The sequence below is a fragment of the Chiloscyllium punctatum genome, chromosome 48, assembly GCF_047496795.1.
Source record: "Chiloscyllium punctatum isolate Juve2018m chromosome 48, sChiPun1.3, whole genome shotgun sequence".
NCBI classification, from domain to species: Eukaryota; Metazoa; Chordata; class Chondrichthyes; order Orectolobiformes; family Hemiscylliidae; genus Chiloscyllium; species Chiloscyllium punctatum.
In genome coordinates, this window is record NC_092786.1 from 15,651,927 (window position 1) to 15,724,015 (window position 72,089).

At 40.8% G+C, this 72,089-nt stretch overlaps 1 pseudogene and 1 gene segment (V, D, J or C); both read left to right on the top strand.

Annotated features, from left to right (window-relative positions):
* The first annotated feature begins 14,072 nt into the window (after window positions 1-14,072).
* On the top strand, window positions 14,073-25,114 carry LOC140468797 (Ig heavy chain V region-like; annotated as a pseudogene).
* On the top strand, window positions 14,541-31,695 carry LOC140468752 (Ig heavy chain C region-like). The segment is given in 5 exon segments: window positions 14,541-14,657; window positions 24,876-25,175; window positions 28,271-28,576; window positions 30,516-30,824; window positions 31,270-31,695. Coding segments are annotated over 4 exon segments (1,020 nt in total).
* Window positions 31,696-72,089: the final 40,394 nt, after the last annotated feature.

Below are 72,089 nucleotides of genomic sequence, written 5' to 3' on the forward strand. Positions count from 1 at the left end.
CAACACTGATCCCTGAGACACATCACTAGCCACTGATTGTCAACCAGAAAAAACACCCATTTATCCCCAATTTTTACATTCTGTTAGTTAACCATTCTTCTGTCCATGCTAATGCATTGCCCGTAACACTGTGCATCTTTATCTTATGCAGCAGCCTTTTGTGCAGCACCTTGCTGAATGCCTTTTGGAAATCCAGATACACCACATTCACCAGTTCCCCATTGTCTACCATGCTCGTTATAACCTCAAAGAATTCCAATAAATCAGTTAAAGATGACTTGCCTTTCATGAACCCATGCTTCATTAAATAAATGTAGGTGTTGCATGTTTGTAAGGCAAACCAGGGCAGGACTTATACAATTAATGGCTGGGCCTTGGGGAGTTTCGCTGAGCAGAGAAACCAAAGGGTGCAGATGAATCATTCCTTGAAAGTGGAGTTGCAGGGAGACAGAGTGGGGAAGATGGTGTTTGGCATGCTTTCCTTCATTGGTCATAACATTAAGTGTAGGAGTCGAGATGTCATGTCTCAGCTCTACAGAACGTTTGTGAGGCCACATTTAGAAATATTACAGACAAATCTGGCTGACCATTTCTATGAAGGATCTTGTGAAACTTGAGAGGGTGTAGAAAAGATTTCTAAGAATGATGCTGGAACTGCAGTGTTTAAGGTATAAGGTGAGGCTGAATAGGCTGGGGTTTTTCTTTTCCCTGCAGTGAGAGGAAAGGAGGCTGAGGAGTGGCCTGAACAAGACCTATAAAATCATGTGGGGCATTGATATGGTGAATAGCCAAGGCCTTTTTCCTCGAGTGAGAGAGTCCAAAACTAGAGGACAGCGGATTAAGGTGAGCGGAGAAACTTTTGAAAAGAACATGAGGGGTAACCTTTTCAGGTGTATGTATGGTTAAAGCTGCCAGTGGTAGTGGTGGAGGAGGGTTCAATTACTGCATTTAAAAGGCAGCTGGATGGGTGTATGAACAGGTAACATTTAGAGGAAGATAGGCTAAATGTTTGGCAAATGGTACTCAGTCAGATTGGGATGTCTGGTCAGTGCAGTTGTACCGAAGGATCTGTTTCTTTGCTGGATGTCTGTATGACTATAATCTTTGTTAAAACTGAAAAAAACCTCTATTCTTACCACAGCTGGAATACTGTGAATTGTTCTTTGGACTCATATCACAAAGAAAAGGTACACTGGAATGTGAGACAATCCACACGAGGTTTAGTCGACTGATCAGAGTAGAGATTGAGTCGTTTGGGCCTATACTCAATGGAACATAGAAGATTCAGTACTGTCATTCTGAAACATCCATTATTTTCAGGAAACTTGATGGTGTAAATGCAGAAATGTTATTTCCCCTTGTGGGAGAGTTTCGGACCAGGGAGTAGAATCTCTGAATTAGAGGTCATAATTTTCAGGCAGAATAGAATTTTGTCTCCCAGAATGTTGTGAATCTGTGGAATTCATTTCCACAGAAGACTTTCGAGGTTGGGTCATTCAGTATTTCGAAGGCTGAAATGGACAGATTTTGATTTGGTAATTGAATCAATGCTTACAGTTAAAACGCTGGAAAGTGGAGGTGAGGATTATCAGTTCAGCCCTGATGTCATTGTTTGGAAGACCAAACTCCATTGGCTGAACAAGCTGCTTCTGGTTCCCTATCATTGACCTTTGCTCGAAGTTACTCTTTTCAGAATTATATAGGCCTCATTTAAATTTCATGTTTGAAGCTCAGCTGCTTCAATCTCTCCTCATCATGAAAAAAGACAGGGATCATCTTTCTCCCTGTTTGATGGCATTGCATTCTGCCTCGAATGCAGTGACTGCATTTATAGTCATAGAGTCCTCCAGTTCTGTTGAATATTTGTCAAACACAACCACGACTGTCACAGAAAAGGTTAAAGACAAATCAAAACTACATTTAAACTACCATATCAAGCACACTGTAGGCATGTGTTGCATGGAATAGACACGTATTGCATATTAAAGCTCTCTCAGCGCTCATCCATTAAACACTGCAAGGGTTGTTCAGAGATGATTTGCGTATGTGCCTGTAGATGATAATCTGCTTGTATAACAAAGTTTCGATGCATAGTGTTGTTCCCTTTTTATTCTGGTATCAAGCATTTCAAAATCAGAAAGACAGTGGGTAGGAGTCCAATCCCCTTTACACGGCGACATCAAATGTTTTCTGTGATTGAACAGCTCATGTAATGGGCTGGGTAAATCTCCCTCTATATTGTGCTGTCCAATGCAATCATGTCAAATATATTTTGGTTTAGACATAGAGTAGAGCTGCGTCCAGGGTTCCCTAAAAAAAACCCTCCCAGAGTAGGTACAACACAGAGTCGATACGGAATAAATCGACCTCTACAATATTAAACATTCCATGAGATGTGCAGTAAAGGTTAATTATAGTCTAAATAAGCATTGCCCTGAACCATTAAACATTCCTCAGCCAAGAATAATACTGCTGAGATACAATGAAAACGCTATCACAGTCTTGCAGCCTCATTCCTATCAAGCATTTCCAGATCACTCAATACTCAGACAGATTTTTGAGAAAATCTTGACTCAAATCTCTGTCATGAAATGGATGAATTTGGCTGAGAGGATATGTTGGTGAGGTGTTGGCTTCAGGTTATTAAGGAAAACATCGTCCGATTGTGGAGAGGCAAAACACGGCATCAGATATAAAGAAAAAAGGGGAGAAGGCAGGAGGGGAAGAGAGAAAAATAGAGTCAGAAATATTAGCTGTGCCAATGTATCTCTGAATTATAGATTTTTGACTAAACATGACAACTGATACCTCTGTCATTCAACAATCATACAACTTATGTATTAAAAAGTCCTAACATCAATTAGTATTGGAATCCATTGAGTTATTTGCATTTTTTCCACAATTCGTGTGCTGTGCTTGTGGGGAAATATAAATTAGGGTTTTGTGGTTCTGTAATCTATTCTGAGAATTCTATTTCTGTGTTTATTTACATAAATGCTTAATTGGCCTCAAGGAAGTGATGATGACAGCAAAGCCTGATGAAAGTGATGTGTTGGTAAGATTCAAATCGAAACAAGTATATTTTAAGAATATTGACCATTTGTAGAAGTGAATACAAATTTATGAAGACGAATTGCAACAGATTTTATTTATTGAAAACTTTTAGTTAGGTTAAAAATTCATAGCTGAATATTCTGCAATTAAACTTAAATGTTGAACTGGATCTACTCTGAATGACCAATGATTTATATTGTAGTCCGTTTAGACGGTGCAACATCACTCAAAGTGTGTGTTAGAACATTCACGTGAAATACTTGAAATGACATCAGGAACTGCCGCAACAATTACATTTAATTGATATAGTTGTTGTGAGGTTTTGTTACACGTATTACTTTCTGGTTAGGTTCAGCGATGAGTCCCTATCCCCAATTTCCCATTGAATACCTTGCTAAAGCCACTTCAGAACACAATCAATTACTTCCCAGTGGGTCTGGAATCTCATGTCGGCCAGACCAAGGAAAGGTGACAGATGCCTTGGCATTCGTGCAGCTGCTGGTTTTGTATTTTTCCATTGACTCGGGCTACATGGTCACCATTTGGCTTTCTTTCCGATTCCAGGATTTCTTTAAATTCAAATTTCACCCTGGGCAAACGATGGTTTTCCAAACCCTGGCCATTCAACATCAAACTGGAGTTCGAGAATCCTGGTCTCATGATATCACCACTGTGATCCTAATGTGGGAAATGCACAGAAAGCACAGAAATGCAATAAATCAGACACCTTACATCATGAACAAATATTGGAGTGCAATACTGGCAAGAACTCTCTTGCTGTTTACAGCAACACCACAGGAGACTTTGCATCCAATCATCAATCTTAAATGTGTACCGGACTCTGTCTGAACAGCCTGACTCACCATAATTTGCATTTTTGAATTCTGCACTGACTTATGAAAAAGTTAGTCACATATCCCAAGAAGGTGGTCATCAGCTACCTTTTTGAAGGTCTGCCATCTTGCTCGGCTAATTATGGTTGATCTTTCTTAAGCTTTATTACAACCAAATGGCTTCTCAGTCGAGACTGTAGTGCTGGAAAAGTACAGCAGGTCAGGCAGCATCCGGAACAGGAGAATCAGCGTTTCGGGCATGAGGCCTTCATTAAGATACCTGATGAAGTTGTTATGCCTGGAACGTTGATTCTCCTGCTCCTTGGATGCTGCCTGACCTGGCGTGCTTTTCCAGCACTACACTCTCAACTCTGATCTCCAGCACATGCAGTCCTCACTTTCTTAGTCAGGTTCGGCACAGGAAAGGAACCATCGCCTTTTTGTTGAACAGGTAGGCAGGCCAGGTAGGAAAGTCACACATCCTCCTCTGAAGGACAATACTGAACCATGTAACATGTTTCAAAACTTTGGTAGTTCTGTGATTATCATTCGTTACCCCAGCATTTTCATTTCATACTCTTTCATTAATTGAAGCTACCATGGTAGAGATTGATTCTGGAACTTTGCTCAAAACCTTTTGATTGCTTATTACATACCCATAGTGCCTCCTCAACCACTTTCTCAAACTGTCATGTTAGCTTCAATGATTTTTTTTTATTGACTCATGGAACACGGTGGTTGCTTTCAGTTGTCTGTAGGTGTCCTTCAGAAGATGGCAGAAAGCTGCCTTTCTGAAATAACATGTTCCAAAATTGCCTGAGGAAGGGAGTTCCAGATTTTGACCCAGTTACAGTCAAGGATCGATGATATATTTCCATGTCAGGAATGGTTTAGAGAGGAGCTTACAGTGGTGCTGTTCCCAAGTATCTGCTATTCTTGTCCATCGAGATGCAAGTGGTTGTGGAAAGGTACTGCCTAAGGAAGTGGCTAAGTTTCTGTAGTGCAGTATTTTAGGTAGTGCATATGGCAGGTATGCCTGAAGAAGGGCTTATGTCCGAAACGTTGATTCTCCTGCTCCTTGGATGCTGCCTAACCTGCTGTGCTTTTCCAGCAACTCATTTTTCAGCATACAGCTGGTACTAAGCATCAGATATGGAGGCAATGGACGCTTGTGGATGTGCTGCTGATCAAGTGGGATGCTTTGTCCTGGACAATGCCTAACTTCTTGAGTGCAGTTGAAGGTGCTCCTATCCAATCAAGGGGTGAGCTGTGCTATTACTCTCCTGACTTCTGTCTCTTAAATAGTCAATTGGCTTTGCAAGTCAGAAGGGTGAGTTACTCGCTGCAGTATTCCTCACCTCTGTCCTGTTGTTACAACCATTGTATTGAGATGGAGTGTCCAGCTCAATTTCTAATGAACAATAAAACCCAGGATGTCGATGGTGAGGGATTCAGTGATGGTAACACGATTGAATGTCAAGGGGTTTTGGTTAGATTCACTCCTATTGTCAATGGTCTTTGTCTCGCAGTTTTGTGATGTGAATGCTATTTGTCACTTGTCAGCTCAAGTCTGGATATTGTCCAGATTTTGTTGCGTGTGAATGTGGACTGAGGAGTCACAGAAAAAGTGCTGGATCAATGCAGATTTCACTTCTGACCTTCTGATGGAGGGAAGGTCATTGCTGAAGCAGCGGAACATGATTGGGCCAAGAACACTTTCTTTAGGAACTCCAACAGAGATTTGCTTTGGCTGAGACGATTGCCGTCTAACGAGCAGAGCCTTCTTCCAATGTGTGAGGTCTGACTGCAGGCAGCAGGGAGGTTGTCAACTGATACCCATTGAATCCAGTTTTGCTAGGACTCCATAATATCACACTCTGTCGAATGTGACTTTAATGTGAAGGGCTGTCACCCCCCCCCCCCTCATTTCTGGAATTCAGTTCTTTGTCCATGTTTAAATCAAGTCTGTAATTCAGTCATGAGCTGAGTAGGCCTTGCGTAACCCACATTTTATGTCACAAGCAGGTTATTGCTGAACTAGTGCTGCTTGATAGCACTGTGGAAAGCACTTTCCTATACCTAACTCATGATTGAGCATGGATTGATGGGGCAGTAATTCACCAAGGTGGTTTGACATGTTTTCTGTGCCCAGGACATACCTGGCCTATTTTCTACATTGTCCATGCCAGTGTTGTAGCTGTACCAGGAGTGCTTGGCTAGCACTAGTCATCAGTATTATTGACAGAATTTTGTCAGGCTCCATAGCATTTGCAGTAACCAGTGCCACTCGCCCAACAGTGTCCTGATTTCACGTGGAGCGAAGCGAATTCCCTGGACAGGTATCTGTAATATTGGTGATCTATGGAAGATGCTGAGATGGATCAGACAATTGGCACATCTAGCTGAAGATTGCTGTGAACGCTTCAGCCTTAACCTTTGAACTGATGTGTTGTTCTCTCCAAAGCAGAGCAAGGGAATATGTGTGGAGCTTATTCCTTCAATGAGTTGTTTAATTATCAACTTTAATTCACGACTTGATGTGGCAGCACTGTGGGCTCAGACCCCAGCTTCCTGAATTAATGGTCTAGCCACAATATCGAGGAGAAAGTGAGGACTGCAGATGCTGGAGATCAGAGCTGAAAATGTGTTGCTGGAAAAGCGCAGCAGGTCAGGCAGCATCCAAGGAGCAGGAGAATCGACGTTTCGGGCATGAGCCCTTCTTCAGGATTCCTGAAGATCACTTATCCTTTGTATTTTGTAGATTCCAACAATACATCATATTTTCGCTTAAATTGTTAGTCTCGAAAATGCTTTACTTCACAGACTTTAGGATATAATGTTCTGTTTTCAATTCTTCTCTCCGACAGGCAAGGTCATTGATGTCACACTGGCTTTCCTCCTCACTAATTGCAAAACCAAACTTTTTCACCTTATCTTTTAACTTACTGATCAAAATTGCTCCATTTTTGACTAGACCGTTCATATACGCTGCAAACAGCAAAGGATCCAGCACCAAGTCATATAGTAAGCCACTGGACACAAGATGTCTTCACAATGACTACCTTCGACCATTACCTTCTGCCAACAAATAAACCTTCGATGCATTTGCCAAACTGCATCAGATCCCATGAACCCTTACCTTATTGAAGGTGCAAGATCTGGTCAAAAACCTGATTGAAGTCAAGAAGCATTACATCCACTTTTTACACCCGATGTCATATCTCATTGCCTCTCCGGAAAACAGAATCAACCACTTCCGATATATCACTTTCACAGTGTCAAGAACAAACGGACAGATTGCTGTAGGTCTCAACATTGTATTTAATTCCATTCCCATTTTCCAGAATGAAACAGAAGAGACACAAGATTATTTCAACTAGAGTAAATTATCTGTCAGAGAGATAAGAAGAGTTACCATGCTGAATTTTATTGCTTAAACTTTACTTTTCCAACTTTAAATGAATGCTGTCTCTTAGATTTACTTATTAACTTCCCTCAAGCTTTCTACTTTTAAACACAGGTTTATGAGCGAAACTACATATTGTCATTTAGCTCCTTTCACCCAATGGTAACTCTTCTTATCTCTCTGACAGATAATTTACTCTAGCTGAAATAATCTTGTGTCTCTTCTGTTTCATTCTGGGAAATGGGAATGGAATTGAATACAATGTTGAGACCTACAGCAATCTGTCCGTTTGTTCTTGACCCTGTCAATGTGTGTTCACCCTCAGAGGTAGGAAGACTGTTTGTGCTGATAATATGGAAAGTAGCGCCTGATGGATCATTCTCAGCTGGCGCGCAACTTCCTGTTTCTATGTGCCAGCAGCAAGCCACACATCTCACTTCTGATCAGAAAATAAACCCAGGGGATGCAATCTGGCGGAAACATCTGCCAATGTGGCCTATATCAGGACACAGAGTGTGAAGCGATCACATTGAAGTGACATTTGCAAATCAACATTTCGACCTCTGTTTCATGGTCTGATTCCAGGACGTCATTGGACGAGTCTCTCGACCATCTAACAAGCTCATTCGATTCACTAACGTCTGGAACATATCGACATGCACCTTGTCATGTCTTTTATCTTGTACTCCTTGTTACTCTCTCTTCAGATTTAATGTTCCCAGTTTTTGATTCTGCCTTCTGTATCCATCACTTCCCCAGCCGAATACATTCTGTTTGATCTGCTTCCTAAATTTTGATCAACTAAACAAATAATACAGTTTTGTACAGACAGGTATATCGGTGTGTCAGATTAAAAGAATCAATATATGGAGAGATCACCTTGTCAGTATCTAACTCTGACCGACATTGAATTTAAATAAACCACAGCACTGTATGGTTTCAAACTTTGAAAATCCTCTCTCTTTGAAAGAACTTGTTCTAACGGTTAATCATTTTCTTGATTATTTCAGAAACTATGACTAAAAATCCCTATTTTTAACAAAGTTTCAAATATTATTAAAAGTTGCAGCACTGTCATTTCCTACAGCGAGCTTTGTGGTGTTTAAATGGATGGCACAGTGGTTAGCACTGCTGCCTCACAGCGCCAGAGACCTGGGTTCAATTCCCGCCTCAGGCGACTGACTGTGTGGAGTTTGCACGTTCTCCCCGTGTCTGCGTGGGTTTCCTCCGGGTGCTCCGGTTTCCTCCCACAGTACAAAGATGTGCAGGTCAGGTGAATTGGCCATGCTAAATTGCCCGTAGTGTTAGGTAAGGGGTAGATGTAGATGTAGATGTAGGGGTATGGGTGGGTTGCGCTTCGGCGGGTCGGTGTGGACTTGTTGGGCCGAAGGGCCTGTTTCCACACTGTAATGTAATCTAAATAACCTCCTTTTTCAAAAATTGCAATTTCCCCTCCCACGGGTCGACGATGCCCTTGAACCCCGTTCCTCCAATCTCAACAGGGAGCCCTCCTGGTCCTCAACTTCCAATGCACTGACCTTGCATGCATCATATCATCCTCCGCTGCTTGCACCGCCTGTAAACAGACCCCATCACTCGGGTAGATTTCGCTCCCTACCCCTATCTGCATTCCGATGGCAACATTCCCTCCGCAACTCCCTCGTCACCTCCATGCCCCTCCAACAGCCCACTCCCCACCCCTATCACCTTCTCTTGCCACCACAGGAAGTGCAAAATCTGCGCCCACACCTCCCCCTCACCTCCAACAAGGCCCCAAATGATCCAGAGAAATATATCTATACTTCCACAAATGTCATCCACTGTGTCTGTTCCACCTGACATGGTCTCCTCTACATCAGGGAGACAGGACACTAACTTGCAGATCATTTCAGAGAACATCTCTGGGACACCCATGCCAACCAACCCCATGGCCCCGTGGCTGAACACTTTAACTCCCTCTCCCACTCCACCAAGAACAGACCAGTCATATTCTGTTCATTTCCAATAAATAAATACAAAATAACCGAGCCTGAATTTGGGATGATATTAACAGGATTCGTTTCGAACTAAGCATGAACAGATTATTTTGACATAACAGGTGGAGAGATTCACTTCCTGAAAAAGCAGCTCAAGTGATATAAGCTGGCAGCAAACTGAGTTTGGTCAATACTGAGGCAAGAATACGGCATACAGTTTTGAATGAAGTAAATAAACTATCTTAACACCGGAACAAGATAGAGTTTATTAAATATAAACGAAGACGCAAGTATTTTAGGATATAATAGAAACGTGATTTATAGTATATTCAAATGCAAACAGAGATGTGAATTTGTGTCTCTACATTCTTTCTAGCTCTATTAATCATTTCAGAAATGCCTTTGTTAAATTTCATGAATCATTCGTTGGTCCATTCACGAACCTTGTTAGGTCCTTGTTAAATTCTGAACCATCACCTTCCAGGTTCACAGTGGTTGCGACTTTCATGTTACAGCAAATTGTGAAGTTGTGCACTGTATGCCAATGTCTTAGTTAAAAATATGAGCAATCACAGCTCCAAACATTTACAAAATATCACTATGGATCTTCCTTGAATCCAAATAAAAATGTCCCTTTGATCAATGATTTCTAAAATTTACTCACATATCTGTTACAAAGGACGTTTTCAAATAACTTGAAGAACAAATGGTTCACATCAGTCGGAATACAGTAACATTTCATGTGTTACCCCACGCAAAAAAAAAATCAAGCAATATTCACGAGTTGCTCTAAGCAAGTCTATGATGGACTGTTTTATCAAACAAAATCATTCCCAATGTTGTGAGGGCTCGTCTATCTACTGTGCAATGGTCTGAATTTTGTGTCTGACTGCAGATGACACTGGCTGATCTGGATATAGTACAGTTTGTGCCGTTCACATTGTTAATGTATATTGCTGACTTTAGTTGAATAAAGTGATGTTGTCCCAGGCATCGTCTGGCACCATTAATTAGACCATTAATTTCCACATCACGAGCCAGACTGTCAGGTGGAGTGTATTGATCTCATTGAAACGAGTGCTTGGAATATTTCTGGTATGAAGAGCCTCTGAACGAGACAAAGTAGGAAAGATAAATTTAGAGTAGTAGGAAGTTTTCATGACAGAGAGAGATCACTTCGCCCATCGCACCTGTATCACGTGAAGACAGAGCCTTCCAGCCAAAACCCACTTTATAGCATGTTGTCCATAACCCTGCAGGTGATAGCACTGTAAACATTCGGGAACATTGTGTAGGGTCTAATCCATTATCAACATAGATATGATCTCCAATGCTGTAAATCCTGGCTTATGGGGAAAAAGTAGGGGCAGATATTCAAACAGTTGGTACAGCCCTGAGGAGCTAATAGGCCCATTTCTAAACGTTGTTTCTCAGGACATTTTGACAATTCTTGACTTAATATCATTGTAAACTGACATGAAAAAAATGCAGACATGTTCCCCAGAAATGCTGACAGCAACATACCTTTACTCAGCCAAGATCAGCAACATGAATTAAGAAAGTTTTAAAAAAAACTTTCTTTTAACTGATTATTGACAACACGGATTTCACAAAGTGCAAAGTACAGAGGGGAATGGTGGAGGGTTGGGTGTGGGCGATGTTCATTGTTCCCTGATGTCTGGTTGCGTTTGTGAGCAACAGATGAACCTGCGAACCAGATTCAGGATGGTATGGCAGGTATTTCAGCAGATATTGTGTACATGGCATTCTCCCATAAATCAGCAATGACACAAACATTTATTTTTTATAGTGTTTGAAGCCAAAGAAAATTGAAAAATATGGTGGGACAAGTTCCTTTCATTTCTTTGAACTGGTATCAAGGGACACTGTCTGTGGACCTGGGGTGGCAGGAGGATCTTAAACAGCAGAATGTGAGGGAACAGAACCACCGTTGGAAATCCAGATAGACTGGAACCTTTATCACTGGAGGGTGAGAGTTCGAGGGGTCGACCACATATAAGTTTATCAAGCCATGAGTGAAAAGGTGAATGGCTCTAATTGACATGATTCGTACTGGAAATGTACGAAGCTTTCGTTTAAAAAATATCACATATCAATAAACTCCACCTGATAATCTGGCTATTGATGTGGAAATTAATCGTCTAAGTAATGGTGCCAGACGATGCCTGGGACAACACCTCTTTATTCAACTAAAGTCAGCAATATACATCAACAATGTGAAAGGCACAAACTGTACTTTTACCCAGATCAGCCAGTTTCATCTACAATCAGACACAACTTAAAATTCAGACCATTGCACAGAAGATAGACGAGCGCTCACAACAGTGGAAATGACTTTGTTTGATAAAAGAATCCATCGTAGAATTCCTCAGAGCACGAAATGTTACTTTAATCCGATTGATGTGAACCATTTGCATTTAAGAAGTTATTTGAAAACGTCTATCACAGTAGATACACGAGTAAATTTTACAAATCATTGATCAAAGGGGACAATCCATTTTTGGACTCGAGGAAGATCCATAGTGATATTTTGTAAATGTTTGGAGCTGGGATTGTTTTCAATTTTTGACTAAGACATTGGCGAATATTCCCTATGGTGGGGGATTTCAACAATAAGGAACATGTTTTTACAATGAGAGGAGAAAAATTTTAAAAATCATATCAGAGACAACCTTTTACACAGAGAATGGTTTTTGTGTGTGATGATCTTACAACCTTTAGAAGACATTTGGATAAGTGAATGAATATCAAATGTTTGGAAGGATATGGGCCAAGTACACAGAGGTGGGATTAGTTTAGTTTGGGATTATGACTGGCATGGACTGGTTGGACCGAAGAGTCTGTAACCATGCTGTATCACTACATGACTCTCTGACTATTTATCAATTTTTCTCAATATTATACAGTGCTGTAGTGATCCTCGAATGAACTGTTGATGTTAATTAAGGTTGTGTCTGAGACTCTGTGAATATTTCTTTCAATGAGAGGAGTGACTAGTTCTCCAAGTTACATAACTGAAAAATAAACTTTCCTCCAGCATTGTTGCTGAGTCGATTTGTTTCTGAGGAGGCGGTGGTTATGGTTTGCAGTTTGCTTTCCACCAACTGGTCAACAGTGAAACAAAATATCTTTGATTCACTGCAGAAACTCCACCTGTTTCCAGTAAATGAAACTGGGAACTCAAGGACCTTTTCTGCAGTCAGCTTAATTGCTGCCAACTATTGTATCTGGCCTGTTAAAGGGAAAATGAATAAACTAAATTAAAATCCTACCAAACAAACTATATTTTCCCATTTACTCACAATGGATACATTTCACTTGGCATGTCTTCTTTAAAAAGGAAAGTCACTAAATACAGCATTCACTATATGATTTCAGAAAACAGGACATTGAATGCAATGACGTTCTTTTTAGTTAAGCCTGTTTACTGAGTATCTTTAAAGCTCCTGAATATGAAGTTAATGGATCCAAAATCCCACATTGCAGTAACATTTGTTATCATCTCAAAGTAAATTAACAAAATTGAATTGGTTCAAACTCACATCACTTGTTACACCATTCTCTGATTCATGCATCTCATTAAAACTGAGTGGGCCCTTGATACATGGTTAACACTGGTGTCGTGTAACAGCGAATTTTTACTGATTTTTATGAGTTATCTGCCCCTGTCAGAGCTATCAGTGAGCAGAGACATGTACTGTTTATAACCTACATCCGTGGTAATGATTATTGTAATACTCTTTAATTTAACCAAACATTCCTGATGCACCCAGACTGTTAGATATGGACGTATGGACTGTCCTGTTCTAGTTCATTTGATGCTCTTTCAAAAGTTTACCTAGGTGTTATGTATCCCTGCCAACTCACGTTTTGTTTCTCAGGCACACAACTTTCCTTTAGTATGCATTTTAGGGTCGGAGCAATTTGAAAAAAAAGATGCAGGGAGAGACATTCTGCAATGTAAGGAGGAGCTTCTAATCTCCGAGTCCAAACTGTTTAGTGACACACACTCACATTCTGAACATAATCACTTTAGACATGCTCCATATTAGGTTGCCTAAACCGAATTTAGAAACGCAGATTAGAAATGGAATGTTATTTTGTAAAGTGAGAGAGACTTTAAGTGACAGCAAAAATAAAGTCACTAATTTTGTTGGTTAATAATATTATTGAAGTTCTTTTTAGCTTTATCTGCTTGTGGTGGAATGTAGAATTAAAGGGAGTTAACTTCTAATTGAATATTCTAAATATAATCACTTTGGACAAGCTCTGTGTTCAGTTGTCTAAATTGAATTTTGAAATGTTTAGTATGAATTACATGTTATTTTGTAGTGGGACAGAGACTGGCAGTGTCCTCGGAAGACAAGCTCAATTGTTTTACTAGCGGGTAATATGTTTGAACTTTGATTTTAGTTTTATCTGCTTGTGAATGAATGTAGAAATAAAGGGAGCTAACATCCGAATGAATTTGTTTTTTTTTAAAACAAAATACTTGCAACTATCATGTGAAACAGACCTGAAGCTACTCAATTTTACTTCCACCATTTAAATAAAAACACTCCCAAAGAAGCTATTCAGCAAAATAAATATCCCAAGATGTGTATATGTCCATGTTTCAGCGTAACCTCGTAAATACATGATCCAATGTGTTCGGGCTGTACAAGCTGAGACCAGGATCCAGTCTGAGCCTCCAGCAGGAAACCAACAGGCGGAAGCTCTAAGCCTGCCCTTTCCGATGGCCATATAAATCCTGGGCACTAGACCGTAATTCAACACTCCTGGGTCGGCTCTGTTTAGAAAGATCTTGACAGAACCGCTTCCCTCAAGTTATCAGAATGATTGTGTCGACAATTTTTCTCAGTTTATTCCTTACTTTCTTATCATGTGAGTGTTTTTTGTTCAAGTCTGTCTTTGTCACTGTCTCAATGTTAGTCTACCGCAGGAATGTAAAAGACCCAGCCATCATTTCATCAGCATTAATGCTCATGGTTTATTTGTTTTCTTTTTTAAAGGTGTCCAGTCGGAGATTGTGTTGACTCAGCCAGAGGTAGAGACTGGCCGTCCCGGAGGCAGCCTGAAACTGACCTGTAAAACCAGCGGCTTCGATCTTAGCAGCTACTACATGAACTGGGTCCGACAGGTTCCCGGACAGGGTCTGGAGTGGCTGCTGTACCACTATAGTTCATCCAAAAGTAACTATGCACCAGCGATTATGAATCGATTTACTGCCTCCAAAGACAATTCAAACAACATTTTCGCGTTGGACATGGGGAACCTGAAGATCGAAGACACCGCCATCTATTACTGTGCAAGATACTACAGTGATAACTTACTGGGGCCAAGGGACCATGGTGACAGTGACTTCAGGTAAGAACTATGAACTTTCTTAGTGACTTTTTAAAAACTTTCTATTCATGTGACTAATTTCTGAATTAAATGAAACTTAGATTCTGTGCTGAGTTTGGTTTGGTTCAGATTGATTTTTGTTCAGACTGATTATAGACTTCAGTTAAGGCTCAGCAAATAGCTAAAATGGTGATGATGGAGTCAGTTGCTCCGTGTATCTCTTTTTTTTTGGTCAGATGGGCGTTCTGTGTGGCTGGGTTACTTGAAACACTAATATCTCTTAAACAGTCAGCTATAAATAATGTTTAATGTCAGTGACACCCTGACTGAGTTTTATTGTCAACAACAAACGCTAAGAATTCAAAGATGTTTGAGATATTACCAAACATGATTAAAATATGCTAAAACATCATTATTCATTTCTTGAATATATGTTCTTACCATGATTATATTTTCTCATTTATTTTGTTGATGCCAAGCAGGTTAGAAACTGTCATAAAATTTTCTTGCGGTGCTATATTGCAATTTGTTGATTAGATTCTGAGTTTGTTTTACTTGATTCTGTTGAATTGAGTTGATTGGATTTTGGCTTTGTTTTTACTTGGTTTTGTTGAAGTGCGTTGATTGGTTTTTGAAATTGTTTTTTTTATTCTGTTGAATTGAATTGGTTGGATTCTGATTATGTTTCATTCAAATATGTTGTTTTGAGTTGATTGGATTCTGATTTTATTTTCCTTGATTCTGTTGAATTGAGTTGATTGAATTCTTATTCAATTTGTGGAATTGATCAGCATTTTCATGCTTTCTGTAATTGGTGTTTTCTTTCTGGTGAGGAGATTGTCTCTCTGGATTACTGTTAATTACCAATATTTGTGAAGTTCTATTGTTTTTCATGAATCATTTCTGCATTTGTTGAATTTATATGACACATTTTTCTCTGCTTGATTGAAAACATTACATCCATTTGTAACGGTCTGAAAACCAACTTAAGGCAGAAACCCGGAAGTGTGAGAAATGAAATAAATAAGTTTTTAATGCATTGAATTTTTTTAAAAAAGAACTCAGTTCTAATTGTAAACTAACTGAATTTTGTTTTGAGTAGCCTCATTCAAAATAAAATTTGGGACTAAAATCTGAAACTGCAGAATTGAACAGATTAAGTAATTGAAACTAACTTAAAATTATAATGTGGTAATATTTGTCCATTCAGTAATTTTGTTTTGACCATGAAGTGATTAATCAATATATGCCTTCAACCGCTCTACTGTGTGCTGCACAGGATTGTCATGATCAAGAAGGGTGTGCAGGTTGGAAATAAATTGAACTGTTGCCAGAAACGTTACAGCTTTAAGTGTTAAGTCCCCTCACAAACAAGGTTGCTGTTATGACTTGTTATTTCTATTCAATTTAATCATTAGTTTGCTTGATTCTGAGCAGCTTTGTTAGACTTCAATTTGTTTTTTTGTTGTGTGAGGTTACATCATGTTCTTGGTTCTGTTGAAAATGTTTGCAGAGCCAGTTCTGCTGCAAACAAATCATGTTGTGATCTGGTGATCGTTCATCTGTTGAGGAAGGACTGTGCTTGGGTAACATTAAATGTGCTATATTTGGGAAACCATTTCTGGTTTCGACATTGTTTTTGCAATGTTAACACGGTTGGTGACAGTGAACCGCTCCAGGTTCCTCATTCAATGCAATCAGCATGCGAGTTGAAATTTCATAAAGCCTATTATTAAGTGAAAGGCAAATCGCAAAGGTTTTAGAAATGAAGGGAAAACAGATACCTTCGGGCGCCATTTTTACTTAAAAGTAATAATTAAGGATTAATCTAATCCATGCTTTCCAATCCAAATTCAGAACTCCACTATCTAGTTCAATCACAAGGTCTGTCTTTAAACAGTTTACAAGTCATAGAGAAATATAAATAGCATTTCAAAAGTCTAATGTTCTAATAGTTCTTGCTCTTGAGCAAAAATGCCATGACTGTGTTATAATTGATCAAGAAACACCTTTCAATTCCGCTGTACACTACATACATATTTTTCTGACTGGAAAAGATCATTGGCAAAGACCATTTGTAAATTCTGCACAATTCTATGAAGAACAGATCAGTTTCACTACTTTGATCAGTTTCATACGTAACTTGAGTTAATTCATTGTTATGTCCCTGATTAAACTGGATTTGCAGGATAAAAATAAAACATTAACTGAATTATTTAATCTGCACAGTGCTTTATGTGTTCCCAATCTGTGCATTTTAAATAAATAGTTACATTTTACAAAAAAATATCAACCGAAGAGTCATTCTTTCGGAAACAACTGCTATAGTGAATTATGTGACCAAGGACAAATTTTGAATTAATTAAAATAATCCACTCATGAACTCGCAGGGCAGCATGGTGGCTCAGTGGTTGGCACTGCTGCCTCACAGCGCCAGGATCCCAAATTCGATTCCACTCTCTGGTGACTGCCTGTGTAGAGTTTGCACATTCTCCCTGTGTCTGCGTGGGTTTCCTTCGGGCGCTCTGGTTTCCTACCACAGTCCAAAAGATGCGCAGGTCTGGTGATTTGTGCAATTTAGCACAGCCATAGTGTTCAGTGATGTCTAGGTTAGAGTGCATTAGTCAGGGGTAAATGTAAATTATGGGGAATGGGTCTGGTTGGGCTACTTACTGTTCAGAGGGTCAGTGTGGAATTGTTGGGCGAAATGGCCTGTTTCCATACTGTAGGAACTCTACTCTTAAAACCATGGGAGTACTTGCTGCAAACGCAGAGAATTCATTTTACATCGATGTGTTCAGACGTGTGCAGAGTTCACAAATTTGCAGAAGACATGAACTAGAGGATAACGGAGCACATTGTTTATTCAGACACTCAAAATAGAGTAATATTTATTTTAATTAATATACTTGACCGATTTATTGCAATGTAGCGATCCGAAGGAATCTGCTCACATTTGTTAAGTGTGACAATCGTTTAGATTAGATTTCCTGCAGTATGTATCAGGCCATTTGGCCCAACAAGTCCACACCGACCGTCTGAAGAGTAACCCACCCAGACCCATTCCCCTACCCTATATTTACCCCTGACTAATGCACCTAACACTATGGACAATATAGCATGACCAGTTCACCTGACATGCACATCTTAGGATTGTGAGAGGAAACCCACACAGACACAGGGGAGATTGTGTAAACTCCACATAGGCAGTCACCCAAGGCTGGAACCGAGCCTGGGTACTTGGATCTGTGAGGCAGCAGTGCCCACATTTACTTAGACATCTGTTAAAGCGGGCAACTCCAGACAGAAGCATGTTTTCAATTCATACCTTTTTAAATAGTTTCATTCATTAAAAGCAGTAAACAAGAAAATGACCTTGCCCTGATTCCTTCAACAGAAATGCTTTCCACACTGAAATGCAGTATTGACTTTATGCAGTGCATGCAAAATCTCCGCAGTTCAAGGAACGTTTTAAGAATATGTAAAAATAATTTGGAGAATAATCCATTGCCTCCGGATCTGTGCTTTAATTGGCGATATTTCCCACCTCAATAATTTTGTTAAATAGAATGACTTATTAAGTTTATTAACTCAGTGGTTATTTAAGTTCATTGTGAACACATTCTCGTTCACATTAATCCACTGGCTAGTTCCTCTCATGAATGTTCAAGTACAGTGAATATATTTGACGTGAGGAGTTGAGTAATGTATCGTCTAGGATTAAGTCTGTTGTACAGTTTGTTTCAGTGCTATCTCTGACTAACTTGTCAACGGTCCTGACCATTTGTAAATTGTCCAGTTCGGATCCCTGAATCTCAGACAGTTCAATTTCATCTCGCACTTTAAAACCACTTTTATCGGGCAGAAATACAATATTCGATTAGGTGCCTCTGAATTGAGAGCCCTGACTAAGTTGTTCCAATCAGAACGAACGTTTCAGGAACAAAAGGCAGATAGCAAGAGTTTTGAAATTGGTTGTTGGCAACAAGAGATATTTGATTGAGCGAGGCAGATGGAAATATGCTGTACACTTTCTTTGTGCCTCAGTTATGCAGGACATGTTTCGTGGCACAATGTAGAATCAGAATGTTTTTGCATCTTATTATTTGAAAACCTATTATCAGCTTTTAATGTCACTGGCAACGGTCATATTACATTTCAAAACATTTTAATCTTTTTCAGACAAAGTAGACCGTCTGGTGCAGCAACATTCACAGGGGAAAGAGGAAGGGAGTTCGAGGTTGGAATCCAGTGACAGTGAATTGATGGCAATGCAATTCCTAGTTTTATACCTCTGTAGTTCCCATAGAGTTTGAACAATTCGGAGCTGCTATCAAAGTATTGTTGGATAAATGTTGAAATGTTACTTTCATTGTACAAACATTCTGGAACAATTCCTGGTTGTTGGAAGGTATTAATAACTAACATGGTTTATGTACTGTCAAAACAGGTAGGCTGTGTTCTCTGTGATAGTGTCGAGCTCATTGTGTTCAGGTCTGTGATGTTGCAGTAGTGTTCCTGATTCTGTGCCAGGTGGCCTGTGTTCACTTACAACCTGTTAGAGAGGGATGTAACACCATCTCTTATCAGGTTACTTCAGTGCAAGAAAGCAGATTGACATGTTTGGGTGTTTGTTGGAATTCCACTCACAGAGGCCAGTGAAATCTATTCAATCGCTGTCCTGACTTGTGTCTCTTAGATATTAAACAGAATTTTGGCAGTTAGCAGCTTTTTCCAGATCAATATTTATTCACAAGCGTTTGGGCATCGCTAGATGGTGTTAATGGAGTAAGTGCTCAAAGAAATCCCAGCTTTTGACTTGCTGTTCTAACAATATAATTTATAACTAATCCAGATTGAATCATTTTCGAAGCATATTTGATGAGATGATGCTTCGGCTGTTTTACTTTATATTAAACCAGTGCTGTAGCTGAATTTGATTGTTCAGTACGGTGGGGGTTCCCGCTGAATCCAACACTTGCAGCAGATGGAGATAGCTTTTCAGTTGGTCTTCAATTGCTATCTCCGACCATCCAGTCCCTCTGCTAAGAATCCTTTCTCCAACAGGAGTCAAGCCAACGTAATCACTGTTTATCTCAACAGGTGTGAGCTCTTGTGCCAAAAACATGAAAACAATTTGGTGAAGAGGGCGTCTCTGGATGCGAAAGGTTAACTTTGCCTTCTCTCCACAGGAGCTGCTAGACCTGCTGAGTTTCTTCAGAAATTTCTGTCTTTTATTTTGGTTTTCTAGCATTTAAAGTTTGTTGTTTCATTGAAAAAAATTATGTTCGATTAAACACGTTCTTCAGAGAAAAGATGCATTTGAACAAATTGCGAATGTTCAGAGATATTAAATATCAGAGAATCATTGAATTTGAGTGCCCTGATCTCGAGCTGGAATTTCACAAGAACCTATTATGAAGTAACAACCCACTCCAGAGTGCAATGGCTGCTGTAATTGGGTGGAAGTTATTTTGATCACTCAAATAGAGAATGTCAATTATCTCGTTCCAAATAATCAACAGAATATTTTTTCAAAGCATGTGTGAAACAATTAACTTGTTGAAATATTTTAATAAAAAGTGTTCACCGCCAGTGCTAGCTTAATGAATGACACAATGATAGGAAGGTAGGAGCAAGAGGAGGGCACTCAGCCCCTCGAGCTGTTCCACCACTTACTTAGATCATGGAGCATCTGTGAGCTAAATCCGCAAGTCTCCCTTTGGCTAAAACTCTTTAACACCTTTGACTAACAAGCAAAAACTATCCCAGATTTACTGATTCAGTAAACAAAGGGAGACACCATTTCTGAAAGACATTCCTGTGAGTACTGTGAAACAATGAGACTGGAATTAATTGCTCATGAAAATAAACTTTAAATCTCTGACTATTTCCAACTGAAACATCCCAATCATCATATTTCATTAAGTTAACACTATACTTCCCTGGAATAAAGAAATATAATGTGTGATTGCCTTGCTAAAAATGAGGGATGCTTGATTCCTATTATATGATTAAGAAATAGCTCTGTTCCTTCAGTGAAAACACAGTCAAATCACACAAAAGGAAACCATGTCATCTTTTGTAGACACACAAGTGCCTCAAATAATTTACGATTCTTCCAGTGGTTGTTTGAATCTCTAGACAGGTGTGGAAGTGTCAGACTTTTTATATTGTCTTGAGAAACCAGTTGTCATCAGTCTATTTGAATTGCTGGTTTGTGTGGTATTAGCACATTCAGAGCGCTGGTAGGAAGTGAGTCCCATTGCTGGGATTGAGGAAGAGGACACGGGCAGGGAAATATTTGAGAGTGAAGTTGAAGTCTGATTTGGAGGAAAGCTTTCAGGAGAAGCATTTACATGCATTTGCGCCCTTATCCTCAAGGGTCACAATTTTGGAACATGCTGCCAAAGGGACATGACCACATGCAAAATGGAAGCTGAAGAAGGCACCTTGGCCCCTCTAGAAGGCTATTCCATTCATGGGATCATCATTAATCTTGCTGCTCACCAATCTTCCCAACACTCGATAACATTGAACCTGATTGTTTACTATTCAGCAAAAGAATGGTGAACCTTTGGAATTCTCCACCACAGACATTGATTGAGGACAAAACATTAAATGATTTCAATAAGGAGATAGATTCCTTCAAAGCTTAAAAAAATGCTACAGATATGTGGGAGAAAGGGAAACAGGCTACAATATTGGTTGAAAGCCATGAAAACATTGAATGGGACATGGTTTGTCGGTTTGTAAGTTTGCATGTAATGCCAACACTGGTGGTATAATTGGCAGTGAAAGTTATCTAAACGTACAATGAGATCTTGATCAGCTGGGCCAATGGGCTGAGGAGTGGCAGATGGAGGTTAATTTAAATGAACATGACGTGTTGCTTTTTGAGAAGATAAATCAGGTCACAACTTACAGAGTTAATGGTAGGGCACTGGGTAGTGATCTTAAACATAGGGCCCTGAGGGTCCAGACTCATAATCTTACAGAGTTAATGGTAGGGCACTGGATAGTGATGTTGAACCCTGAGGAACCTGAGGGTTCAGACTCATAGATTCTTGAAAGCATTGTCTCAAGTACCTAGTGTGTTGAAGGTGTTTTGCACATGTACCTTCATTGGTCAGAGCACTAAGCGCAGGAGTTAGGGCTTCATGTTGTAACTGTCCAAAACATTGGAATGAACTGCCAGAGGAAGTGGTAAATGCAGAGATAGGTCCAACATTTAGAAGACATTTGAACAGCTACAGGAACAGGATAGGTCTGGATGGATATGGGCCAAAGGCAGGCAAGTGGAATTAGTTTAATTTGGGAACTCTGATCAGCATGGATGAGCTGGACCAAAGGAACTGTTTCTGTGCTGTACGACTTTATGACTCTCTGACTTTATGGTGGAGTAGAGCAAAGTTGGAAGGTGGTGAGCAAGTGAGGGGCGAGATTGGGAATATGGGAGAGTTTGGGCTGGTAGGCTGTGAGGTGTTGGCTGGCTGCTGGGTAAGCTTGCATGCACTCTGTCTGGCAAGGTGGCATCAAGGTAAATGGTAATGGTCACAGGATAATTTGTTTCAATTGTGCTTGGTAGGTGAGGGGTAGTTTGAGCTGAAATGCAGGAGGTCTGTCTTTGCCAGACAGGTTTATGGAGAGGTGGGCAGGATGCAGGCTGGTTAGTGTAGAGGTGGGCAGAGTGCCAGGATATTTCAGGGTGGAAGGTCACTGTAATGAAGTGACAGGTGGACGTCAAAATGCAAAGCTCGGAGTCTGGCAAAATGGTAGGTTGTAATGCACAGATGCAAAAGGAGCGAGGATGCAATGTGCACAGGTTGACTTGGGTAAGATGAGAGGTCAGTGATCAAGGGCTGAGGTCATGTCTTGGGTAGTGGGCTTTTGTCAGAGGTTGTGAAAATGATGGTGCTAGCTCCAGTCAGGGCCAGATTCACCATGGGCCAGGTGCAGGGCGGCAGGAGTGTAAATGAGTGAAAGGAATTGAGATAATATGTCCATCTGGAATATCGAATATAGAACATTACAGTGCAGTACAGGCCCTTCAGCCCTCGATGTTGTGCTGACCTGTGGAACCAATCTGAAGCCTATCTGTCCTACACTATTCCATTTTCATCCATATGTTTATCCAATGATCTTTTAAATGCCCTTAAAGTTTGGCGAGTGTGCTATTGTTGCAGGCAGTGCGCTCCATGGCCCTACTACTCTCTGAATAAAGAAACAACCTCTGACATCTGTCATCCATGTCCTCTCCTGCTAGCCATCACTGTTCAAGGAAAAAGATTTTCACTGTCCACCCTCTGTTTATCTTTTATGTCTCAATTAAGTTACCTCTCAACCTTCTTCTCTCAAACAAAAACAGTCTCAAGACCCTCATCCTTTCCTCATTAAACCTTCCCGCCATACCAAACAACATCCTGGTAAACCTCCTCTGATCTCTTCCAAAGCTTCCACATTCTCTCTATAATGTGGTGACCAGAACAGTACACAATACTCCCAAGTGCGGCCACACCAGAGTTTTGTACAGCTGCAGCCTAACCTCGTGGTTCTGAAACTCAGTCCCTCTATTGATGAAAGCCAACAGAAAGTATGCCTTCTAAATAACTCTTATCAAACTGGCTGGCAACTTTTAGGGATCTACGTACATGGACACCGAGATCTCTCTGCTCAGATATACTACCAATATGTATTGCTTTGGATGTGTTTTGTGTGATAGGGGTTGTGTGTTCCGGGCATGAATGGGTAGGGTTTGTCAATGTGAGTGGAAATTTAGGTCTAGACAGAGTAAGTGCAGTGGTTAGTCTGAAAGATGAGGTTTGGTGGTGAACTGCGCGTCAATTTGATAGTTATTAAAGTTAAAGATTACCAGTTCATTTCTCAAATCATATTTACGTAAATACTCAGCTGTAACACTCCAAAGTCTCTGAACCTAAATGGTCCTCCATTTTTCAGAGGCCTCCAGAATTCAGTTAATTGTAAATTAGATGTTTCAACTTCCAGACAATTGGCATGAGTTCAGCCGTGACAGCCCTCCTCCTAGTCCCAGTGCTCAGCTCCTGCCTGTGCTGCTGCTGCAGTGACCTTCCTCCCAGAGAGAACATTCTGCCTTGCATTGATAAGTGAGGAAGGCTCACTGGACCTGATTTCCAAGTATGGGGACAGCAAACACGAGGGGACACAACTTTAAAGTGAGGAGAGACAGGTATAAGACAGATGTCAGAGGTAGTTTCTTTAATCATTGAGTAGTTAGGGAATGGAATGCTTTGCCTGCAACGGTAGTAGATTCGCCAAGATTAAGTTATCATTGGACAGGCTTGGATGCTGCCTGAACTGCTGTGCTCTTCCAGCACCACTAAACCAGAATCGGATTTCCAGCATCTGTAGTCATTGTTTTTACCTAGGCATACAGACGTACATGGAATAGTGTAGGTGGGATGGGCTTCAGATTAGTATGACAGGGTGGCGCAACATCGAGGGCCGAAGGGCCTGTATTGCACTGTAATGTTCTATGTTGTACTCTGATTTCTCTCCGGGGGTACTGCCAGCGGTTGGGTATTTCCAGCAGCACGGTACCTAGTGGGGCAGCACGCTAGTTCCGTGGTGAGCGCTGCTGCCTCACAGTGCTAGGGACTTGGGTTCCATTCCAGCCTTGGGTGACTGTCTGCGTGGAGTTGGCACTTTCTCCCCATGTCTGTGTGCGTTTCCACCCACAGTCCAAAGATGTGCAAGCTGGGGGAATTGCACATCTTCAGTGATTGGGAGGTTAGGTGCATTAGTCAGGGTTAACTGTAGCATAATAGGGTAGGGGAATAGGTCTGGATGGGTAACTTTTCAGAGGGTGGGTGTGGACTTGTTGGGCCAAATGGCCTGTTTGCACACACTGTAGAATTTTGATGAATCTGCATTTCCTTGGTTTGTATTTTGTGAAACTTCTTTGCTCTTCACAGCAATCCAGTGAAAGTGTCAGTTGGTGAGATCTTCAAAGTTACTGGGGTGGGATCAGGATGTTCTTCTTCCTAAATTATATGGCAATGGTCAAGGTCGAGGGCATGTTTCTAAAGAAGGAACCAATGATCGTGATCAGCAACTGGTAGGAAACAAAAATAAACTCCAGTTATCCTGTAGACTCAGTGAGAGCATACTGGCAAACGTTTACAACTGAGGATACATTTGAGTAACTGATAAGGTCAAATGAACAGAAACTAACATGCTCAATTGGTCATTCTATTGTAGAGACACCGTCTCCCCCCACGCTTTATGGCCTGGTCTCCTCCTGTCAGGAGCACGACACCAGTTCTGCGACCTTTAGTTGTTTGGCGATGGACTATTCCCCTGACGTCACCAAGGTAACCTGGAAGAAGGGTGGGGAGTTAATCATGACTGGATTTAAGACTTACCCATCAGTGAGAAACAAGAAGGGAACCTACACCCTGAGCAGCCAGTTAACCCTGACCGCGTCAGCGGCAGATTGAAAAATCTACTGTGAGGTTCAACACAACGGGTCACACAAGATCAAAGAAATGCCATGTCCAGGTATGTGTTGTGGGAACTGAGATAAACAGAGCATCTGGGATTAATATGAAGAAGGCATTATTTATAACCGTTTTCACAGAATCACCTTATACAGCACAGTAAAAAGGCCCTTTGATCCATCCAGTTCACGCCTATCAATAACAGCCACCGAACTATTCCAGTCTCATGTGCCAGCACCTGATCCATTGCCTTGTGTAACTTGCCCTTGCAAGGATGCATCGCAATACTTCATACCTATTATGAGGGGCTCAGTCTCTAAATGACTTATAGGTGCTGAGCTCCAGGCTAACACCACCCTCTGTTTGATTTTGTTTTCCCCTGAGATCCACTTGGAAGCTCCTGGCCTTACCTTCTCTCTCCATCAAGGGGAAAGGTTTCATCCAGTTTACCCTGTCTATGCCTAAAATAATTCTCGACATCATGATAATCTTCTCCCTAATTCCCTCTGCTCCAAGGAAAACCCCTGTCTATCTAAACTAATTTCATAACTAAAACCCTCCAACCCACGCAAGATCCTGGCAAATCTCATCAATACTGCCTTCAGTGTAATCACATTCCTTCGAGAACATGTATACAACGCTTCAGTATGGCCTAACCAGTGTTCTATTAAGTTCCAGTATCATCTCCCTACTCTTCATTGTCAATGTCTCGGCTCATAAAAGAAAATATCCTCTCACCTTCTTAGCCTCTTTATCCAGACAACACAGTACTATAGGGGATCGGTGGGTACATGCACCAAAGATCCTCAGGCCTTTCCAGGGTTCCACCATTCAAAACGTCATACCTCACAGATTCTTCTGCCGAATTACATCACGTTATATTTATGCAGAATAATTTCCATTTGCAACTTCTCTTCACATACAACCAATCCTTTTATATCCTCCTGCAATCTAAAGCCATTATGCTCATGACTTACCAACATGACAGTTTTCATTTCATCTGTGAATTCACTGGTTAATCGTCCTAAATTTGAGTCTTAATCATTGGTGTGTAAGAGAAATAACAAAGAAATCAAACCAATCCCTACAGAGCACCAGGAGACATAGATTTCCAGTCACGCAGGCACCCGATGACTATTATCCCCTGCTCCCACCACTCAGCCAGTTCGAGATCCAATCTGTCAAATTAACTCAGATCCCATTGGCTCTGATTATTTCTATCATCTGGATAATGAGTTATCTCTCTGAAAACTACTATCAAATTCTTACACATGACTTCCTCTCAATAAAACCGTGCTGAAAATTGTTGATTTATCTTCCAAATGAAGACTAATTTCACTTCTCAATAGTTTCCCTACCACTGAGATGAGCTTGACAGATCTGTGTTTTCATTATTTATACCTTCCTTCGTCCTGCATGACAGTGCAACGTTGGCTGATCTACACTGACTTGGCACAACTGCTGTGGCCAGACAAGAATTCTAAATTATTGTCAGCAACCCAACTATTTCAACCTTTGCATCGCTCAACAGCTCGGTATACTTTTCATCTGCCCTGGAAATATAACCACTTTTCATTCAGCAAGACAACACAGAACATCACATCATGTGTCCTAATTTCTGAAAACTACATCACAACACCACCCCCCCCATGTTTTCTGTCCCCATTTTGTCCCTCTTACTAGTGAACACTGACACAACACGTTCGTTTTGACCACAACCTAATCCTCCGGCTCCACTCCAATAATACACTTAATGAGCATTACTGTTTCCCGAATAATTCTTTTATTATGAATGAGCGTGTAACTTTTAAAAATATTTTCCTTTATTTTGACTGCTATTATTTTCTCATGGTCCCTTTTGCTCTTCTAATTCCTCTGTCTTTCAAACTCCCCCTTGCACTCCATACTGTACTCCATACTAATTCCTATTGTTTTGAGATTTCAGTATAGACCGGAAGCCTCCCTTGTTTCTCTTTATCTCACCCTCCATGCCCTTTGGTGTCCAGAGCCCACTGCATTCTTGGTCCCACTCAGTGGCTTCCTGGGAAATGTCCTCCCTGTGATTTTCTTATCTCTCTCTTAAATGTGTCACACTGCTCTGACTCTGATTTACCAATAAGTGTCAGCTTCCAGTCCACTCTGGTCAAGTCATTACCTGATCTTACTAAAATTGTCTTTCCCCTTTTCAGAACGTTGAGCCAATTTCTATTCTTTTGCAGCACAATCTGAAATCCAACTGATTTACGATCACTGTCTGCAAAGTGCTCCACTTTTGAGGTTTTACCCACTGGGTCGACTTTATTCCCTAAAGTTAAGTCCATGTTCACCCCTTTCTTGCAAGGTCTGGATTAAAATTCTCAGTATTAAACACATACTTTGTTAAAATTTTCTCCTGGGGGCATTTTCAGAATTGTGCTCCCTCTAAATTTTTGACAAAATGAATATCCAAGCCTATGCACAGGAAGTTAATAACCTCTTTTCTCATTCCCCTATTTAATTTACATTTCTTTGAAATTTGCCCATGTATCTGCACTTGGTCTTTGGAACTGTAGTAAGGTCTATCGTGCTCTCACAGTAGTTATGTTTGCTGTATTTTGGTTTTGAAGAACTGTCCATTTGCCTTTGTTCGAGGAGGTATCCATGGTTTCATTTCTCTTTACAGCCTAAAATACCCTTGTCAGAATTGCGACAGAAGCAACATTCTGTACCGCACACCCCCAGCCCTCATCCTTTTCCATTTTTCCCTGTCTCACCTGAAGGCACTAAATCCTGGAATATTGAATAGCCACTCCTGCCCCGCTCTCAATATGTCTCTGTGATAGCAACCGCATCATTTCCTCATTTATGCCGGTAATTCATCTGCCTTGTTCATCAGACTCTGTCATTAAAACAAATACCATCCAACACTGCTATCTCCCTTTTGATGTTACCGGCCTATAGTTTCTATGCCTCCTTGACTCCCTTGCTGTGTCCTATAATTTTAGTCTTTCACATTGTCCTGCTGATCTTTCTGTGTGGATCCCAGCTTCTCCAGCACTCTGCACAATTATGATTCTTGTATCCATTGACAACAAGAAACCTTGATATATGAGAACTGATTATATTTGTTATGAAATTCGTCAGATAATTTATGCGATGTGTTTCCTAATGATCTAGGTATTCTCCCACCAACTCTTATCCTAACTGTGAGCTCCAGTGAAGAAATTGCAAGCAGCAAGTTTGCAATCGTCGCCTGTTCAATCATCGATTTCCATCCGAAGTCAATCTCCGTGAGTTGGTTGAAAAATGGCCGACCCTTGGATTCTGGCTTCTTCACGTCTCCCGTGTGTGAGGCAAATGGAAACTTCTCGGTGATGAGTCGGCTGATGGTCCCTTATGGCGAACGGTTCAACAGCGCAGTCTATACCTGCCAGGTCACTCATGGAGAGAATATTCAAAGTAAAAACATCACCGCACTCCAGGGTAAGAGACACACACTGAGAGAGCTACAAATCATTCTAAACTCTGATGTGAATCAAACACACTAATTTATCAGGCGTAGTAAACAGCAAGGTACAGCTTCTCATGTCCCAACATGCCACGTATCTCATTTCAGTTTGAGTGTTACATTAGCATCGCTCATGACTCGACATTTTGGCATGTCAGAAAAGCATGTTTCCTCTCTGTTGAAGATAGATATATAGACAGTGAGCTTTGTTAAATAGTTTGTTGCCTGACCATGCTGGGAGAGGGTTCAGAGGGCCGCTTCAAGGATAAGTTTGGGGGTGGAGGGGGGATATTGGAGAGATATCTGATTGAAACATAGAAAATACTGAGAGACTGAGGTCGAGTGAACGTGGAATAGATGTTTTGACTGGTAGGCCAGACTAGGACCCAAGGGCACACTCTCAGGGTCAAAGGGGCACCGTTTAGAACTGAGATGTGGGGAGAAATGTCTTCAGCCAGAGGGTGATGAGGCTGTGGAACTTGTTGCTGCAGAGGGCTGTGAAGGCCAGGCCATTGTGTGTATTCAAGCCAGAGATAGATCGGCTCTTGTTTAGAGAAGACAGTAGAATGGTTTTAGCCTGAAACATCGATTTTCCTGCTCGTCGGATGCTGCCTGACCTGCTGTGCTTTTTCAGCATCATTCTGATCTAAACTCTGGATTGGCCGTACAGCTTTATTCTGATCCTCTATCTTATGAGGCTGTGGTCTCAAAAAGACGTGGTTAAAATATGCAGTGACCCTTACTTGAAAATAAATCAAAATGCGTTCAAAGCTTCATTCCCTGCTCAGGAATGACCTGTTGGCCTTGGACACTGTACGACATCGATTTTTATCTGGTACTGAGCTCTTTAACTTCATTTATGGGATCAGACCACAGACCAAGTGGGTATCACATCAACTGGGATAAATGTGATCTCACTGAGCTTCTTTAAGATGCTCTCTGTAATTATTGGATGCGGCAGGAGAATAAATTCTGGTCAGAATGCTACAATAGGGATGAGTGAACTAGGAATTCGAAACAGGCTGATTTAGCCTGGTTTGGGGTGGTGATGTTTACACAGTGAGTAGTGGATGTCTATAAAATTAGTGCACATTTCCATCGCGTTTGTAGATTAATTTAAGACGCTTTTGTTTGTTTTCTTTTCTCCCCACTCAATGAAGAAATTAAAAAATGCGGCTTGGTAAATAAAGTGAAAGTACAGACCAGTCATGAACTCACTGAATGGAGGGAAAGACTTAAGGAGATGGGTGTCCTTCTCGATATCCAATGCTGTACTCAATGTCTTGTTTTCCGAACTACTCCAAACACAGCTCACGAGGAACAATGACATAAATTAGAGAATGACATCACAACAATAACGCAAAGTATTTTTGATCACTTTAAATATAATGAACAGAATTTCCATAGCTGTTCACCGCTCCTGTAACACTTTAGAACTCTGCAAAGAGAATAATTATTATTTATTATCATTTGCCCAAAATTTGGGATGTGATTTGGCAGTCAGCATGACCAACAGCATTTGCACCTAAGGGTTATGAACATGGAAATGAACTCATTATATTCAGATTATTCTTGTCACAAGTATCAATAGATGGTGTTAAGTGAGAGAGAAACTCCGAAAGAAAGGTAATTCCATGGGTTACATGATGGTATCTTCGATGATTTTACTTTTTTCACAGGTTTCACTTGTTACAAAGCCAGTGTTCTTTAGGAATAATTACACAGGGTATGTCCTCGGTAATCACAAATGCTTTCACAAATCAAAATACATCAACAACAGTAAGCATCCTTTCAGCAATAGTTGGAGTTGCCATTTTGAAGGTGGTGTCTTCACCTTGTGAAGAAGCAATCTGAAGATTGGGTGCTTTTATCATAAAGGGGCATTTTTCATTGACTTTGATTTTTGTTTCATAGAAGATACCAAGTGCCACCCGAACACCGTTAAAATCCTCCCACCGCCAGGAGAACAAGTCTTACTGGAGGCGACGGTGACGTTAACCTGCGTTGTGTCCAATTTTCCTTCTGGAGTCAGCGTGACCTGGAAACAAGAAAAGAAGCCTCTGAAAACAGAGTTTGCTGACCAGCCTGGACAGAATCCCGACAGCGTGATCAGCAAATTAGACATTTCTACTGAAGCCTGGCTGAGTGGTGTTACGTTTGAATGTGTGGTGTACCATCAGAATCTACCGACTCCGCTGAGAGACTCCATCCACAAGGAGAAAGGTGAGCGGTGAGATTAAAGCACAAAGGATCCCATGTGTAATCCAGATCCAGTTACATCAATGTCAAGCTTTGATTGGTAATGAAGAAACACAATTGAGAGTATTAATGATGCATCTGAAGGCAGGATAGCTAGGTAGCTTATTAAGAAAAAGATGGACCAAAGGTCCATTAAGTCAGATAAAGTGGGAAGAAGCCTGGGTTTTGACGTCACAATCAGCAATGACAGTTGGACAGAATACCCTTGTTGTGGGCTGGAAACATGGAGGCAACTTTCACATTAAACTTTACTTTTTTTAACTGAACAGAATGTGTACCATTCTGCTCCTTTAGTAAACGGAAGTGAATAAATCCCAAATTAAACATGGCATATTTTAATATTTAGTGAAATTGTGATATTGGTTCAGGATTTTTTGGTTGATTTATATTTGTCTCAAATATTTTGCAGTGATTATTCCGCTGGAGCCATCAGTGTCGGTCCTCCTGCCACCAACAGAAGAAATCTCCGCTCAGAGGTATCTCTCCCTCACCTGTTTAGTGAGAGGTTTCTCCCCCCGAGAGATCTTCGTCAAGTGGACAAACAATGACAAGCCGGTGAATCCCAGTTACTACAACAACACTGAGGTGATGGCGGAGAGTGACAACATCTCCTTCTTCATGTACAACCTGTTATCCATTACAGTGGAGGAGTGGGCTAGCGGTGATTCTTACTCCTGTGTGGTGGGACATGAAGCGATTCCACTGAAGATCATCAACAGAACAGTCGATAAATCCAGCGGTAAACCGAGTTTTGTAAACATTTCACTTGCACTGATGGACACTGTTAATTCATGTCAATAAAAATCTCAAAGTTGCATTTAATAATTCAACAAAAGTAATAAAGTTTTTTTTTCCTCCAGTTGTGAGTTAAATACTGAATTAGTTGTTTCTCACTCTGACTTACATTGCATCTGTGTAGTTAAAGTGGATTATTAACAGGTCTAGGACGAGTGTCTTGTGCAGTTAATGTTCTCTGCTTAGACACACCCTGGGTCAGAGACAGAGTAAAGCTCACTCATTGCAGGATTCCGCCAAGTACCTTATCCATCCTAAATCCCTCTGTGACAAAATCGGACAATGTCCATTTTATGTCAAGAGTAGAGCTCAAGTTTTGAACTTGGTGTTCTTGATTCCCCCGATTGGACATTTTTACAAATTTCATGTAAGTTTTAAACTGACACATTGCACCAATTGGAAATGAAAATTTAAACACTTTAAAATTAATTTTGATTGGAACATACCAATCGTAAAGAGTGCAGAGCAGTTTGAATGGAACCTTTGTTTCTGAGGAACTGCCAGGGATCTTGCGCCAGCACATGAGTTGACAGGATGTATCTTCACTTTCACACCAAAGAGAATCGATAGATAAGTTGTCGTGGAGCAGAGGGGAGGGGAATGATGAATGGTCTGTCCACTTGCTCCCTGTGCAGCGTTTTCAAAGTAGATGTCCTCTGTAATGTAACTCAGTTGCTAACAGGAACAGTCAGCTTCTTGCTTACTGTCCAAAGATTTAACATTTCCATGCAAAATAATACAATTGAAGCATGTTGGACACGCTTGGCCCTGTTAATAAATGATTAACATTGATTCCCATAATCCAAAACTGGTGTTTGCATCGTCCCGGTTTGAATTCCATAGTTTTGTTTCAGTTTTCTGGAGCACATGGGATCAATTCTGGTATTCGAATACCTGATATCATTTTGTTTCGCATACAGAACACAAGTAGACATTTTCTAATAAACATATTCAGAAATGTTATCTCTGGGGCAGTGGGGATTTGAACTCAAGACTTTTCTCTCAGAGACAGAAGTTCTATCACTGCAACAGAAGAGTTCCACACAAAACGCTTATCTCTCCATGACGATGGGAAATGTTTCCTTCAACACCAAGGTCAAATCTAATTATGAGCAATCCATTAAAATTAAGACAATAAATTAGAATAACAAAAAATGCAGTTTGGCATAAGAACAGATACAGAGTGATGATCACAAATACACACGTAATGACACATATACAGGCTCTCACCTAAAGACACATATTTATGTGCACACTCAAATGTGCATATTGATAAGACATCACATACGCATACTTGCACAGAGCCACACATGCAAGTGGTACTTGAACACTCACCTTAGCTCTTTCAAAAATTCACATACACCGAAAGAAAATCTTTTGCACAAAATACCAGGGGTACTCAAACAGAACCATGAGAAACATAGACACACGGTAACACACAAATGGGCATGAAGACATATACATTCATACAGCACAATGCGTACAACACAATACATGCATGAACACAGATAAAAATTCCGAAAAGTGTCCTCCCACATGTCGACTCACACAGACACGTAAGTGCACAGAGATAAATATTATTATCATTATTTTACCATTTTTAGAATCACAAACATATGATAACAGAGGTAGCTTAATTAGTTATTTTTAGACCGCATTGATCAGTATGTATACAATATCACACGTACACACAAATTCAGAGTCTCACATGCAGACACACAAGTGCATAGATCAACAAATAGAGGGATGTTTATTAAATAAGTATAATGGGTACAAGCATCAGCAAGCATCCACAAGCAATAACACAAACAAGCTTCTCAGGAGATGCTTTGGTAAAGATTGCCACACAAGCAAACATCATCATATAAATATAAACATCCATCAAAACATAACATTGCATGCTAACATTTATTAAGCATAAACATGAAAATAACCTAATGTAGGTAGGATCTGACACACATAAGCACTCATTTTAGATAGCACTAATGAAAAGTGAACACTCACAAAGACATTACAAGATAAGCATTGGCAGCAGCGAAGTGGAATATTAGCGTGATGATGCTTACACAATGTGAAAAGACCAAAATTTAGGTACACAAACACATGAGCACACCAGCAGTAAAGGAACAGGAATATGTTTATTCATGCACAGACTCCAACATGGGCAAGAGTGAAGTAAGAGACTCTCATAACCACATACACAAACATTAAAGGAAAACCAAACTCACCAAGCAGTAGATCAAATAAATTAAGGGACACATGCACAAAAACTTATTCCTAATATTCAGATCCTACAAACAAAAATGTGAAGCAATGTCCTGACTGTGATGTCACTTATATTCATGATTTGCCAAGCAATTGGTCACCAATACATAAAGATGAGAATCACATTTGAACTTTTATTCAGTGATGGAAACAATTTTCAACTAAAGTGCTGTCACATCCTATATTTAAAATATAATGATTCAATTAAAATAATCATTCGTTATCAGCATTCCTCAAATAATAAAATCCTTAAATAATAGATTGAAAGAAAAAATAATTTAAAACATTCTGACATGGACAATGAAGAATGAACATGTGCAGTTAGTATTTGTAATTTCTTGCTGAGAGTCAATAATGCACTAATAGATACAGAGAAGAGTCACATTTGAGAAATACCTGACTGCTTTATGAAGATGTAATGGTCTCTAATTACATGACTTCGATGCAGATAGATCGATCTGGATCAATAAACAATCTAAATACTTTCTCTCGGCTTTATATTCATACATTCAATAGATCGCACCTGGATTGAAGACTATGAGGATGATAACAGCAACAATTGGACAACTGCTTCCACATTCATTACCTTGTTCTTCCTGAGTATTTTCTACAGCGCTGCCGTAACTCTGGTGAAGGTGAGAATAATCACATCCTTCACACGACGAGCAGCCCAATATGTTTTGTGAAATCTCTAAATGTGCCATTGAATAAACAGCAAATCTGAAAGTCCCTGATCATAAATATCTGCGTCAATGCTTTATTTCTCTTTTCCAGGTTAAGTGAATGAATTGTGGACCCCCTTGATTTTCGTGCTTTGCTTATCAAGGTCTCTGAATTCCCAATCTACAATCTGTCCTGTTGCTGACTCTAACAGTGAGATTACTTCAGTTTATCAGCGTGTAACTGAGACAATTATTAATGGATTTTCGTTTTTACTTTGATATCGTTGAGATGGTTGTGGTTGGAAGAATTTGTAGCTTCCCAGTTGTTTGAAGCCCATTTGTTTGGTTTTTATTTGTTCCTTACTCAGAATGGTTGCCTACCTTTTCTGATGAGCCTTTGTATTCCCTTTATTGTGACTGTTACTGATGTACAGAAAATTCCCACCTCACAGCGCATGTGTTCTCATCTCAATGTGGCATCCAGCCATTATATTCACTTCTGTGAGCTTTTACATCAACTTTTTGGATAAAAATGCTTTCTGAAATGGTTAATAAATCTCGAATGAATATGCACTAACCTTGAGTTTGCTTAATTCTTTCTTCAAGGCCCAGTCCCACATCCTACTCCTTTCCCAGCCAAATGCTTTCACTTGTTCTGTTTGGTTGTGTTTCATCCAGTCATTTAGTTTAATGCTGCGCTACCATGCAGCCCACTAATGTAAATACATCTTTCACACGATATGCCTGATGGAACACTCCAGAGGCAGAATGATTAGAGAACATTTCCTCTTATGCACAAAGGGTCACGACCTTGGGTCACGTAATGATAATTTTATTGGCTCCACCAGAAGCCGATAAAAGGCAGGCAAAGGTGTTTGAAAGTTTACTCTACACCGTCTAAACTAAAAGTACTCCCAATGTGGGGACAATCTGGGTTAGTTATGCATAAATCGCCACCTAAAGCGCCCAACGAAACATTCATCACCCAGAAATGTCACCGTTCAGTCAAGTATTCAGACACAACACGTGCACAATCCAAGGGCGGATTCTCAGAACTGGAGTTTTTCTCACACCTAAATCTCATGGAGCACAATTCCTGGGGTCTATTTGACACACCACACCTGTCAAATCCCAGGGAATGAGACTGAGATCTATCTGATACAGGGATATTACTGAACAGCAACATTCACGAATAATAAATCAGAGGTCGATGTTGATCAGGCAAGGCAGAGCTCATGAGTACTTGAAATATTCAGCCATTGGGATCAATGTGACGCAAGACGGAATTGAGATCCAATCAGAGCAACTGTTCACAGAGTCTGGAAACTATCAGCAGAGGAGAACATTCTCAATTTCTCAGAGTTGGTAAGGTGTATCATCCTGGGAATAGTGTTGTGAATCAGTCACGCACTTTGCATTTTTTCAAAAACGTGGCACCGGAAACAAGATGCAACATTCCAGGTGAGACAAGAGACTGTTTTATTTCAGTTTAATATAATTGCTTTGTGTTTGTTCTCTACAGCGTTATTGATGAAGTAGGGATTATTTGCCCTTCTGTCCACGTGTCATGGTACATTCCCTGATTTGTGCACATACACACGGAGGATCCTCTGCTCCTTCCCCCCTTTGGGTTTACTCCCTTACTATTGTATGTTCCTCTGAGTTCATCACAAAACAAAGAAGTACGTCACACCTCCCTGAGACTGAGATCTATCTGACACACCGATATTAATGAATAACAATCATCAAAAATGATAAATCACAGGTTGGTTTCGATCAGGGAAGGCAGAGATGAGAAGTTTTGGAAACCCTCCTGCTTTCCATGTCCTTTCCACAACCCCTCTGTCAAACTTGATGCTCTTAGCTGTTCTTCCTATATCCTGACATTTTACCTTAAATTGCTATTAATATTTTTCTGTAATTTTGCATTATATACCAAAGCACAGGGTGAACCAACAAGGACTCCAAACACTGAACTCTGAGAATGTACACAATAAGGTAACCTACATTCTGAAACGGCAAACACCCGTTAACAAATGGTTGACAAGTACAAAACAGCGGCTGAGATTAACTTGAACTCATCAAAATAAAAGGAAAGTCCTCTGGAGGTACAGCGGTGTAGGCAAGACCTGGGCAGACAGAATGGAGATCGGTTTGTAAAATTCTTGTTTATATCCAGAATTTTCCTTCCAAACAATGTAACCTTTTATTTCCCATCACCAAATCATCCATGGTATCTTTTTTTCAGCTACTAACCATCACCAGTAAATTGAATAATAGTCTCCCCAGTAGTCAGAGTGAAATTGAGTAACAAATATGTTGAAAGATCTTATTTATATGTAAGAATAATAGGAATCTTAAACTTCCAAACATACAATGGGAAAGCCATGGTCTTAAGAGCTTGGATGGTGAGGAATTTGGTAAGTGCTAAAGTCAATTTTCTTCATTAATATGCAGATGTAACTCTCACAGAAGGAGCAAACCTGACCTACTCTTGTGATACAAGGCAGGGCAAGTGACTGAATGGTTAGTATGGGAGCTTTTTGGGGCCGTGGTCATAATTCGATTAGTTGTAAAATATCTGTGGAAAGGATTGGCATTATATATAAGTTAAAGTTCTTTATTGGACGAGGGAAAATTTTGATAGTATGCGACAAAAACTTTCAAGGGTTGATTGGAGTAGACTGTTTGCAGCTCAAGGAATGGCCGGCAAGAGTGAAGCTTTCAGAAGTGAGCCAACGAGAGTTCGGAGACGTGATGTTCCTGTTAGTGTGAAGATAAGGCTGGTAAGAGGAGGGAACACTGGAGGAATAAAGATATTGAGGCTCTGGTTCAGATTAAGAATGAATCATATATTAGATATAGATAAATGAGATCAAGTGAATCTCGAAGAGTACAAGAGGTGCAGGGACATTCTAAAGAGGGAAATGAGGAGGGCAAGAAAGGAAAATGAGATAGCCTTTGGAGATAATGTTAAAGATAATCCAAAGAGATTCGACTAGTACATTAAGAGCAAAGGGGTATATCATAGAGTCATAGAGATTTACAACTTGGAAACAGGTCTTTCAGTCTCACTTGCCCATGCTGATGAGATATCCTAAACTAATCTAGTCCCATTTGCTAGTACTTGGCCCATTTCCCTCTAAACCCTTCCTATTCGTATACACACTCAGATGCCTTTTATATGTTGAAATTGCACCAGCCTCCACTGCTTCCTCTGGCAGTTCATTCTCTACACACCATCCGCTGCATGAACATGTTACTCCTTAGGTACTATCAACTTTTTCCCCTCTCACTCTAAACCTATACTCACGAGTATAGGTTTAGGTGAGACTCCACCCAACTCAGGGAAAAGATCTTGTCTATTCACCGTATCCATGCCTCTGATGATTTTATAAACATTTATAAAGTCACGCCTCAGCCTCCCATGCTCCAGAGAAATCAGCCCCAGCCTATTCAGCCACTCCCTATATAACTCTATGTGAATATATATAAGCCTAGAGGAATGGCTTCATAAATCATGTTACATTTTATATAAATGCTGTTTTTTTTTAAATTATCATTTAGCTTAAAATGTAGGATGGGTGCCTTTTCAATTTCGTACCAGTAGCACAGAAAGACCTGAGGAAATAAACTGCAACAAAAAAAATGGACAAAAAGTTATTGCACTACGGATAATCTCACCATATCATTCGTGTAAAAAATAATTCCCTGTTTTGACCTTGCAGTTAATACAGTCTATTAATTAACCATGTGTTTGTAATAATTTTCATCTATCTGTCATTCTACATTTAGTTGTTATAGTTAACGTATGGATTACTGCACCTCTCTAAAAATTCAAAACAAAATAAAGTAAAACTGCAAATTAAATATTGTATCTAATTATGACAAAAAAATGAGCAATTCAATGACACCAAATTGGAAAGGAATGTTGAAATGTAGCCAATTCTGAAGACTACAAGAAGTTGCAAGCGATCATTAATTAATTTACGGTATGTTCAAATAATTAGCAAATGAAGATCCAAACAGATAAACGTAAGGTGTTACATCTTGGTCGGAATAATGTGCAGGTCACTTATTCAAAGATGCACGTCTAAGTGAGGGAGACAAACAAAGGGATTTCAGACAATTACATCAGTCACTAACAATTTCACCACAGGTTCCAAAGGCCATAAAAATGCAAACAAAGCTCTACGCTTTATCTCTAAAGAGATAGATTTGAAAGTAAGGTCCCTATAAAAATTTGGTTGACTATAATTAAGAGTATTGCTTGCAGGTCGAGTTGACATATTATAGAATGTATGAGAAAGAGTGAAGAGAAGATTTATAAAAATGCTACACAAGTTTCTGGCTGTGTATATCAAGGAAGAATTGTTGTGCTGTTCACTTCTCTCTTGAAAAGAAGGCGGACAGTTCTAAAATTATGAAAGGTTTTGAAAAGAGAAGGTACAGAGAAAACATTTCACTTTGGGATAGAACATAACTAGAGGCTGTCAATATAAGACGGTACCTCAAGATATCCAAAAGGGAATTCAGAAGAAACCTCTTCACTGAAAGAATGATGAGACCGGGGAACATGTGACCAGTCGGAATAGTTGAAATCAATAGTTTAGATGTATTTCAAGGAAACTAGGTGAGCACTTCGAAGGGATGGGAATAGTGAATTACAATGGGCGATTTAGATGAGGAAAGATGTGAAACACCTTGAGTGGAACATCAGCACTGGCATGGACTGATTGTGCCAAATGGTCTGTTTTTCCTCTGTAACCCTATGTAGAAAATCACCATTGTATGAAATAAAAAGTGTATTAAGAACATCTAGAAAAATTATAAAGTTTCTCACAAAGTTTCTCGAGTATTCAGCAGTGAATGTAAATGATTTAATCACATGGCCACACTTCACTATTTACTTGATAGCACTAAAAAGCATTAATCACAATACTCTTACTAGGAGTAGGAGTAACCCATTGTCCATGCACCAATTGGGGGATCTTAATGACTTATTAATGGCCAACCTGGTCCTGGGAATATTGTGAACACTCTAGCCCTCACGGCTTCTTTCACTCACATACTCTGATTTCCAGTTCCCGTAATAATCGCCACCATGGACAGGAGACTGTTCCAGTATGCAGATGGGATACCCTGTTGTGAGCCATAAGGTACTTCATTAGGAGGGACATCCTGCAGGTGTATCTCTAGGATGCAGGAGGAGGTTTCCCACACAATGGAGGACCCACCTACTGCTAATAAACTGCCAGCATTAGCAGGAACAGACTCTACATTGACCACCTGAGTAGCCATCCTTTCCCGAATTTGGGATCAATAAAGCACTACGGAGGTGGAAATATGAGAGCCACTGAAACTCCTTCCTTCCCTTGTCATCTTCCACCCTATTATCCACCTAATGACCTTGCTGCCTGTCCTTTGAGGCCGGATAGACCCCAGTCCCATTCCAATATTCAAGAACATGAAGAGCTGGAAAACTGGTCAAAATTGATAAAGCTTAACACAAACAGTCTTGGCCTGACTGTCAAATTTTAAAGTGTAACTTGAGATGAGTTCAATAAAAATGAAGTACAGAAACAACCACTTCCATCCATCAGAAACAAATTTCTATGAATGGGAACGGGATGGTCCGCTATTTGGAATGGAGCAGTGTATTTGAAGAGTTAATGAGGAGCAGCAATGTTATGTGATGGATGTGCGCACAGTATGAAGCTGTTTGCTGATTCAGCTTTGCTAAAGGTTTGGCAGATACATTCCAATTAGAATCAATTATATCTGCCAAAAGTGGACATTATTACTCACATTTATGAGATGATTTAACGTAGAACATAGAAAAGTACAGCGCAGAGCAGGCCCTCAGACCCACGACAGTGTGCCGAGTTTTAATCCTAATGTAAAATATAATAACAACCTACACATCCCTCAACTCCCTGCTAACCATGTGTATGTCCAGCAGTCACTTAAATGTCCCTAATGACTCTGCTTCTGCCACCACCGCTGGCAATGTATTCCATGCATTCACACCTCTCTGTGTAAAGAACCTACTCTAACGTCTCCTCTATACCTTTCTCCTAATATCTTAAAACTATGACCCCCTCGTACCTGTCAATCCTGCCATGCGGAAAATTCTCTAGCTTTGATTTTATCTATTCCTCTCATTATTTTGTACACCTCAATCAGGTTTCCTCACTTCCTCCTTCTCTCCAGAGAGAAAAGTCTGAGCTTATTCAACCTTTCTTCATAAGGCAAGCCCTCCAGTCCAGGTAGCATCCTGGTAAGCCTTCTTTGCAATCTCTCCAAAGCCTCTATATACTTCTTATAGCAGGGTGACCAGAACTGGACAAATATTCTAATTGTGGTCTCACCAGGGACATGTAGAGCTGTAGCAAAACCTTGCGGCTCTCAAACTCGATTTCCCTGTAAATGAAAGTCTAAACATCATATGCTTTCTTAACAAACCTATCCTTTTGGGTGGCAACTTTGAGGGATCTATGTACTTGCACACCCAGATCCCTCTGTTCATCCACACTGCCAAGAATCCTGTCTTTAACCCTATATTCAGCATTTGAGTTCGACCTTCCAAACTGGAAAAGGATTCACCGAAAGCCAAACAGGAGAAGGTTGTTGGCATGTATCAGTAGAGTTTGGACCAATGACCAGAAACATGAAACTGCCTTTTAAGTAAGCTTTCAAAGAGAGAATGAGTAAAGAAGGCATCTGAGGAAGTTTATCAGTAAAGTACAGCTAATTAAGGGGACTTGACCATGCTCGTGGACAAAAAGATATAAGGCAATCAGAGAACCAAAAGAACAGAGTGTGTATATAAAAAGTACAAGAGACAGCATGGATCAAGGCCTTGAAGAATTTACAGACAGACATAAGGTTAAACTCAATACATTAGATGATAATGAACCAGTTAAGTTCTCAGTCTTTTCTCTGTAAGCGCCAGTTTAAATTTGCCAGACTTGTCCAGGCCAGCAGGAAATGGGATGTTCATTTGCATTGTGCACATCTCCTGATTTCACAAGATGTCTTAGTTTCGTAAATGCAATAGAATGTATTTTCCACCGGTTCAGCAATTCATTAAATTGAAGTTAACATAAATAAACAACTTTCCAAAGCTGTCTTTCAACAGCCAGACTGATACAATATTCAAAGAGGATCTGCATGTACAAAGTGGGCTTGTCAGGGGGTTACATTATTTCAAATTCGAAAACTAGATTCCATTTTAAACATGGGAATCGACGTTTCGGGCAGAAGCCCTTCCGAAACGTCGATTCTCCTGTTCCTTGGATGCTGCCTGATCTGCTGCACTTTTCCAGCAACACATTTTCAGCTCTGATTTCCAGCATCTGCAGTCCTCACTTTCTCCTCCATTTTAATCATATCAGCCGGATGTTGGATCCTCCATTAGCAAAAAGTTCCCATTTTCAAACAGTTGTTTGCAAATACAGAAATTGGGTATTGCTGTAAAATAGGACATACTTTTTTTTTGACTTGCATGCATCAGCATAGCTGCAAGTATTTTGATGTAAAGGGAAATAACAGTTTACACTGAACAGGAAATGTGTTCTGCTGCTTTGGAAAGTGCACAATGATTGATCGAGATGGCCCCAATGGAAATGGGCTTGTCAGACGGTGACGGACAGTTAACAGCTAAACTTTGTTAAGTTTTCAATTGGCAGGTTGCCTGAGTGGTCAAGGTATTGCCTTGCCAAATGAATCAGAGAATGGCCATCACCAATTTAGTCGAATCACAACAAGCATTGGCAGTTAACTGCCAATCATCACCTGATCCATTCTCCATGCCTTTACCAATCAGCACTCATTTCCCAGACAGATTAAATGTCTTCTCCCTTCCCATTGGTATTCTTGAGTGTGTCCTGATAAGTACAATACTAAAGACATAAATTTTTTTAAAATCCTTATTTTCATCAATACCCAAATTTCCACGTTGTTCCAGCTGGCAGAGGTGAAACCTAACTATAATGTATCAGGCCTACAATGAACTGGTAGAGTTCTGCACTGGCCTCAGAGGAAAACCAGCAACAATGTACTTCTGGAGAGAGAAGAATGGCATTACTTTGCCTTTGATCCTTTTACAGTAAGAATTTCAAAGTCATTGAGGAACAGAAATAAATAGAAAAAAACCACACACAGTACACTATTATTTAAAGTAATAGAGAGAAATTCTGCACGAGCAGAAAAACCAATTGTTATTCTGAATAGTGAATGTGGTACCAAAAGCACCCTTGTGATAATGACAGTTGGAAAATCTAGCCCACATTGGTTTGCAGCAGTTGAAGAGTTGGTCATTCTATTATAGAACATAGAACATAGAACATAGAAGAAGTCAGCGCAGTACAGGCCCTTCAGCCCTCGATGTTGCGCCGATCAAAGCCCACCTAACCTACACTAACTCACTATCCTCCATATACCTATCCAATGCCCGCTTAAATACCCATAAAGAGGGAGAGTCCACTACTGCTACTGGCAGGGCATTCCATGAACTTACGACTCGCTGAGTGAAGAACCTACCCCTAACATCAGTCCTATATCTACCCCCCCTTAATTTAAAGCTATGCCCCCTTGTAATAGCTGACTCCATACGTGGAAAAAGGTTCTCACTGTCAACCCGATCTAACCCCCTAATCATCTTGTACACCTCTATCAAATCACCCCTAAACCTTCTTTTCTCCAATGAAAACAATCCCAAGTGCCTCAGCCTTTCCTCATAGGATTTTCCTACCATACCAGGCAACATCCTGGTAAACTTCCTCTGCACCCGTTCCAGTGCCTCCACATCCTTCCTATAGTATGGCGACCAAAACTGCACACAATATTCCAGATGCGGCCGCACCAGAGTCTTATACAACTGCAGCATGACCTCAGTACTCCGGAACTCAATTCCTCTACCAATAAAAGCCAGTACGCCATATGCCTTCTTCACTGCACTATTTACCTGGGTGGCAACTTTCAGAGATCTGTGTACATGGACACCAAGATCCCTCTGCTCTTCCACACTACCAAGTAGTCTACCATTAGCCCAGTAATCCATCTTTTTATTACTCTTACCAAAGTGAATCACTTCACACTTAGCTACATTGAACTCCATTTGCCACCTTTCTGCCCAGCTCTGCAGCTTCTCTATATCCCGCTGTAACCTGCCATATCCTTCCTCACTGTCTACAACTCCTCCGACTTTCGTATCATCCGCAAACTTGCTCACCCAACCTTCTAACCCTTCCTCCAGGTCATTTATAAAAATGACAAACAGCAATGGTCCCAAAACAGATCCTTGCGGAACACCGCTAGTGACGGCACTCCAAGATGAACCTTTGCCATCAACTACTACCCTCTGTCTTCTTCCAGAGAGCCAATTCCTAATCCAAACCTCCAACTCACCCTCAATGCCATATCTCTGTATTTTCTGCAGTAGCCTACCATGGGGGACCTTATCAAACGCCTTACTAAAATCCATATATACCACATCTACCGCTTTCCCCTCATCTACCTCCTTAGTCACCTTCTCAAAGAATTCAATAAGGTTTGTGAGGCATGACCTGCCCTTCACAAAACCATGCTGACTATGCTTGATCACATCATTCTTATCCAGATGTGCATAAATCCTATCCCTTACAATTCTCTCTAAGACTTTGCCCACAACAGAAGTGAGACTCACTGGCCTATAATTACTAGGATTATCCCTACTCCCCTTCTTGAACAAGGGAACCACGTTTGCTAGCCTCCAGTCCTCTGGCACTACTCCTGTCGACAAAAAGGACACAAAAATCAAGGCCAATGGCTCTGCAATCTCCTCCCTTGCTTCCCAGAGAATCCTAGGATAAATGCCATCAGGCCCAGGGGACTTATCTATTTTCACCCTTGCCAGAATTTCCAACACCTCTTCTCTACATATCTCAAAGCCATCCATTCTACTTATTCGTGCCTCAGTATTTATATCGACAACAATGTCCTGTTCCTGAGTGAATACTGACGAAAAGTATTCATTCAGCGCCTCCCCAATCTCTTCAGCCTCCACACGCAACTTCCCATTACTATCCTTGATTGGACCTATTCCTTCCCTAGTCATTCTTTTATTCCTAACATACCTATAGAAAGCCTTAGGGTTTTCCCTAATCCTACCAACTAAGGACCTTTCATGTCCCCTCCTTGCTGCTCTTAGCTCTCTCTTCAGGTCCTTCCAGGCTACCTTATAACTCTCAATTGCCCCTATTGAACCTTCACGCCTCATCTTTACAAAGGCCGCCCTCTTCCATTTAACCAGGGATTCCAACTCCTTATTAAACCACGGCTCCCTCACACGACCCTTTCCTCCCTGCCTGATAGGTACGTACTTATCAAGGACACTCAATAGTTGCTCCTTGAACAAGTTCCACATATCAATTACGCTCTTGCCTTGGAATCTACTTTTCCAATCCACACATCCTAAGTCATGCCTCAACGCATCATAATTTCCCTGCCCCCAGCTATAACTCTTGCCCTGTAGTACACACTTATCCCTCTCCATCACTAGAGTAAAAATCACCGAATTGTGGTCACTGTCCCCAAAGTGCTCACCTACCTCTAGTTCTAATACCTGGCCTGGTTCGTTACCCAGAACCAAATCCAGTATGGCCTCACCTCTTGTTGGCTTATCTACATATTGTGTCAGGAAACTCTCCTGCACACATTGCAGAAACACTGACCCATCTAACGAACTTGAGCTATAGCTTTCCCAATCAATATCAGGAAAGTTAAAGTCTCCCATAACAATCACCCTATTACTGTCACTCTTCTCCTGAATCATCTTCGCAATCCTTTCTTCAACGATTCTAGGACTATTAGGAGGCCTGTAAAAGACTCCTAACAGGGTGACCTCACCTCTTCTATTCCTAACCTCAACCCAAACTACCTCAGATGGCAAACCTTCGTCCATCTTCCTTTCCACCGCTGTAATACTATCTTTGACAAGCAAAGCCACACACCCCCCCTCTTTTGCCCCCACCTCTGACCCTACTAAAACATTTAAACCCTGGAACCTGCAACAGCCAATCCTGTCCCTGATCTAGCCATGTCTCCGTAATAGCCACAACATCGAAGTCCCAGGTACCAACCCACGCTGCGAGTTCACCTACCTTATTTCGTATACTTCTGGCATTAAAGTACACACACTTCAAGCCACTCTTCTGTTTACAGGCACCCTCCTTTAAGATTGATGCCATATTCCTAACCTCCCTACACTCCAGGTCCTGCACCCTAAAGCTACAGTCTGGGTTCCCATGCCCCTGCAGAGTTAGTTTAAACCCCCCCCCCCCAAGAGCACTAGCAAACCTCCCCCCAAGGATACTGGTGCCCCTCAGGTTCAGGTGCAGACCATCCTGTTTATAGAGGTCCCAGCTTCCCCAGAAAGAACCCCAGTTATCCAAGTACCGAAATCCCTCCCTCCTGCACCATCCCTGTAGCCACGCATTTAACTCTTCTCTCTCCCTATTCCTCGACTCTCTATCACGTGGCACGGGTAACAAACCAGAGACAACAACTCTGTTCGTTCTAACTCTGAGCTTCCAACCTAGCTCCCTAAAAGCCTGTCTAACATCCTCAGCACTCCTCCTACCTATGTCATTGGTGCCAATATGGACCACGACTTCAGGCTGCTCCCCCTCCCCCTTAAGGACCCGGAAAACACGATCAGAGACATCACGTACCCTTGCACCTGGCAGGCAACATACCAAACGTGAGTCTCTCTCGTTCCCACAAAACCGCCTATCTGTGCCCCGAACTATCGAGTCCCCAATTATTATTGCTCTGCTCTTCTCCACCCTTCCCTTCTGAGTAGCGGGGACAGGCTCCGTGCCAGAGGCCTGAGCCCCGTTACTTACCCCTGGTAAGTCGTCCCCCCCACAAGTATCCAAAACGGTATACTTGTTCTTGAGGGGAACGACCACAGGGGGTCCCTGCACTGGCTGCTTCCTCCCAGTCCCCCTCACTGTCACCCATCTAGCTGCCATCTTTGGAGTTACTACTTCCCTATAGCTCCGATCTATGACCCCCTCTGCCTCCCGAATGATCCGAAGTTCATCCAACTCCAGCTCCAGTTCCCTAACACGGTCTTGGAGCAGCTGGAGATGGGTGCACTTCCTGCAAGTGTAATCAGCAGGGACGTCCATGGCATCCCTCACCTCATACATGTTGCAGGAGGAACATTGCACTGCCTTCACTGCCATCCCTCTAAAGCTAACCTTTATTTTAAACAGAAAACTGGGTCTAAAGAATACAACAAGCAAAATTCGGCACTACCTGCTTCCGGGTCTCGGCTGCCTCTCTGGTCGTCGTCACTTCCCCCTGCTGCTCCCGCTCTTTCTGTGAAGAGAGTGAAAAAAAACACCGCTGCCCGCTACCGGTAAGTACTTTTAAAACAAACAGTCTTACCTTAGCTGCTGCTCGCACTCAAAAAAAAAATTGAGCCTTACTCAATTCCAACACCAGTATGTGACCATAGATTCAGATTGTTTTTAAAGGCAGATATCAATATGAAGTTGCACAGTGGCAGGAGCACGGCTATCCTATGGACAGCACTAAAGAGATCTCACACACATTGGCTCTTTAATAAAGCAATGGGGCAAACCTCAGAGATAGGGAAATGTAAATAAATGAACCACTAACAAGATTTCATCCAATTCAATGGTAACTGATACCTGATCAACAAATTCAGCTTGAAAGGATGCAAGAAGCCCCAAAAGGGGATACTCCAAATTTCATTTGATTCTGTGTGACATTATTGCTGGAGAGCTTTGTAGTTGCTACTTAGCAGACATTATTTGTTTCCACAAACTACATAGGTTTGACAGAGAAGCAGAACCGAATAGTGCAGAACCACATCATAACTCATCTCGAGAAGCTGTGTCAATGGGTGGTTGGGTTTACAGTGCCTCTGTGTTCTGAGCTTCGGCCCCAATCTCTCCCTATTCCCTAGTTTCTCTGATAAGTTGCAGTTCCAGTCAGTGTGTATTTCATCATTGTCCCAGATTATAAAGGTTTCAGTCTCAGTGAGTTCGCCAGTATAGCGCCTTGGGTAAATCAGCAGTGGCCCCACTGAAAAGGCTGTTAAATCCTGAGGTACATAGAACAGCACATAGTTATCCCTGTTAAATGACCTAATAACAGTTAACAACATTATATTTGATCTGCTCTATTTTCCATTACTGATTGCAATGAATCTACCTCATGGGATACAGAAACTCACCAATGTGAGTAAAAACCTCTTAAACATTGGGCAAAACCCAGGCTATTGACTTAAGAGAATAGACTCCACACAATAATGCAAAAAAGAAAAGCAGATTGAAGTCAAATGATGCACAGGTTTGATGAAGAGCAAAACCCTCTCTACCCTCGCAGGAAGACAAGTAGAAAAGTTGTGCATTTATATAACATCTTAATGTAACCTCAGAGTATCCTATACATCTACTTCCAGATCTCTGAAACAAGTGCAGAACCCCTGGGGTCAGTGTCAACTACATATTATCAAACCCAGGGAGCCATAGATGGAAATATCAGCATGTACCCATGTAACAGTTTAAAATGTGTGTTTAATACTTCTACTTGAGTAACTAACAAAATTGTTTCGAGGTATGAACAATGAACGAGGGTAGGTCACTTGGCCCTTCGAGCCTGCTCCACCATTCCTGACTGACCCGATTTGAACACGCTTATAAAACATTCAGCTTACAATATCCCACTTCAGCTTCTCTCATTCTATCATTTTAGTATATTCCACTGCACATCTATTCTAACCTGGAGAAGACTGTTCCTGCTGTTAATCACTGATCCACACTGTACTCCTTTCCTCATTCTCAAATTGAAGGAGCCCATAATGCACTGCTCTTTTCCTCAGCCTATTCTTTAGACAAGATAAAATAGATTGGAACAGACTCCACTGTTTGCTGGTACTTGACACAATGAGAACTATTGAAATATTTCAATACACTCCTTTGGTGAAATATATAATTTGTTTTAAATGTTGAAAACTGGTTCAATTTGTTTTATATTTGCATTGAATGGTATTTCAGTTTGATCCAGATGTTAGTACAAAGTGAAATATTACAGCACTGAGCTTTGTCTCATTCTCCTTTGGTGGAAGTTAGAAAGGAGTTTTTTCTTACAGCATAGAGTGAAGAGAATAAAAAATGAACAGCAAAGTTGAGTAACAATACATCCAGGTTCTGACAAATCAATTTTCAATCAGAGATATTCTATACAACAACCGAAGTACTTTTGATCATGTAGTCACATGTCAGAAAAGTGATATTTAATTTGTGTGCCATGAGAAAACCAGGAAGGAGATGATGACTGGATCATCTGCTCATCGAGATTGAACAATAAATATTGGCCGGGACACCAAGTATAATCTCCTCACGTTAGTTCAAAATAATAAGGGTCCCTTTAGCGGGCAGAGTGGCTTTGGTGTAATGCCTCATATACGTCTGATGTGTAGGATTATCTCAGGACAGCACTGCTGTGGCAGTATCAATTAGTCTATTTTAACCCCGAGGGTAGATCTTGAACCCTGAACGTTCCGACTTAAAGATCAGCACACTACTCAGTGACACCTGAGCAAAACACAACACTCTGACAAGTGGCTTATTACTTACATCCCCAGGGATTAATGAAGCAATTAAGGGCAATTGCATCGATTCTGTATGAGATGCCAAACACGCCTCTTATCGTTGAATGGTAGTCTCCCGACCATAGATCAGTAGCTTAAGTTCCCAGGTTAGACTGAGTAGGCTCATCTTCCTGTCCCACCTAATCCAGAAGTGTATCATACATCGATGGGCATTTTAATTTTAAATAAAGGAAAACTTCTTCAACCAATGGGCTGTTGTCATTTGGAAAGTGCAACATGTGTAATTAGGAATCAGCATTTTGGGTCACCTTTGATGATCCCCTGTGTGTTCTAAGGGAGTCAGTAATTTCTATCACTGTCCACCGTTACAACTACAAAAAGTCCTCTAATATCTCTCCTCAATAGGAGAGATATTCCCTTTTGAATATGGGCAGTGAGCACTCAGTCCTATCTCTTCCTTAGCAACAAATGGCTACCTTGCTTCCAATCTGCTATCAGCAAGAGGTTAACTTGCACTGTCAAAATGTGGCAATACTGAGAACAACCCTCCCCTTATTGACCCAGGCTAAGATCACAAGATGTAGCATAAGTCAGTGTTTATGTCCAGAATTAGATAATCAGGAAGGATGTTCTCCACGGCTGGGGAGTCCAGAACCAGGGCTCACGGTCTAAGGATACTGGCTCGGGCATTTTGGACTGAGATGAGGAAACCTTTCTTCACCCTGACAGTGGTGACTCTTTGGAATTCACTGTCATAGAAATTGAGTGAGTCCAAAACGTAATAGTTTTTTTTTCAGGCTAAAGGGATCAAAGCTTACAGAAAGAATGATGGAACAGGGTACTGTGTTGAATAATCAGCCATCGTCATTTTGAACAGCAGCGCATGCTTAATGGGCTGAATGGCTTATTGCTCCACTTATTTCTGTGACCATTCTGTGGCTTGAAGAGATGTGTTTTGTTCAAAAGCTATTTTGATAGGAAAACAAAAGAGAATATGGTACTGGTTACAACACAGAGTGACGAAAAAATTTCAGATGATTGTGAATTGGTCTCCTCAAATTAAATTGAACAATGAGGAAGTTCTGGGAAACTGGGATAAACTGCTGAGTTCCCTTCCAGATGAAAATCGAAATGACCCAAAATAAATAGTATAATCACATGGGGAGATATGTGGGAATAACCTGGGAATTGCTAATCTCACTACACATAATATTGATTGAGGAAATGCTGTTCCAATCAAATAACATCCTACAGATATCACCTTTGAAGGTTGGCACAGGTTCAGAAAGAGACTGAACACTTGCTGAAAGACAGTATAATCAAAATCTGTCGTAGTGAATCGAGCTCACCTACATCAGTGGTACCAAAGCCAGATAATATCTAATGTGTGGACCTATGCATAATCCATGCAGTTACTAAATCTGATACATGTCCTAAATCAAGTTTGGAAGACCATATTGAGAAGATGGGACTAGCAATTTATATTTCTCTGTACGACTTACTCAAAGGATCCCTTCAGCTACTTCTATTCAAAAAGGTGAAGACAATTTCGGCTTTCGTGACACCAAACTGCACGATACAGTTTACAGCCATGTCATGTGGTATGAAGAATGTGCGAGCTACATTTTAAAGACTAACCAATGACGCAATTTCTTCATTCCCCAATTGCGTGGTACACATTGATGACCTGGTTTTTAGTCACACATGGATGGAAAATTTGCAGAATTTCTCAAAATTATTCACTCGACTTTGAGAGGCAGGCTTGGTGATAAACCTGGCTGACAGCGAACTCAAGAAAACACAAATCACTCTCCTGGACCATGTTATTGAACATGGGCAGGTGTCCTCATTGACTACAAAACAATCTTGATTATTGACATTAGATGGGTGGGGATAACTAATTGTTCGGATAACTAATTGTTCAGATAACGCATTGCTCGGATAACTGATTAGATTGCAAACAAAGGACCTTGAGATCTTGTTCGGATAATCTGAAATTTGGATAATTGACGTTCGTATAACAGAGGTTGTTCTGCATTTGGTAGAAGTACAAGTGGGTTTTATCAGAAAGTTGTAGGGAGTCTTGGCAGTGTGGCTGCTTCACTCACTGAATTGCGTAGAAATGCAGGAAGTTTCAATGGATGGAAAACTGTCAGAAGGCATTTCTCAGCCTGAAAGTTGTGTTAACTACTGCCCCAATATTAGAGACAACGAATAACCCAAAGCTATTCAATGTAGTTATCGATGCAAGTGATAGAAGTGTTGGTGCTATACTCTTACAGAAAGCATCGAGAAGATAAAAAGACGTATCAATTGTTTCTCAGGAAGCTAAACATTCATCAACAGGAATATTTGACAGGTCAGGCAACATCCAAGGAGCAGGAGAGTCGACGTTTTGGGCATAAGCCCCTCTCTTGTGATCATAGCATGGGTCATGTATGGGGAGGATTGTTCTCAGTATTGCCACACTTTGACAGTGCAAGTTAACCTCTTGTTGAGAGCAGGCTGGAAGCAAGGTAGCCATTGGCTGCCAACAAAAAGAGAGAGCTGAGTGCTCACTCCCCACATTCAAAGGGGAAGAATGACCCATTGAGGAGAGATATTAGAGAATTTTTTGTAGCTGTAACAGTGGACACTGATAGAAATTACTGACTATTGCTTATACCCGAAACTTCGATTCCCCTGCTCCTTGGATGCTGCCTGACCTGCTGTGCTTTTGCAGCAACACATTTTTCATCTCTGATCTCCAGACTCTGCCGTCCTCAATTTCTCCTAGGAATATTTAAAGCTGAGAAAGAGACCTTGAGTTTGTATTGGCGTTACAACATTTGCCAGTAATGTATCTGAGACAACCATACATATTGATCATAATCCTTGAAAGTTTTTTTGGAAAAAATCAAGGACAAACAATGAAGACTGGTTTTCGGGGCATATCTTCATGAGAAAGTCTCTACATTATTTTGCAGGATATTCTGACTCTCCAGCAATTTCTCTCATGGTGTTCGATTCCACGTTAAAAATACAATTTAGCCACATGACAAATCAAACTTACTTTTTCGTCACTTCTTTTTCGGTGGAATTGAGTCTATAATTTTTTTTTGAATGCTCTGTCTGTTAAATTGCAATTGATCAAAAGTAAAAGCAAACTAAAATGGTGTCTGGGTCTATAGTTTATTGCCAGACATTAAAAAAGCAGAAGTCTCACAATGCTGCATTTTAAGCCTTGATCAACTAACTTAATGAAACAAGGTCATACTCCAATCAGCATGATCATGATGAATGACAGGGCAGGCTCGAAGGATTGCATGGCCTGCTCCTGCCCTATTTTCTACGTTTCTAAACTGGGTTAAATACCCAAGAAAACTGAAGATTCAGAATTATGAGCCTTCATCAGTTGATTTAGGTAAACAGGTTACATATTAGATTTTTAGTCAGCATATAAATTTAGTCCATATGATCTCCCAGTATTGTTGCTTGAGCTGTGATTACGGTTCATTAGAAACTTTCCCACCACTAAGATGAATCTGGTTGCTGTATTTATCCAGACAATTTTGAACAAAAGTATTTTCAATGTTGTGATTCTCCTGTCTCTGATTCCATGCCTCTATTTGAACAGGATTCGGTTGTTGTGGATATTACCACTGAAGCTTCAATGTTACTTTGCTCTGTTTCCTCAGATGTCTCCAATTTAGCTGTTCCAACACTCAATGACAATCAGCCTTTCTAATTGAAAAAGAAAGAGCTGGATATGCTCAATATGTCACAGAACTCGAAAACTAAAACTCTACTTTCCTGCCACAGATGCTGCCAGACCTGCTGAGATTCTCCAGCAGTTTCATTTTTGTTTCAGATTTCCAGCATCTGCAATTTTGTTTTATTTTAGCCTTTCTAAAATTCTGTCAAACTTCATCTCCTGCAAGTCTCAACTACATTTTGTTTCACCATGAACTGGACATCAACTTCCTCTTCATAATACCTCAGCCAGGCTCCTGCCCCTATGACGTTTAAACAGGAGATGAATGATAATTGGCCCCACTCATTCCTTTGCTACCCTTTCACTGTTTGTGACTAATGATGACTTTTGGATTCCCTTTTAAAGTTAGCTGCCAGTCTCCCTTACTCTTTATTTCTCCTCTGAACAGTCTATATTTAGCATGGTCCTCACTGGGGTTAACAATAATCCATATCCTTTGCAACATCATGCAGGGAATTAGAGTACTGTTTTTGCCACCATTTCCTGCTTGTGGAAACGTAAAGCTGTACTGTACAGCTGAAGCTGAACATTGCCCAGATTTGTGCTCAAATATCCTTGCACAAATGCCCTCTTGCCCCATTGAACTCAGTCCTCCTCCAACTCAGAATTATTCTGGATTGTTCTTTGTTCATTTTAAACGCAAGCTAAAATCTTTTGATACAATGATCAATGCTTTCTGAAATGATCCCGGTCTAATATTTAATGCATTTTATACATATTGTGTGTATGCACACAAATTATGAAGTTGGCAGTGCAGATTGAAGATATCATTAGGATTCTGAACATTAGAAATAGGACCGTCGCATGCAAAATAAGGAAATTATGACAAATAATTATAAACAGTCCTGCTTTTGCCTCATGTCTAGTATTTATGCAGCACGCTTCAGGAAGGGATTTGTGAAGGTGCACAAAAGGTACACAAAAATGGTACCAGAGATGAGCAACTGGAGAACTAAGTGGATAGTTTGAAGAAGCTCGGGCTGCTCTTTATGGAGAACAAAAGATGAAGAAGACATTTTACATGTCTTCAAAATCATGAGGGATTTGGATAGAGTAGAGTAAAAGGGTAGGAGAATTCATTTGGATTGGTTACTCTGTGGAGGGTTGGTGTGGACTTGTTGGGCCAAGTGACCTGTTTCCATACTGTATGGAGTATATTTTTAAAAAGCTTGAGAAGAAAAGGACACCGATTTATGATGATCAGCAAAATAAAACAAAGGTTACAACGAATCCATTTAAAAAAAAACAGCATAGTTCGGAAACTGGAATGTTCTGCCTAATAGTGTAGTGGTGGAGGCAGCTTCAACTGAGGTCTTCAAAGGGAATCTACGATTTTCATACGGAGAGGTTTTGCAGTATTACATAGTAAAAGGACTTGGGAGTGAACACAGGCAAGTTCCTCTTTGAGAGCTCATCAAATCATTGCCTCCGAGTTGTTACCACTGATCGTTGTATCACATTGCACAAACTACCAGCTCACCAGTTATTTCCTAATGGTTTGTCATATCCTGAAATAATGACTTAGTCAGTCATGCATGAAACTAAACTTACTTTGCAATTACTTCACTTGATCCAGGAGAACCTGCATTCCCATTTTCCTCACTGTTTGCACTGACAATGTTTCCAGAACTGCAATTCATCGAAGAGCACAAATTAAGTAATTTGCTGTCAATAAACTTATTCAGAATTAAGTCCAAAGCAATTTAACAAAAAACATTGCAGACTTGCGATTCAATATTCCAAGCCTGATCAATTAGTTTTCTTAAGTTAGTTAATGACTGCAATTTTAATAAATCACATTATTTTGCAATAGCGATAATAACAGAACAGAGATATCCATACAAAGTCAGAATCTGGTGTAACAGACCTTTAGCTGATCGTTGTTCTGTTTAGAAGTAGAGATTATAGACAGGAAAGGTCCTTTCAGTGTGAGGCTAATAAGTTGCTGCAGTTCATTCCGTAGAGTGTAAGTGCTAGGTAGCCCAACATCGTAGCTCAGTGACGGTGATGGGAGTGGAAATTAGGTTCATTAGTTCTTTTGCCAGTCAATCAAACTGCTCTCTCTTTGATCATATTGAGCTTCTTGACTATTATTGCAAATAAACCAATCACCAGGTGAGCAGTGAAGATTCCAATGCTCCCGATTTTAGCCTTGTAATGGTGAAGTTAATCACCACCCATCCTGGAGTGTATTGACAATACTGTCTAAAAAATGGTGCTGCGACTTTATTTGTTTTCAAGATGCATCATAAACCATCTTGGTCCTGTTGTTATGGTGTTCTTTTGACTTCCACAGGATCTTTACAGTACAATACAATGAGGGAATGCTGGGGTTGGGGTGTGGAAGAGACAGTTCAGAGTGAAAAGAAGAGAAAACCATTTATTTAGTATGTCACCATTGTTTATAGCTACTTCTGGTCTATGCAAGACCTTCATACTGAAAGACAAGCAAAATTCAACCGACCATTGAAAAACTTTGGATATTTTATGCTGATTCAAGATTGGTCTTTCGAAATAACCAAGCATTTCTGAACCAGTCAAGCAGCTCTTTTCTGTGATTGTTCTCATCTGTGTTGGTGTTCACCACGCTGCCATGGGATGCCTTCGTGAGGCAATCCTGACATAATCTTGCAACAACTGCCAGCACTTCCTTTTCACATTATTGGATCCCTAATATAGCAGATTTAAATCTTACATTAGACCAAACTTACTTGCCAATTTGTTCCCTTTAGTTTCTGACAAACTTAGGTTTCCACCTAATTAACTGTGTGAGGTGTCAACATTTTCACAGCTGCAACTGGTTATAAATTACCAGTTAAATCATTTTAAATATGTGAATGATCACAAAATTAATGTTTGGCACTTCTTATTAACATCGAGAGTTTTGGCTGTGAGGATAGGAGTTGGTGGGTGGGGAGTAAAGAGGTCAAATCAAGACTTGTCTGTACTGGGACAGAGGGAAAACATCCCAAATGCAAGGATTCAAGTTTAACTTCCTTATCTCTTAAAAAGAAACTCAAGCCCTTTATACACTATTGCTAAATTAACCCTTACAAGCACAATTTGTAGCTCAATGTTTGATTCAGAATCCGAACATAGTAATTTCTCATTATTCAAATTCACTGAATGTTCATGTCATATTAGTCAGTATTGGCTGTTTTGTTGAAAAGGGAATTTTATTCCTTCTCCTTTCCTGCTCCTTCATCCGTTTGGAGTTTACTGAAAGACCTGACCATAATAAACCCGGGAGTAATTACAGATCTCTGACCCAGAGCACCGTCATGACCTCAGTATTTAGTCTTCTATTCATTGATGATGTCAGTGAAATGGTGTGGATATGATGCTGCATGTATTAAATTCACCATGAAAGCACTTTATAAGCTTCATTCAAACAAATGACTATTACTAGGGAATGTGCCTGACTCTGTGGATACACATGGCCTCTGGCCAACTTAAATTATAAAAAGTGCGAAGCATTCAATGACAACATTGTATGGGAGATAGACCAAGGTGAGGAGACCAGGAGCTGGTGCCAATCCATAGCCATATTTCTTCAAATATGCAGCCATATTTCATCAAATGTCACCGAACTCTGGAGACCATGGTGATGATTTTGGAGGTAGTGTGGAATCGAGGGTGGGGGAGTGAGGATGAGGAGGAAAGAGAAACAAAAAGAAGCGATGAGGTGGGGTGAAGGAAAGAAACACAATTCTTCAGTGTTTTCACTATAGCTCCGATGTCCAGAAACAGAACCTCAATATTGGTCAGCAAGCAATTTCCCATCTCAGCACTTAGGGTGGTGGTACTACTGTTTAAGACAACTCTATCACTAACCTTAAATTCCTTGGGAGGCAGTCGAGCAGCCTCTTTCATGTAGCTGCTGTTGTCTGAACTGGCATTCGTTGCATTGCACAAAACATTTTGAAGGAATCAATGGTTCTTCAATGTTCCCTTTTCACATTCTTGTATTCCAAATGAAGCATAATTAAACCACATCAAAATCAGATCAAATCAAACTTGCTTCCTCATGTCTGGCAAACTTTGATTCCCATCTTCCTGACAATCTGGCCTGTCAAAATGTCCCCAGCCACAAGTCATCGTGAAGCACAAATTAAACAAAGGATTTACACTTATCAATGACTTGCAAATATTTGAAAATAAACCGTGAAGATCAAAAGGCTCTGTTGAGCTGATACAGCATATTTTTAAAAAAGAGCGGAATCACTCTAATCACCAGGAGTAATGCAAATATTGGGAGGGGCTGTGGTCTGGAATGGTGGGGTTTGCTATAGCACTGAGAGATGTTGTCAAGGGGAAGTTCCTACAGAAATCTTACAGAAATTAATGCTCTCCAGAAATTCCTGTTTACATTCGGATAGATAGTGTAGACAGTCAGAGACTTTTCCCCCGGATGCAAAACAGTGTTATGTGGGGACATAAATTTAAGGTGAATGGTGGAAGGTATAGGGGGGATGTCAGGGGTAGGTTCTTTACCCAGAGAGTGGTGGGGGCATGGAATGCGCTGCCTGTGGGAGTGGCAGAGTCAGAATCATTGGTGACCTTTAAGCGGCAATTGGATAGGTACATGGATAGGTACTTAAGCTAGGGCAAATGTTCAGCACAACATCGTGGGCCAAAGGGCCTGTTCTGTGCTGTATTGTTCTATGTTCTATTATATTCTGTTAAAAAAAGGCCACTTTCAAAAGATATGACTGCAGTATATGCTGACTTTTTTTCAACTTCCACAGAGGTTTGCAGGACACCTTAGTCTGTTCTTTTTGAAGAGATGGAGTGAGGGGAGGTGGCCAATGTAATAGTATCTGGAAGCAGAGAGTGAGGTAGTCAATGTGTTTTCAATATGTTTAGCCTCATTGTACATTCCAGTGCTTTGAAGTGAACAACTGAAGGCCTGAACATTGAAGGTCTGGAAATGATTATTGAAAGACTTTGTATTAAGGCATTATTCACTCAATTATTCACTAGCTTTTAACTGGGAGGTGGTCGAATTTGGAAAATGGCAGTAGGGAGTCTGGCACCTTCTCATTGCTAAGCCATGCTGACATAGACCAGTTCTCTTTGACATCTTGACTCTGCATGATCTCTCAGTCCTGCCTCCCTCATATCCCTGATTGTGCCCGCCTTTGCAGCCTCAGCAATGATCAGTATGAACAGTAGGGCTCAGAAATGTCTCCCTCTTACTGGAGTAGCAACTCTTGAAATTAAGCTGCACTGTGAACTGATGAGTAACCCCGGCAAGAATCTCTTCATTTTAGATTAGAATGGAGCTGGAAAAGCACAGCAGGTCAGGCAGCATCTGAGGAGCAGGAAAACCTCCGTTTCGGCAAAAGCCCTTCATCAATGAAGAATCTCTTCATTGGTCACTGCTGGCAATATACCATCCTTAGCATACGCCAAAATTCCAGGTTTCAGTCCCAGCATTAGGTCTGCAGCATGAATTGCAAGCTTCAACCTAAAATGTCTTCTTACAAGATTAACGATAGAGCAAAGTTTATATGCCAGTCAATAATTTCTTTAATGTAAAAAAAAACTGTGGAAGTTGACAATCTGAAAAAAATACAAAAGTTGCTGGAGAAACTCAACATATTTTGCAGCATCTGTGGAGAGAAAGCAGAGTTCACCTTGAGTCAAGTGACCCTTCTTCAGAGAGATCTGAAGTTCTGAACACGAGTCATTCAACTAAAAACATTAACTCTGCTTTCACTCCACAGATGCAGCCAGACCTGCTAGCTATTAGTAGACAATCACACATTGTATTCAGCTTATTTTTCAATGACCTTCTTAGTTTCTGGAGAACCAGAATCACCAGCTCCCTTGCACTTTCATTAGTTGATGTTTTCAGAGCTGCAAATGGTCATCAGGTGCCATTAAGTCAATTTTAGCAAACATTTACATTCAGAATAAAAACACTTGAATAGGATTGTCAGGATTTCAAGCCACTGACAGGCAGGCTGGAACATGGAAATTAATGACATTACAAACCTATTTCTTCACAGTTGCACAATCCGGAAAAGTCTCAAATAAAGAGCTTAGGGGCAATTATAGAAGGGCAACTAACTCTCCAATTTCACCAGTGAAGAGCTTTGGATACTGGTTCTAATACAGGATTGTTTTTTTTTAACAATGGGTATTGGCTGAGCAATTGCAAACATTAATAGTGGCACAGAAAGATTTGCCACTCTGTTATCGTTCTGATTTCACCATCAGCTCTTTGGATTGGGCCATTTCATTCTTGGGATAGTGACCCAGCAATATCTTCTTGGTCAGGCCACATCAGCAGCATGCTGCCCTTGGTGGTGCCACCCACTACAGCAGCGCTGGCTCCAGCTATCAGTCCAAGCAGCAGGACTCCACCACAATTCACAACATTATTACTGCAAAAGACTTGTTTAAATAAAAAAAAACACAATCTAACTTCTCGGAAAAATACACACTTGGGAGGCAGAGCCCAGCAGTTTCCACAATGTGTTAACTGTGGCCTGGAACAGCGTATTTGAAATTGTTCTTGCATGTATACAGAAGGAAATGCCTACATAACTTCACAAGGATTGCTGGTTCTGCAGAAATAGCCTTTATTCCAAATACAATATTTTTCAGGAGTTAAATTGCACTTTGGATCAAACTGACACTTCAATTTCTTCAGTTGTTCCTGACAACTATAGGTTTCATTTCCAGTGCAGTTTGGATTGTTACACTTACTATGCCTGCCATTGATGATAAAATATACATGCAGTTATTTAAATGAGCATTTGCCTCCATCCCACAATTGCGTGCCAGCTGTTTGGAAGACTGAAGATTCGGGATTCAGGACTGCAGCTTGCATTCAGCCGTTTGAGTGAAACTAGTCACACTTCAGATGGGTGACTGCAATAAATGTTCATGATTCAGTTACATCACACTGTAAATGTTTGCTAGAAAGTCTGTGTGTTAGGATTGAGCCCTCCACTATCACCTGATGAAGGAGCGACACTGCGAAAGCTAGCGTGCGTCCAAATGAACTTGTTGGACTATAACCTGGTGTTGTGTGATGTTTAGCAATAAATGATGACTTTGTTCTTCAAAACCTTTGTTGCTGGTGATAATGATTAGAGATAAAAACGGGATAGCAAGTTCTTGAATGTATTCATATTAAGAGTTTAGAAACATCAATAATAAAATGTAAGCAAACTTACAATGAAGTGTCTTTGATGTTCTCTCCTGATACAATATTTTTGAAACAAAATTCTGAATCCCTAATTCTAATGCAGATAACAGAGAGGCAGTAATGCAAATTCTCTTGCCTGCAGTGGTCTTCCCTGCGCTGCTGTGTGTTGTTTCCTGAAAAGTCCAGAGAAAGTGATTTACTTCATCCTCTGAATGAAGCAAAACATTAATCACATATTGTTTTCAAACTTACTTTTTTCATGATAGATTTTGGAGTGTACAGTTTTTCATCGACCTTGTACTTTGGACTGTCAGGTGATCTGCAAATAGTCAGAAAAGTGCTATTCAGTCATTTTAAGCGTACCTCTACATCCACAATAAAATCCTCATAATAAACCTGAAGAATTGAGTAAATATTTCAAGCGATTGACAGCTAGTTTTATAAAACTGGTTCAAGATTTATTAGCTCAAAACCCTCATTGCCTGTTGGTAAGACAAGCTAATGAGGCTGGAGTGTGGAAGCAAAGAAAGGGAGATACGATGCAACCAATTCATTTCTTCAAAACTTTATACTTGTTGCAGCGTCTCAAAATATCTCAACTGAACAGCTCCAGATCCAAATGGAGACTAGGCAACCAATTTTCCAATATCTCCAATGAAGACCTTTGGTACTGTCTCCACAGGCAGGGCTGCATTTTCCATGTCAACTGGCATTTGCCAAAATTCTCATGAGTCAGGCCAAGCGGAGGGGAGTTCAGGAGCAAAGGCCAACTCCCTTCTGCCCCATTATATTATCCTGTCCGTGGGAGGGGAAATGAAGTCACCAATTGAGAGCCACTCGTGTCTGTCTGTGTAGTGAATAGGAGAGCTCCTCAACTCCCGCAGTGGGCCGTGGCCTGCAAATCTCTTGAGTACAGGCTCAGCAATATCCACCACTACTGGCAGCAAAGGACAGGTCACTGCTCTGTCTTCATTCTGTTATTGCTGTTAGCTCCTGGGATCATGCCATTTCAATAATGGTTTGTGAACAGGAAGCATCGTCTGTACTACCTACTGTCAGTACCATGCCACCCTTGGCACTGCCAACCATCACGTTTGACTCAAGCTCTCAGTTCAACCAGCAGGGCTTCACCAGAATTCATAAAATGATGACTGAAAAAGTCTCCTGTAAGAAAGAACACTATCTTCCACTTCTGGATGTAATACATCTTTTGGGGGTTAAAGCTGACTGTGGTAACTAGGGCCTGCTACATGGTTCCTGGATGCAGAAGGAAATATCTACATAACTTCACAGGAACTGCTTCTTTTCCAGTATTTGCCTTGGAAAATATAATATCAAATGAAGTACGAATTACACAAAAGATCAAACATAGTTTCCAGTTATTGCAAACAATCTTGGAGAATTATATTTTACATATCCCTTGCAGTTTGGATTGTCAACCTTACCATGCCTGTAAATGGTCAGACAAGATAAGTTAAATCCTTATGTTAGCATTTGCCTCCAGCTACTATTGAGTGCCAGCTGCTTGAATGGCTGAAGACTCTGGATACAGTCCTGCAGCTTGCGTTCAGCTGCTTTTGTTAAACTTCTTACAATCCAGACGGATACTGCAATCAATACAGATTTCATTCTTCAACCCCTTTCACAGGTTTGATGGACATTATAGCCGGTGATAAGGGTGAGAGTGTGATGGGATACGTATTTCTTGAATATATTCATTTTAAGAGACTAAAATGATCAGGGATAAGTAACTCAAATTTGCAAGTAATTTTGAATTCAAGCTTCCTTGATGTCCTCTCCTAAAACTGTCTGTTTTGTAAAAATAAACGCTCCGACACAAAGAATGTCGATAATGGAGAGCCAGTATGTGATTGCTATGGCCGGGAATGGTATTCTCTGCATTACTGTGTGCTGTTTTCATGAGGAGTCTGTACGTTATCTTACTGTAACTGTCAGTCCACCAGCAATTTACTTTCATTTTCTTGTACTCTGAATGAAGCAAAATCATGGTCACATATTGCATCAAACATACTTTTTCATGACCGCTTTCGATTTGGAAGGCATGGTTTTCCATCTCCATCGCAGTTTAGGCTGTCACGTTTACCAGGCTAGCAACTGAACAGACAAGTTTAGTCACTGAAATCAGCATTTGCCTCCATCTACACGTGTGTGCCAGCTGCTGGAATGGCTGGAAAATCTGGATTCAGTATTGCAGCTCTTATTCAGCAGCTTTTTTAAAACTGTTCACACTGCAGAAGGATGACTGCATGGTTTGGTGATTTTTTTTGTCAAATTTACATTACTAGTTTGCAAGAAAGCAGAGCACAGGTAGGGGAAGAGGCAGAGAATTTCGGGGAGAAGGGATTTTCCCTGCAGTATAGACCAGAGTGTTCAATGGGAGGGACAGCGTTCATGACTAGGCTGATGAAGGGGAAACATTTCACTGAAGATATTTGGATATATTTAAAGCAATGGCTTTTCCAGCAACTCTGTTTTTCTTTCTGTTTTACAACATTCACAGTTCTTTTGGGTTTTATTTGGATGGATTCTGTTGTTCTAGTTAAATAAGAGCTTCAATCTATAGGAACAAAGTAAGCAAGAGAGATGCAAATTTAGTGCGATTGTTGTGGTAAAGTCTGCAAAGGGGTTTGTTGCACTGCTGTCACATGCTTTCAAGAGGCAGCCCCTGAACATCCTAAACAAAAGCTCTCCAGCAATATCCTTTCACGTCTTTGAATTCTGAATCAAATATCATTTACACACAAACTGGAGCAAACTTATTTTCTGCAACTGTCCCTGGGAGAATATAGATTTCCTGGTTCTTCACAGTATACGCAGCTGAAATTAGTCATGAAAGAAGACATCTTAAGCTAGGTCTTGTTTGCACAATTGGCTGATGGCTGGTATAAAATTGCTGGATGCTCAGGGATTCTGTATTATATTCTTTGATCAACTGGATTTATGAATTAGTTCAACTTCCAGAGGTAGTGGGACAATGGAAAACAGTAGGATTTTTCTTTAAAACTTTCATAGGGGCTTTGAAAGACACCACAGGCAGAATGAGGGGAGCAGAGGATAGAGGAACCTAATCGTTCGATATATTTATTCTTTCTTCAGAATTCACCTATCTAAATATTCAAATACAAATTGAGATCTGAATATTGAATGGGCAAGCAATTTTCCACTGACCACTTTTGAAGGTTTTTTTATTGATGCAACTATTTTTTAAGCAAACAAAATCTCTAATCTCTCAGAAAAATGCAATCATTATTGACATATTAAAGCAACTTTGTTAATGTGACTGACATAAGCTGGTGTTTGTTGCATTACTGTGGCATGTACTCAGACAGAAGCCCCTCCATAGACTTACAGGAAGTGACACTAATTTTCTTTCACATTGTTGTGTTCTAGATGAATCTTAATTAAGTCACACATTGGACTAAAACTTTCTTTGTGATCACTGCATTCATTACTGGAATCTCTTCACAGTTTCCATATCGGCAATTAGTGTTAAAGCACAAATTACGTGATTTTAAACAAACACTTGAAAAATTCAACCATTGAGAAAGCTCTGAAGATGGAGGATTTCAGCATTATAAACTTTGTTGGATCTTTACATTGAAACTCCAATTTGTCAGGTTAATCAACCTGCCACATCCCATAAAACAGGGATGAGTTAGGTATTCAACATGAGCATGTCTCATTAATTGTAACATTAAATCCACATTCCTGAAAACCTTTCACCACCCCTCTCTCAACAAGAAACTATTTATCTATGCCTTTAAAATATTCCATAGCTCTGCTCTAATAACGTGACAGAGTTTCCACATTTTGAGAGAAAACAAATCATCTCGATGTGTTTCAAAAGGGCAACCACTGACATTTAGACAGTAATCCTTCATTCTCGTCTCTTCTGTAAGAGGAAACATCTTGTTTCAATTAATTTGCCTCTTCCTCTCCTAACCACAAACTGACAAAAGCCTAGACTATCTAAATTCCCTTTGTATGACAAGTCATTCTGTAAGTATTATTCTCGTAAGCATTCTCCGAATTGCCTCCAATGTATTTACTTCCTTCCATAAACAGGGTGACCGATAAGAATTACAGCATTCAAGATACAAGCTCAACAGTGCTCTCTACTTTTGTGTTTAAATTGCCCCACGATAAAAGGAAAATATTTATTCGCTTTCATAATTACGTACTGCTAGCACTTTGTGATTCAGGTAATGTTACACTCTGATCCCACTGCATCTCACAGCTATGGAATCTCCCTCTATTAAAACAAAATTCTTTCCTTCCAGTCAAAAAGGACAACTTCACTTTTATCCACGTAAAGCTCTATTTGTCAGGCCTTTGACTACTCACCTATCCTATATTTCTCTATAGCACCCCAAAGTCCTCTGAAGTTATTTTTTAACCTTTCTTTTGTCAGGTCAGCTTTATATTAATTCCTTCGTGAGTCATGGACGGTGAGTCAATACTTGGAAGATTTGAGCAGATTCAGATTTGTTTTAAATAGCTGCTCAAGTTATATGATCCTAACCATTCTGAACTCCGGTTAATTCTCAGTTCCAAACACCGAAGTAATGAACATTCATATAAAAAAGGCTGAACCCCTGAATATAATTAGAGTATACCAAAATAACAATAGGATTCTTGTCAGCCCCCCTCTCTCTCTCTGTCACTCTCTCTCTCTGTCTCTCTCTCTCTCTCTCTCTCTCTCTCACACACACCCACGCACAAACACACACACACACCATGGATATGTGAAAATCATGAAATGTAAGATGTCTGTAAGGCAAATGGATACGATAAACTTCCACTGTACTATGTCAACCTTTTAGCAAAATAACAATGGTTGACTCAGACCCGTGACCTGTGCCTCTTGCTTGATGTGTGAGCTTAGGAACGTGCCTGACGCTCCTGACTCTTACACTTGCAAGAAATGTGTCCAACTGCAGCTCTTGTTTGACCACATGACGACTCTGGAGCTGCGTATGGACTCACTGTGGAGCATCTGTAATGCTGAGGATGCCATGGATAGCACGTTTAGTGAGTTGGTCACAACACAGTTTAGAATTGCTGAGGGAGACAGTGAATGGGTGACCAAAAGACAGAAAAAGAGTAAGAAGACAGTGCAGGTGTCCCATGCCGTCATCTCCCTCCAATACAGGTATCCCGTTTTGCATGCTGTTGGGGGAGATTACTTACCAGGGGAGGGCAGCAGTTGCATGGTTCATGGCATCGTGGCAGGCACTGCTGTTCAGAAGGGCGGTAAAATGACTCGTAGGACCATTGTCACAGGGAATTCTCTTGTGAAGGGAGTAGATAGGCGGTTCTGTGGCCGCAATGGCACTTCCTGATGGTATGTTGCCTCACAGGTGCTCAGGTCAGATATGCCACAGATCAGCTGCAGAGCATTCTAAAAGGGGAGGGTGAACAGCCAGTTGTCTTGGTGCTTATGGATACCAACGATATAATAGAAAATGAGCTGAGGTCCTCAAAGAAGAATTCAGGGAGGTAGGAGGGAAGTTAAATAGGAGGACCTCAAAGATAGTGATCTCGGGATTACTACCAGTGCTACGTGCTAGCCAGCGTAGAAATTTAAGAAAAAAAGACAGGTTGAACACATGGCTTGAGAGATGGTGTAGAAAGGAGGGGCTCAATTTGTTGGACATTGGGACCGGTTCTGAGGCAGGTGGGACTATTACAAAATGGATAGTGTACATCTGAACCAGACTGGAACCAATATCCTTAATGGGTTTTTTACTACTGCATTTGGGAATATTTAAACTAATGTGGCAGGAGACTGGGAACCAGAAGAGAAAACAAGTAGGCAGTGATGTGGAGACTGTAAGAATTATGAAGATTGCATTCATAAAGGGAAGAGTAGACAGAGCACAAAAAAACTGTAGCCTAAAATGCATCTACTTTAATGCAAGGAGTATATTGTGAAAGGCAGATGAACTTAGGGCTTGGATTGGTGCCTGGGAGTATCATGTCGTTGCAATCACAGAGGCTTGGTTGAAGGAAGGGCATGAAGATCGGCAATTAAACATCCCTGGATATAGACGCTTCAAACAGGACAGGGAGGGAAGTAAAAGGGGGAGGGGTGGAGTTGCATTGCTGGTCAAGGAAGATATCACGGCTGTGCTAAAGGAGCACACTATAGAGGTTTTGGGTGGTGAGGCATTATGGGTGGAGCAGAGAAATTAGAAGGGTGCAGTTACACTGTTGGGGCTGTATTACAGGCCTCCCAACAGTGAGCATGTGGTAGAAGAACAAATAGGTAAACAGATTATGGAAATATGTCGAGGCCATGGGGTAGTGGTGATGGGAGATTTTAATTTTCCCAACATTGACCGGGATATACTTAGCGTCAGAGGTCTGGATGGGGTAGAATTTGTAAGAAATGTCCAGGAGAGTTTTCTACTGCAGTATGTCAATAGTCCGACGAGGGAAGAGGCCATATTCTGTCTGGTACTGGGGAACAAGGACAGGTGGTAGAAGTTGCGGTGGGGGATTTCTTTGGGAACAGTGACCACAATTCTGTAAGTTTTAGAATACTTATGGATAAAGAAGAGAGTGGTCCTAAGGGAAGAGTACTAAACTGAGCCAAGACCAATTAAATCAAAATTCGGCAGAAGCTCGGAAATGTGGAATGGACACAGCTATTTGAAGGGAAGTCCACATTTGAGATGTGGGAGGCTTTGAAAGATAGGTTAAAGATAGTGCAGGATAGACATGTCCCATTGAAGGCAAAGGATAGGAAGGGCAACATTCGTGAACCGTGGATGACAGGAGAAATTCTATGACGAGCAATGAGGAAAAGGGAAGCATACATAAGGCCTAGGCAGCTCAGAACAGAACGGGCACTGGAAGAATATCGGAAAAGTAGGACAAGTCTTAAACGAGAAACCAAGCGGGCTTAAATGGGTTATGAAATATCTTTAGCGAGCAGAATTAAGGAGAATCACGAAGCATTTTATTCTTATACAAGAAGCAAGAGAGTAACTAGAGAAAGGATTGGTCCACTAAAGGATGATGAAGGAAGGCTGTGTGTCAAACCTGAGAGAATGGGTGAGATTCTGAATGATTACTTTGCATCAGTGTTCACTGAGGAGAGGGACATGATGAATGTTGAGATTAGAGATAGAAATTTGATTAGTCTTGATCACGCTGACATAAGTAGCGAAGATGTGTTGGGTAGGCTAGTGTTTATTAAGGTGGACAAATCCCCAGGACCGGATGGGATCTATCCCACGTTGCTGAGGGAGGCGAGAGGGGAAATAGCTGGGGCCCTGACAGATATCTTTATGGAATCCTTAAATACAGGTGAGGTGCCGGAGGATTAGAGGATAGCTTATGTTGTCCCCCTATACAAGAAGGGTAGTAGGGATATTCTGGGTAACCAAAGACGAGTATGCATGACGTCAGTGGTGGGAAAGTTGCTGGAGAAAGTACTGAGGGATAGGATCTCCTTATATTTAGAAAAGAATGGGTTTACAGTGATAGGCAAAATGGTTTTGTGCAGGGGAGATCGTGCCTTACCAACTTAATTGAGTTCTTTGAGGAAGTGAGCAATTTGCTAGATGAAAGAACGGCTGTACATGTCATATACATGGACTTTAGTAAGGCGTTTGATCAGATTCCCCATGGTAGACTAATGGAGAAATTGAAGTCATATGGTGTGCAGGGTATTCTCGCTAGGTGGATAAAGAACTGGTTGAGAAACAGGAGACAGAGAGGAGTATTTGAAGGGAATTTCTCTAAATGGTGAAAGGTGACCAGTGGTGATCCACAGGGGTCAGTGTTGGGGCAACTATTGTTTGTAATATAAATAAATGATCTGGAAGAGGACACTGTTGGTATGATCAGCAAGTTTGCAGGTGACACGAAGATTGTTGGAGTAGCAGAAAACATAAGGGACTGTCAGAGAATGCAGGAGGATATAGAGGAACTGGAGATTTGGGCGGAAAGTGGCAGATGGTTTTCAATCCAGACAAATGTGAGGTAATGCATGTAGGCAAGACTAATTCTAGAGCGAATTATACAATGAACGGAAGAGCCTTGAGAAAAGTTGTTGGGCAGAGAGATCTGGGAGTGCAGGTCCATGGTACACTGAAGGTTGCTGCACAGGTGGATAGAGTAGTCAAGAAGGTATATGGTTTGCTTGCCTCCATTGGACGGCGTATTGAGTATACGAGCTGGCAAGTCATGTTAAAATTGTACAAGACATTGGTTCAGCCGCACTTAGAATACTGTATACAGTTCTGGTCGCCACATTATCAAAAGGATATAGACGCCTTTTGGAGGGTGCAAAGAAGGTTTACGAGGATGGAAGGTGCTAGCTATGAAGAAAAGTTGAGTAGGTTAGGGTTATTTTCATTAATAAAAATGAGATTGAGGGGGGGACCTGATTGAGGTTTACAAAATCGTGAACGGTTTAGACAGGGTGGATAGAGACAAGCTTTTTCCCAGGGTGAAAGATCCAATAACGAGAGGTCACGCTTTCAAGGTGAGAGGTGGAAAGATTAAGGGGGATACATGTGGCAAGTACTTCATACAGAGGGTGGTGGCCGTTTGGAATGCGTTGCCAGCTGAGGTGGTAGAGGCAGGCATGGTAGATTCATTTAAGATGCATATGGACAGATGCAGTAGATGGAGAGCAGAGGGATACAGATGCTTAGGAATTCACCGACAGGTTTAGACAATACATTTGGATCGGCTCAGGCTTGGAGGGCCGAAGGGCCTGTTCCTGGATTGTACATTTTCTTTGTTCTTTTTTGTTAACATATACTTTCCTTTTCATGTTGTATTTATTAGAAGGTGTGAGGTTGGGAAGTGCTTTTGCCAAAAAGGACCAGAATGTCCTTGATCACGCGTCATGAACAGAATTCATGCAGGGCATCCAGGAAATGAAATGCCAGCCTTCGTTACAAAATGAATCATATGTAGGAGTTGTGGAGAGTTGTTGAGGCTATTGTGGACAGAGTTTCTGACCTTTATAAATCGGTGATCGCCTTGTCACAGAGGCTGTGCAAAGCTGTTTTATCAGAATAATCTCTGGGATGATGGTAACATGAAGAGAGTGTGAAGGAAATTGATGTTTAATTTGTAGCACCGTGAGAGAATAAGAGTTGACTGCATTGAACCTTGAAGATTATGGACAAACACACAAAACGTCCAGAGAAAAACATTGATGGCATGGGAACTTACATTTTGCCCATGATACATGCTTCTTTTTAGTTTATGTACCTCTGTGAAGCTCCTATGTTGGTTGGGAGAGAGCTTCAGGCTCTGAATGAACTCTCATTGCCTCAATGTGCAGTTGGTGTGTGACCCTGCACTGAAAGTCACAGTGTTCACTAATCTGTCAGCAGCTGCAATGCCTAAAATATTTATTGTTCCCAACAGCTTCCAACCTCCACTGGGAATACCGGTCTGCCTTCTCAGAGATGTCCACCCTCCTCCCCGTCAACGAACCATATTAATATATCTACTGTGTACCATTAGCAATGGGGCCAGGAGGAATGACATACAGCAGTCTATCCGTGCAGTCTCTGTTTCATTGGTTTGTCTTGTTTGGTTATAGATAACATCGTCTTATTTCTGTACAATGGGTTTGAGCAGCTGAATGGCCACCTCCTGATGGCATGGGAGACGCTCAAGAACCTGACTGGGCAAACTGTTTCCTGTTTAACAGCTCATGTGTTTGACTGGGCTCCTTATCTTCCTGTGTAATAGTCAGGAGAGAATGAATGGGCTATCCCTATTCGTATCCAATAACATTGATGGGCAGAATGACCTCCTCACATTCCTGTGAAGTGAGCTTGAGGTGCTGAATGAGCACCTGTCTTTACTCTGGTAACGCACAGTATCCAGCAGGACTGTTACATGAATGTTACCGACATTTCAACAGCACTGAATGTTGTCCGGGTCTTCCTGCACATGGTCACAGGCTGCTTCAGGAGGTGGGGGGGGGGGGGCACATTGTTCTAAACCTTTCATGATTTTCAGTCACAATCTCCACTTCTGAGATTCTGATGGGGGGAAGACACCGAGGCGCAAATGAGGATGGTTGTGCTGTGCATCTCCCGCAGAGATGTCCCGAGACTGAGGTGGTACATGTCGAAGAACTACAAACATCTTCTTTGTGCTGAATCACTCCAACCTGTGGGGAGGTTACGCTTCATTTCCATTATGTTCAATTTTCTTCAGGTTACTTGATACCATCCTCAGTTAAACACTGCCTTGTTGTTTGGGCCAGTCACCTGGTTTTTATATATTGTGTTGATGTCAATAGGTCATGGTGTATAGTTGCGGTGTGTTTCCTTCTCGCAAAGGGGATTGACGGTCGGGACGTCACTATTCCACAGAGGAAGGGGAGATAGATCATTGAGGTAATTGGAAGAAGGGATGGATGGATGGTTGAAATGGCTGACACTCCAGGAGTTGGGGCTTAGAGCAGATCAGCCATGAAGGGAAGGCAGACAGTAGGAGCTGAGTGACCTACTCCTGCTTCTCATGTTCTTGCATTCTGTTATTGGAAGGTTCATCATTGTTATTTTCCTGAAGTCCTGTGAAGGAATGTTGTAGTCAAAAAGACCAGAGGATTTTGTGAGCAATGTCTGGGTACAGTATGTGGTCATTATTCACTATGAATCTGGGTCAACAACATGACAATTAAATGGAGACAGGGGAACTTCTGTAAAGAGACAGGAGGGAACTGTTTCACAGTAAAACCAACTCTTTTTCCCAAGAACGTTTTTCAATCGAAACCAAATCATTTTGACTGTATTCAGGGGCGAAATGGTCACCTCGGTTTCTGTGCACCAGGTAGGAAGAGTAAGTGGTCTACAACTGCTCGTGAATGGCCGATTGAGGGGCTGAATGGAATGGGGCGAAGTAGGACCGAGGAACAGGAGTGGGCCCCTGCACTACCAGGCACTAAGGTTGTGGCTGATCAGATTGTGGTCTCAGCCCCACGTTCCTATCTGCAGTTCATTATCCTTGATTCACTTGCTCGTCAAATATTTAACTAACACACCTTTAAATAAATGCACACAGGTACCACAAACCTGTGGGTAGGAGAAATTCCCACTCAAATGGCCTTTTGAGAATTTCTCCTTATCCCTGTTCCTACCGAGATTAGAGAGTCATTGCTTCTTTTTCTAGTCACACTCCTCCAGACATCACGACAAATTATCAGTGTAACTAAGTGTGTGATATGGTAAATGATATCCATCTTAGACTGGGTCAGGTTCAGTGTTAGGAACAAGTCAGATAGGTTTCTTAAATTTGTAAAAATAACTAATCTAAAACCAAAGCAAAGTTACTCGAATTACGATGGATACATAAATGCAATACAGTTTGAACATCGACAATATGTACATCAACATTTATTTTTCAATAAATCTGAGACACAGAAACATGCATACGAAGACACACGCACACGCATGCAAGCACACACACGTCTGAAGGCAAACAGAAAAAAATGGAACTCTGTAGAATATTAATTCGAAAGAGCTTTGTCCAAATAACAGTTAATTTCAGAATAAAGCAAAATTGAGAGAGTTTCAAATGTTATTCTGCCTATGAAGTGATTCTGCCTCACAGAAGCTGCTAGCACTGGGGTTTCCTCATGGAACAGTTGGATTTGGCTGAATTCCCTTTGCTGCAGGCAGTGGAGAGATTCCAAGGAATCCTCAACAGGAACCCTCAAAGAGTGCTAAGGATGGCTGATTGGTTTTCAGCTCTCATATGTTGCTGTAGAGAAGTAAAAGTAGGGACTGAGGAATGGCTGTTGTTTCTACGACAGGTCGCATTTGCTCCCTCCCTGATCTGAAACATACAATAATGTGAGCCAAACACCAACCTGGACTCGGTAAGATCTGGTTGAATATTCGACTGGTTGAATGACTCCATCCCTGTTACCTACTTCATTTAGGAATAATTT